The 72,089-nt window shown below is 37.6% G+C and overlaps 1 protein-coding gene across 1 annotated transcript; it reads left to right on the forward strand.

The window, feature by feature from the left end:
• Positions 1–29,896: 29,896 nt before the first annotated feature.
• On the forward strand, positions 29,897–39,942 carry tmem170b (transmembrane protein 170B). The gene is made up of 3 exons (XM_088929818.1): positions 29,897–30,059; positions 36,075–36,245; positions 39,812–39,942. Exons 1-3 carry the CDS (start codon positions 29,897–29,899, stop codon positions 39,940–39,942), a joined length of 465 nt encoding a protein of 154 aa, XP_088785944.1.
• The last annotated feature ends 32,147 nt before the right edge of the window (positions 39,943–72,089 follow it).

Below are 72,089 nucleotides of genomic sequence, written 5' to 3' on the forward strand. Positions count from 1 at the left end.
GACACATTAGCCACCTGTACTGGGAGTCTTACAAAGACTAATACAGACCTGCTGGTTTCTAGCTACAGCAACAAGAACAACATGCATTTCCCCACTGTTGTCTGTTGGTTAGTCTGTTTCCATTGGTTGGGCTAAATGTCATTAATCAGTGAAAACCATGCATTTTAGTCCAAAGAAGCACTGGTAAGTGCTATTGCTAGATCAGTGTCATTAGTCATTGATCATGTTATTAACCTTTCCAGCAATCTTAGATGATTGATAGGAGGTCATTGCAGCACCAATAAGTAATTGGATAAAAGCAATTTATTCACCTTAGTTGCTGAGCTTAGTGAGCTTAATATTTGTTTTATTTCCAAAGCTTCAGAGCAGTTTGCATCATGTGCATTGTCAGATCTCTATCCTTGTGAAACCTTGTAGTAATAGATGCAAGATGTCCTGATTTTTGAATATGAGTACAAAAAGTTAAAAAGTATTTCAGATCCTTTGTATATCACTTAATGGTGTCGATCCCAAGGTCTGCTGATATCTGCATTTCGTTGGAATAGGGTGGAGAATTTGAAGCAATCCCATAATGCCATTAAAGGAGACACCTGTTTGACCATCTGTGGCAACGCGAGTATGGAGTGCAGCAGCAACAGTTTCCATCACCACTCGGAAATGAACCATTGCTCTTCTTTGCTAGCACTCTGTTTGTCACAGCAGGCGAACCCCAAAAGCCTGCAACCTGGGGTCACAAATCTGATTAGCTTTGGTCGAAACATCAGGAGAAAGGAAGTTGCCCTCAGACATGTGGCCTGTATCTGTGTTACCTGATTGAAGTTGGCAAATCCTAATCTGATTACAGGAGCAACTCCATCTGGACCTCCAGAAAGAGCGAGGGAACACTACTTGTGATACCTACTGCAGTTTGTCACTGTCGGGATCTAATTTATGTAGCTGGTTTTACCTTATGGAAAAATATTGGTAAATATTGGTAAATCCCAGCATTATAATGCTAATGATCAGAAGAGAGGACATTACTTAACTTTGCACTGGGACACCACTCATTGTAAAAGATCAGCACACAGTTCCAAAAACAGACAAGTAACTATAATATATACTGTACAGTATTACTTATAATTGCTATCTATGCTTTCATTAAAGAAAACATTTTAATTACAAGCGTATCCCTGAACAACTCAACTAAATCAGTTGTACAAAGATGTCTTAGAAAAGGGCTGACTTGAGCAAGCAATCTTGGCTCTGCTGTCTTCAAGTCAGTTTAAATGTCTTCCTCCAAGTGAAAGAGAAAAGTCATTTTAAAGAATCTAAATGTATACAGTATGTATTCAAAAATCCATCATGTTACACATGACACTTCAGACTCAAGAATTTACAACTTTCGTAAAGCATGAAGCATAAAGTTTTGTACTAAAAATATAATTCTAATTTGTTTTAGGAACCCATTGCTACTGTATGTTTTAGGTTGTTTCATAAAATATGGTAATATTTTTATAAATGGGACTTGTATACAACAGTGACTTTAATGTAGCTGCTACAGGCCTTAATAACTGCCTTTAATTTGCCATTTTCATCTGTCAGCTGGTGAAAAGTTATAGATTGGGATAAAATCATTGTTTAGGCAGTTATATCTCATATCGTTCACTGGCATAAAGACTGGTTTTCCTGTATAACACAGTTTTACATAAAACCTATTGATTTTCTCTTGCCCCAGTCCTGATATTTATCATGGTTATCATGATTATTATGTCACTGGGCTACTACTGTTATAACATTAAGTGGAAAATAGTTATACACAGTTAATGTCTTTTAAGCATGGTAAATTCAGGCTTGATTCTTGTAATATCATTAAGGGTTACGTAAGAGCTCTCAAGAAATATCAGTGCTTCTTTCACACCTTTTGAACTCTGGATGTGGTGTGAAAGCCACTGCAAGTTTGGTTTGATTCTATGTATTCCTTCAGCCTAGTCCTTTTTAAAAGAGGACTTGTTTGATGCGATTGATGTCATAAAACATCTGTGAAGACCTATTTTCTCCTATTATTTTCATATGCCTACAGGTGTAGTAGGAATGCTGTTGTTTGGAATTTATTGTCATTTAAAATCTTCCACACTACACTGAAAACAAGATGTGTGAAACTAGTCAGAATTGTATTTTTTATATCTTAAGTACTATTATTACTACTGCAATAATAAAGGAATCAACTGCTTGCTGGATGCTGACTGTATATTTGGATAGTTTGGTACAGTACCACATATATCATTTATTAATTATTCATTCAGGGCACTTACTACTGTTAGACAGGACACTGTTTAATACACTAAAATTTTTATTATCACTGGTGACAAATTAACACACTTTTCTGTGACTGGTAGCTTTCTATGATTTTTACAGAAACAAAACTTTAAAACAAAGCAGATACACTCTCCGAAGCGCTTTCAGAAATGACTTATGCTTTGATAATTTTAAACCATTCAGCATACGAAGACAATATAGTGTTTGGGAATTTTCTTGTAAAAAATAAACTTTTAAAGTAACCACAACCCACTTCAAAGCTTGAGGGATGAACTCAGAAGGGATCCTTTTATGAACATATTTCGTAAACATCGTATCCTTTCTGAAATTTGTTCTTCACTACCCTACACACGATAATATGTGTGGGGTGTTGCTTCTTTTTGCCCTACCACTTGATTTGCTTAGTCTGGGGTTGTTTGCAAACATTTTTTGGTACAGCCAGAGAGATGTTTATCCGTGGTTTCTGGTTTCTGTCAGTCATGTCAGAAATCCAAGTCCTCACAAACACAACAACAGCACCGTCTCACAGACAAGCAGGCCTTAAAATGGATGTTTGGAACAGTCTTTACTGGTGCTCTCGTGCATGTGGTACTGTACGTTTTGAGTAGCAGTAACTTTTATGTTTTATATAAAATATTGAGCTAATTTGTGAAATGTGTCTGGTGCTTTCCTTCTTTATCTATACCAATTATCTGCGTGTCTTTGATGATTAACTGGTAATTCTTGGTGTTAAGAGGGCTCAACTGTCTCAGATTGGCTGCTGGCTGGAGAAGCATACTGTTTCCTAGGGGCTGAATATTTTAGCTTTAGTTTTGTTGTAGTAATGTTATGTATGACTTTTTGATTATTTTTGTGTGAAGTTTGAAGTTTAGAGTGAGAAGGATTGACTAATATTGCTAATGAAAGTAATATATTGTGAGTCCCACAGTGTCAATGCATACAATATCTTTATACTGTACATGAATTACACTTCAAATATATATTTCCATATTTGTATTCCACTCATATACTGAAAGAAAATAGCCTATAAGGAGTATTGAAATGGAGATGGTATAAAAATCCACAAAATGTCAGGTAGAGCTTAGGAAGTCTACATTTTGCTAACATTGTGGCTCTTTGACTGGCAAAGACTAGCAGACATTAATATGAAAAGACAGTGCTGAGTAACATTTCGAATGATAAGACATTCTGGGTCAGGTCTTCTGCTTCGCCTGGTTTGTGATAAAATCTCTTCAGAAGTCTTTCCAGATTTTCAAGGTTCAAACATTCGGTTAGCCCAGATTCAGTTTTCATTTTTCTCATGCTTACTCACCAGTCAGAACAGACAGGAATTCTAAATCTACACAGGGACTATCTTTGGTAGTGATACGTAAGACAAAACATTATTCACCGGATGTCTTCTGGGGATTAGGCTCGACGGGGCCTATTGACTGCTGGATACGAACTACATGCCTCTGCAGTGAGCTCATTAGAGAGAAAGAAATCACTCTGCATTCTGGCAGCATCAGGTAACAGGCCTGGTGAAGATATCAAATAGTTTAAACAGAGTACCTAGCTCACAAATTCATTTCTCAGAAAGGCTGACCAATTCTGGTGAAGTCATACAAGAAAGATGTACTGCATTACCTGTGTTGCTAAATAAAAGAATGAAAAATAGTCTGGTTTAAAATGTGGAGTTCTGAGTCTGAATGCATTTTAAATATAAGAAAGTTATTCCCAAATATGTTTTATATACAGCATATAAGAATATACTGTAGTCTTTTATTTTAAAGAGTTTATTAGATCCTATCTCAAATTGGAGTGGAATGTAGAACATAGAGTACAGACTAAAATGAGCACATGTAGAATTTATTTTCTTTTGAAATTAAATTACCATTAGATTTATAATCTACACATTTGAAGTTCTGTACTCCCATTTAGATTGAATAATGTCTGGATGCAGTTTGGGATGGTTTACATCTTTTCCATCACAACATCTTGATCCTGGTAGAGACATATAGAGAGCATATAGAGAGCAGAGTGTTCAAATGCTTGAATTTTTGAGCAGTGCATGTATTTCCTCATCTACCTGCCTAGAAGGTCCCATATGAAATTCATATTGGGGTTCTGTTGAATCGAATGGTTGAGGTTTAATGTCTTTTTCCTCTTCCACTTTGTTATCGTTCAATGAGTGGAGAGTGGCACAGTCTTCCTGTGCTGGTGTGAGGCTTGTAAAACACCTTAATGAAAGAACGGTAGAAATCAGTTCTGTAGGATAGTGATGTGATCAAAAGCATTTAAATATCCATCATTGAAAATGAGTTTCTCTACTACACTGAATGAAAGCTGACATCACCATATTAGAGGTGCAAATAGCATAGTTGTAATTCATGGTCTGCTTTTCTCATCAGCTCTGACCTGTCAGCTGGACCTCAATGGCTGAAATTGGGTTTCGTTGAAGAAGACTGATCTCCTCCAGAGCTCCACAGGATGGAGCTCCACCAGTAGATCAGCAAGAAAATTGCTGTCTTGCATGTTCAGTGGACACCAAAGGCTCACCCTAGCTTCATGCCTTTGGTAGTCAAGCATGTGCAGCACCAAACTGTATGTTCACTCCTACCTGCTGTTTTTGCAACATCCTAACAGGGGTCTTTACAAATTTACCTTGTCACTGCCTGTCGAGTAGGACAATGCCTGACAAGCTTCTCTCACTCTTGCTACAATTCAGAATGGCTACACAATCTCAATTAAGGAGCAAACATTCCCAGGCATGATCTCTGAATTTCAGTTGCAGTGCTGATGTTTCTACAGCTCACGTTCTCCATTTAAAGGCGTTTAGACACATGGCAGTATAGGCAAAGGACAGTTCCATTATTTTAAAGGGTGTTCTTAATTTGGAAAGGTGTCATGTTTTATACCATAAATTAAGAAACAATATTTGCTGTCTTGATTAATTATGCTTAAATGCCCTGTAGCCTGCTAAATAATTTTATATTTTCTGCATACAGTATATATATAAAAATTGTGATCACGGTTACCATTGTCATCATCTACATCAAACTTTTCTGATTCTGAGTGTTCTCCCCAGACCTCCTGCCATGGTCCTGATCTGCCACATCTCTTCTCCAAGACAGGGATCTTTAATTTCCATCTTGCCATCTTCTTTATTCAATATTTAGTTTTTAATTTTAATTTGCAGCTGTTACAATGTGACTCTGACCTGGAGAATGCCTCTACCTCTAGATCCGGTTGAAGTCAGGCACACAGGCAAGTAGAGAATCTATCAGGCAGGCAGACAGACAGACAGACAGAGCAGGGGATGAGCTGGACTGACTGGCAGAAGAGAGGAAAGCTGCAAAGCTAGACCAAACAGAAAGGTTGCTGATAATGCCATCCACGGTCATATAGCAAACAGGAAACACACAGGGTCACACTCAGAATCAGACAGCTCTGAAAGGTTCAGGCGTCGTGCAGGATGAGTAGCAGATAGACTGGTTTGTGCAAGTACACTTCCATACACAGGGATGAAAGCTCAATGACAGAGCTTCTGACTATGGACAGGACAAGGCTTAAGTATTCAGTGCTGATGAGCTACAGTAATTACCCATTAAGTGTGGGCAGGTGGCAGGGACAGTCACTCTGATCACCTTCTCACAGCACCTCTCGTGTGCAGACACAGCTGGTTACCGTGGACAAGCTCTGGCTTGCCCTGGCGTAACAGCAGTATCTCCCAACATATATTACCCATTAAGGTGTTTGTTTTGAGCAATCGTTACATTAAGCATTAAGTTTTGTTTAAAAATATTCACTTTAAAAACATTAGCTATCCTTTCTTTTATAGAACCACAAACAATAGAGGAAGAAGAAAAAGAAAACGGAAATAAAAGAGAAGATGGAACGATTGTTTGACTCTTTAAGGATAACCAGGCAGTCTGGCATGTTTGGCAGTTTAGTAGCTAAGAGGATCTAAAGTTAAGTTCTGCCACTTCCTGGAGGAGTACAGGGTTTGGGCTTCAGCCAATTGGCTGGGAAACCTGCTCCACACCCTTCATAGCTCTTTGAATAAAGAAGTGTTTCCTATTTCCCATTCAAAATTAATTCCCTTTTAATTTCTAATTGTCACTCTTTTTACTTGCAGCGCTACTATGAAGTAATCTGAAGTAGTCCCATGGGTTGATTCTATCTATACTCCTTAGGATCGTCTATACCTGTATCAAATCTCCTCTCAATCTCCTTTGTTCTACCAAGAAGAGATATTGTTTGAATATTGTTTAAACTGTCTGTATATGACAGCCCCTTGTAAGTATGAATCATTCTTCTATCTGCTTTTTTATTGCTTCCCCACATTGTCTTCACGAGAACATAGAAGAATCTACATGAACACCCAAGTCCTTTCCAGGCATTGCTTCCTGTATTTCAGAATCGCCCTAGCAGTATGTATAGTGTATGTTTCTGATGCCGGAATGGATAGTTTCCACTTAACAATGTTGAATATCATTCGACATCTTCTTAGAAACTTTCTCTATTTTCCACTTCCTCTATTTTTTCATATGAAAATAGAATTAGTTTAACTATATTGTAATATAAATTATTTATATACATCAGAGATGTATAGATGCAGGGCAATGTAAAGTATAAGGTCCAGTTAGAGGTCAATAGTCTTTAGAGCGTAATTAACTCATCCCTGATCTTTATTTTCTTCCTTGTACACTTATTTTCATTTAGCTATTACAATATTAGATGATTTGGTTGATAGCCTAGTGAATGGAAGATCAAGCAGAAACAGTAAAAAAAGAAATCACAGAATTACAAGTGCATTTGACATGATTTCCCCCATATGGCTTTCTGCAATTAATCATTGCAGCACGTCGTCTATCAAAATGCAGAGCAATACAATTAAATCCCAGCTGGATACGAACCCATTCAATCCCATTGGGTTAACTATACAAGACGAATCCTGCTGTTCCAACTAGCTGAGCCTACTGTTCCAGAGCTAAAGTGTGCCAGAGCTCTTCAGCAACCAACTTAAACAGATTGTGCAGTGGTCTATTGTGTAAAAATAAGATATTAATCTAGTAATTATCTAAAAGACTGAAGCTTGCCTAGTTTTGTGAAGCTGAATAACCTTTCTTTAATAAAAGTGAAAATGTTAATGTGATGTAAAAAACTCTGACTTATCTATATAAAATGTGTTTACATTTTTTTGTTATTCACCCGGAGAATCAGAACAACAAATGAATAAGCATCTACTTAATGTAGATATGCATATCAGAATAGAACTCTTTTAAGCATTTTTCTCTCCTAAGTCAACTTCATCATAAACGCTCTGGAATAAATTTAATTATCTTTTTTTAAATCAAATCACTCTTCCTGAGAAGAATCACTTTACATCCTCAGGCAGTCTTTACATGAACACCTAGCCTAATAACTAGTTTTCCATACATGAATTGCAGTTTAAGCCAGAGATCATTGCATCCCGTGACAAACGCTGTCCCACAGAGGTAACCTGACTCCTAATATCGGCTTTCAGAGAGCGGCTCCTACAGAAGACAAAGAGATAGTCCAGAGCAACTCAGTGTCAGAATTGTCCTGCCAGAATGATACCTGATTCACTGCAGTGACTTCTATTTGCACTGCCAATTAAAACCAAGACCCAAAACACTTCTGTACTAAGGAACCCTTGAACCTTTAATGTTTTTTCTGATGTTGGTTTCTGTTGTATGTCAGCACAGGCTTTAGCAGGAGATGACATAAAGCAGAAGAATGGATTTTCCCAAATGAAGCAACACTATCAGGGCAGTTTATTTCAGCAAATGAGGCTTTTGAATACAGTTAAATAAGTCAATGTGCAATGATTTCTGTGGGTACTAATCTCACAGAAACTCCCCAAACAGTGAAATTTCAAAATCTGGGTACAATAACATTTAAATGTGAATTATTTAGGTAGAAACATATAACGTGGAGTAAAAGACAATACTTTGTATTGTCTAATACAAAGAATACAAAAAACCTTAAGCACTAAATACCTAAAAAGGGAAATGGTAAACAAACAAGGAAAGAAATATTTATTTCTAAGGGTTTTATGTTAATAAAAACTAACATGTAAAGCAAATGCCTTTGTTAATTTAATTTGTTAATGTATTATTTAAGCTACACAGTACAGGAGAATGTTCAGTCTAATCAGTGCCCAATAACAACATCTTTAAGTTGTCAGATAAGATTGTATCAGAGAAAATATCAACAGATGTAAATTAAAGTGCAGCGTTATCCATGAGATGTTCCGCATTTTGTCCGGAGCTAGTCTCTTTTCTCAAAAGACAATGTTGAGCAGACTGCAACAGACTATAGACCTGTTGTCACCATTTAGAGCACTCTTTTACAGTGTCCCATTAAAATTATCCAGATATTTAAAATGCATTGCCAGATGTGCCCAGTCCTTTTAACAGAAATATGTATGTCATCACTGTCTTAGCCATTATTGCAGCCATTTTAGTCACCATTTCCCTGGATATCTATTTTCCCCTTCTGGCCAGCCTGTCAGTGACATTTGTGAGTCAGTGATGGTTCTCGTCCTGTACTGTAGATCAGTCATGATGAAAGCTTACATTTGCTCAATAATGATAAGAGATTCTCATATCTGGAAAGTGTTGGTTCTGCGCATATACTGGAAGATGCACATATCCCCCCTAATAAATAAAACTCAGATTATTTTTTAGAACCCTTCCCAGACTAAAACTGCACAACGTTTCCTTTATTTTACAACCATTATAAAGAAATTGTTAAGCACTGGCTGTTAAAGGCCTTCCCTTCTCTGAAAGAAGGATCATTAAGCCATCTGCCATTTTTCACACTATGACACTGACAAACCCTCCAGCTTACTGGCAACCTGTCAGACTGAAACATGCCTTACCCCTATCTCTATAAGGACAAAAACCTTTATGGGTTGGACTACTCGGGAGCTCCTAAACTTTGTTTTCTGTTGATATTGAAGTCAGGAGGATCAACTGAGTGATTAACAAGCTTTAGAATGCGGCTGTATGCCTTATCCTCAGTATTAGGACAGTCCCTGAATCAGCTACCTCAGAGTCTGCATCTTTGCAAAGGCAGAGGAGCAGACCTTCAGTTCTGACTTTAACTCTAAGGCCAGAGAAGTTGCAACACAGCCTGTGCTTGCACCCATTGCTGTTCTAAATATAAAAAAATGCCTCCCAGCAAGTAAAACATCATGAGATAAGAGCAGCAGTTTTGTTGCTTCTTGCAGCCTGATTCGAACTTCCTGTGTTACTTTTTATCTACCAGCCAGCGTAAAACCCCTTGTGCCTCATGATCCAGGTCTGCTGCTGTCTTTAGTTAGGTGGCAGAGTCAGACACGCCAACACTTAATTCAATTCAAGCTTTATTATCCCCTGGGGGAAATTTATTTTACGGCAGGGTTCAGCACAACAATACCAACATCACCTACAAAGAATACAGTACAACAGTGTACTGAAGATATCAGAGTTATTTTACATTGTTTGTGAGTGAGATTGTAGAGGGGATGAAAACGTCCTGAGTTATATTAGGCCTCTTCAGCTACATTAAGCCTGTAGTTGTATACTGTACTTGTGTTTTACTATATGTATATGAAGTATATATCTTTCCAATTGCAACGCACACTGAGGAAAATATCAGGTCTGTTACTGCTTTATAGTCTTAATACAGTCTTGTCATAGATGGCATTAGGAGCACCAGGTTAGGTTAGACCCTATGCAGCGCTGAGACTGAAGGTGATTCCAACCGATTGGCATCCAAATCCCAAAAGCAGAACGCAAAAGTTGTCGTTGAAACAAAAGAACCATGTTGGGTAGCCAAAACTCAGGTCGGGAGTAGAAGCGCGCACCAGAGAAAGCCAAAGAAAACTTCTCAACAGTGAGTGGAGACTGAGTGGAGTGAGAGGGTATAAATAGGGAAGGGCGTGAGGAATGACAATTGATTCATTCGTGCGTGGGTGTTGGCGGTGACAGTTGCCCGTAGGTATGCGGTTCGTGACAAGTCTTAAATCTTAATTAATTCCAAGGTCTATTCTACAGCCAGCTGGATCATGTAAAATCTAACTTCTATATTTAAATTTAATTGGCAATTGCAAATCATCAGATTGTAATCTACTCTAATTCTGAACCAATAATACATTTATGATGTAATCTTATCTAATAATTATGTTGTATATTATATCATATTTTTATCATGTATTTGCTTTAGTAAACCTATGATGTGAATATTGATTTTAATCCTTACCATGCATTTAAAAATATTTTGTGATTTTTTTTTTCTGAAAGTGAAATGGGCATTTCACTTTCAGAAGTGAAATAACTATTACAGAGTTATTGAGTTTGACAGAGACTGTGGAGAAGGACTTAGGCCCTTGCACCAAAGAAAACAGAGAAGATTCTTAGTATTCCAAAACCTGCATAAGTGTAATTTTCCATTTTGTATCCCTGACATGGACATATGGAAACCAGGAAGGGAAAAGTCATACTTTTGATCAAGGCCTGACTTGCTTGAGGATTTCAATACCCACTTTGTCCATTTTGCAAGATGCCAGAAAAAACAAATAGTCTCGAAAACTGATCCAAACCACTCATAAAGTTTAATTACCTGCTGCAATAACTGTACCACACAGCACATTTTTTCATCCCATTGAAAACCAACCCTTTGTGCACCACAGGCAGAACAAGTACAGATGATACATGAGTTTAATTTCACACTTGCACTCTTGGATTTATATATCAAGGTATTTGTGGTAAGGGAAAGTCACAAGTGACTTAAAAATTTGGCACAGTGTTTGGACAGTACCCTGCTTGCAGATTTTTATGATATTTTTTAAGTATCTTGTAATGTGATCTTGTGTAATTAAAAGTCAATCAACAGATAAAAGGTCCATGAGATCTTGAATATTGTAAGGTCACTATGCACCTGCAGGAATATCAGTTTTCGCAGGTTCAAACTACAGTCCTTGCATAGCAAAGAGTTATACTTTATTAGCAATTGTACCAAAAAATATGCAGTATGACAATACAAATTGATTTTTAATTGTATCTGTTTATCATCCTGAAGTTTGATCCTGTATTGTTTTGTTTAAAGAGTTACCTTACTTAAACAGAACACATTTTTAGCTAATGGCACAAGATGACAAGCTTGAACAATGAAACTACTAGATGCAACTTAAACTACTAAATAAAACATTACGTTTTTGTGTCACATTCTGAGCACAATTCAGATCATCCCACCTAAGATGAAGGCTTTTACTGTAGGAGCCAAACATAAATTACAGTACAATTTGCATATAGTTTAGAGTTTTGGATTTAGTGCTCTGTCTTCTTGGGACTTTTTCCAAAAAAGAGTTTGAAAAAAGGGCAGTTATTATTTGGTTTTAATTTCAAAGCAAAAATGTAAAAAAAAATGATTATTTGGTTGTTATGTCTACTTAACAGCTGGTTTGATCAGATTGGCTTCCAATCAAAAGAAAGATGAGATGGTTTAAATCTTTGTCTGATGAGGAAATTCAAAAGATTTAAGAAGGCTTAGAAAAATATACCTGCTGATATATACCATGAATAGATTATCACCTGTGTTGAGCTGTAAATCCAGCAAAGCCTAGTTAGTAACCTGATTTGAAGCACACTATTATGCTTAAGATTTCCATACATTTACTTTTTGCAAAGAAGGTCACTCACCTGAAAAGTCTACCAAAATAAGGGAGACACTGTCATTCATAAGGGTGATTAACTCATCACCAGTGTGGGTTATGTTGTCATTGCTTTTTAAAGACAGGTTGTCTCAGAACACTAAGCTACCTATTGTGGTCTTCCTAAAGAAAAATAAACAGTTGAATAATGTGTGAATGAAAAAGTACTGCATACCAACTTCAGTTCTTGTAAAACAAAATCTTGAAAACTGATGTTTTCACCTTAGCTAGCTTTTTAAAAATAAGCTACAAAATAGGTCATTCAGTGCAATTCCAATTGTAAAAATATGTCCTTCAATATGACTGTATCTCCAGGCAAGCAATGTAAATGAGAATTTGTTATCAGTTGTCTGATCTGGTTTAAAAAAAGATTCAAGATAAATTAAAAGATCTGAGTCCATGAGCTACCCTGTGATATGAGCCATTTTTAATTTTTATTTGGAAAGATAGTGTGTGCAATCCCAACTAATAATAACAACAACAAACAAATTAGGCTAACCTCTTTAACTGTTGTGAATGTGTACATGGCTCTTTGTTATGAAGATGGCAGGTCTGGCCTGAACTACATTCCCCAGAAAGCCATGAGGGCCCTGCCACCATCAGTCACCTGACCACTTACTGCAAGACAATTGGTCCGGTGATGCTTTAAAAACCAGGTGGTTAAGGCTTCCAGGAGAGGACACAGAGGAGAAGAGAAGCAGTAGATGACAGCTCCATACAGGTGCACTGAAGATCCTGTGTGGAACTGTGATGTCTGCCTGATATTAGTTCTTGAGATTGTTTTTGTGAAGCTGGTAAGCTTCATACTGCCCAGTATGTTAAAGAGGGACTGAAGAAGTCAGTTAGCTAGATCTCAAAGAAGAGGCTAGGCTTTTGTTTTGGTTGTGTGAGAGAATTGGCTGAGTTTCCCTTCACTGTAAATAAAGAGCTCTTGTTTTGTTCCTTATAGCTACATTTGTGTCTGTTTTCCTGAATCCCTTGCTTATAAAATAATCACTACAATGCCCCTCCCCAAGGGGTCATCAAAATATCCACGTATTATCTACACATAATACATAATGTACATACACAGTACATAGTACTGAATTTCTTTACAGCTAGAACTGTTTGACAATTAATGGCATGCAGTTCTTTTGTGAATAGCGTTATTCAACACAAGCACTTTTCACTAAGTAGCTGATTTGTTACTTCCAGAGAGTTGCTCAAACATGTGCTTTGCACTGTTTGGAATTAAGAAAAGGCTGATTTAGATTTGGCTTCAGTTATTGGTCCAGTTAAGAAGCACAGTTAAGAAAAGCCAGCTGCAGTGTTCTTAATGCAAAACCAGTTCCTTCTGTAAAGTATTTGAGGTCAGTCTAAATGAACCAACCACATGTGTTACAGTATATTACATTTTAAATCTTAGTTCGGGTGGCTTTGCCGGCTGCCCTATCTTTCTCTCACCTAAAGAAGGCTCCACAGCCGAACCGCTTTGTTTTCTTTCTTCTCTTTTCAGCATGGAATAAATCTATTACTTGTTCATTTTAAATCATATTTCTGTTCATGTTTGGCTGCTGAGGTCCTGGCTGTTTTCATCACTGATGACCATCTGTGGCTGGTGATTGGCCCAGTTGAACAGAAGTCTGGGCCTGGTATAATGTAACTCATCTTCAGCTTCAGAAGGAAGCTTGTGGTGCCATGGGGAGCTGGAGGCCATAGTTTGGTTTCTACTAAAAGCACAGCTCCAGATTCTTGTTCTCTTGTGATGATTTTCCTCAGAGCCTTTCAGGCACAGGGAAATGTTCAGAGCAGGGAGCCTGTCGGGGAACAAGCCGAGGTTCAAAAGTAAAAAAGTAAATAAGAAAAAAACACATTTTGACTATGGAGCTTTCTTCAGCAAAATAGGAGGATTAGTGAGACATTTTCATGTCCAATGAATCCTCTTCCTGTGACATTTGAAAAACTGAGTAGTAATTCTTTTGCTTAAAATATGATTTTTGGGGTGTTTTTGATATGGTCATTTTGGTGTTTTTAATATACCGTAGGTAAGGCTAATTAGTCTGCAGCTTCCAGTTCTATAAACAATGTCTAAAAAATGCCTTGTAAACATTTATGGGATTGCCTGTAAACAGTTTTTGCAGTGCTGTAAGCATAGTCTGAGCCTGCATCTGCCAGGGGTTATTCATGTACACAGTGGCAGAACAGGAAGAAACAAACATTCCTGACAAATCCCCGGCTGCCTTGTAAATAGACTGCAAAGGGAAATATTTGTGGCCTCATTATTGTTAATTGTGATCGCTGTGTGCATGCCAAGTCCATTTAGGCCTTTCCCTTGTCATGTCCCCAGCACTACTGAGTGGGGAGCTACAATCCAGTCAGGGGAATCGGAGGAGACCTGCCTACAGTTGTTGGAGTTGAAGTCATTGGGACTCTCTGGGTTTTGTCAGGGTGATGGTTCATTGTCTTTCCATGCTTAACCACTACATGGAGTTCAGTGATTGGTATCATGGCTCCTGTATTAAATTTGGGAAAGTTAAAGATTTTTCCTTAATAGCTTTTAGCTACTTAATCTCAGGTTGTAAATGAAAAATGCATATGCGTGGGGAAAGGGGAAAGGCAAAGTTAGAAATGGGGCAATACAGTAATCCAGAACAGTGAAGCCCATGGTTCAAGGAGGGGGGTGGCACCGGACTGTGAAGAGTGGCAAAAAATGTTCAGATCCATTTACTCCACACAAGTGGGAAAAATACATCAGAGAAGAAGATGTTCAGCTCCAATCATATTATGCAGGACTAGAAGACCCTGGGAACAATGAGTCTTCACAAGGTTTTCTCCAAAGACATTTTTCTGTCTGGGATTTATTGGCTCAACAAGCATTGTGTAAATGTCGCAGTGTGACGACAGAACAAGGATCAGTCCAATACCGATCAGGGGCAAAGTGATTCATATTGTATTACTGAAGGTGGTCTTTGTAGTTATGATCAATAAAATGGAGCCCAGTACACTTTTTATAAGTGTAGCTATATAGCCATCAGAATGATAAACATTTTTAATTTACTCTTTTTAAAGTAAGCTTAAACTAGATTGTCAGTCCAGAAGCCTTCTTAAATCTGAGGAAGTTGCTTAAATGAGATAATTCTCAAAAAGTAGGTCTTTTACTAGGTCTCTGAATGCGAAAACACTTTTGCAATGTTGAAAAATGTATCCTTTTTTTAAATTCTGTGTTCACTCATATTTGAACTAACTTAAAAACCTTTCCTTTAAATAAGTACAAGAACTGCCCTGGCTACTAAGTAATTGAATTTTCATGTACCTAGATATTTCAATGTCGAAATCCTTCAGATGTGTTCTCTCCACTATTGCCCCTGGGTTACTGGTTACTGATTACTTCACTTACTTGCCACACATCCAGTACAGGCAAGAATGATCTTTCTTCCACTTGATCACCTTGATTAAAGTTCCGCTTTGTAAGGCTGGTGAATAGTGAACACTGTGTTGTATTATTAGGAACAGTTAAATAATAGCAGACTAGGTGTCTGTTTCTGTAGATTGCGCCTAAAGACCCATTCAAACCAGGAGCACCTCCATGTGCGCCGATTCCAACCCCTGTGTGTCAGGCGGCCTGAACAACATGGCACTGCTTACAGTCCCTCTGCTCAGGGCAGGTTCGCTTGGAATTACTGCAATTCATCTCCCTGTTACAGTAACCCTGCACGGCCTGTTTCAAAGGCTTTGACGTGACTGGAGTGAGTTATACAAGGCAGGTGCTGGGACTCTTAGGAGTGAGGGCTCCTGTTTACCGCTTTTGGCACGAGGTCACAAAACACCAAGCTCCATTTCATGCTCCAGCTGTGGTGTGTGGATGTGGAGTCATTGCCAAATGTGTACACATGATCAAAGGCTGTGCCAGGCTCTTAATCTGGAGCACAAGGACACCTGTTTAAAGCTGCCTGACTGTGTTATAAAAGGTTTAGGGAATCAGAAAGTTAAAGCCTCTGAGTATATTTGTGGTCCCTCCATATGTAGAAAATAACAAATTATGAAGAACAATAATAAAGCAACCTCTGATTGAACTGTAAAGTACTTTTGGTTTTTGGTCTCTCTTCTAGATTCATTACAGAGCTCATTTTCTTTGAAGTTTGAAGTTGGATGAAGTTTGTGTTTGATGTGTCCTGGCTGACTTTTTATTTACAGAAAACATGTTCCTGATCTTTTGTCGCTGTGAAGAATGGATGAAAAAGAAAAAGGATTTATTCATGAATTATTACCAATTTATACAACTGGATGTTGTTATAAGAAAATATTTTTTTTTAATCGTTGTTTTAAGCAACACGTTTAAAGAAAATTGCCTTATGGTTATAAAAGATTTTTTTTTTGATGCAAGCGGTATATGGCACTCACAATGACCAAGACACATCAGAAATGATTTAAAAGAAAGAAAGATCTAATATAATTCATAATAATAAGTAAAATTCATCAGGGCACTAAGGGTATAAAAAGCATTTACAAATCTTTTTCTAAAAAATATTTTTTTAACAATGGAACACTTTTCCTGAAAGCTTCCTGACTTATTTGAGTTTGTGAGGTGCTTTGTGATTTGAGCCTTTAAAAGATTTTCCAAAACTTGATCTCAAATGGTTACATGTCAGGGATGGGTTCTGAGTTGCTGCGATCCTTAGTGGGAGAGAGCATCTTTCGGATAATGGACAAATGGATTTCAGGTTTCAGTGGCAAACGGTCATGGTTTCCACAGCACAGATTGTTTATTATCTTTGAACGTCGAAATGGCATCTGCCTGCTGGTGTATTAGACAGCAGGAATGGGTGGTTTTAATATTTTCCATTCCGTCTGTAGTTTTAAAAAGTCAGACAAAATGAGTCACAAATTGTGCTACAAATTTAAGGAGTGCTGATAGTAGTAATGATAGCAGGTAAGGAAATATTTTTGAAGAAGTTCTTATTTTGTGTCAAAATAAGTCAATTAATTGTCAAGTGACCCACAGTCCTCCAGGACAAAAATAAATATACTAACTAAACTGAATCCCTTAGGCTACTGCTCTTCTAATTTTGACAGCTGTGCCAGAAAAGACCAGACATAACATCTGGAAAAGAAAATGGTTGTCAAAACAGGCAGATGTGGTAAGAAACAAGTATTTTTAACAAGTCAGAAGAAAAAGGGATATGTTGTGGCACACCCCAGGCACAACATTTTGATTAAGATTAAAGGAAATGAGCTGTAAGTTACTGAGATTTTGTTTTCAAAACATTTTTAAAAACATTTGCCTTCTTATTATTTTAACTTAACCCAGTCTGCAAGTATCTGAGAATAGACCCCAGCTTTTGGGGTTTTGGTCTCTGAAAACCTTTTATATTTTATTCAGCCAGTAACCTTATTCTCTTAGGCTTGGATGAGAAAGAGACAAATAATGAACAAAGACCTAACAGTGCTTCAGTTTATCACGTTTTTACAGGAGCTGAATGGGTTGTCATTCCCATAGCTATACACAAGCAGGTTTCTGACTCACCTTTTTTCATTTCAATGAAAAAATAAAAAGAAGGCATTGTAGCACAGGGCCTTTGATGTGCAATATTCCCTTACAGCACAAAGGCTCTAAACAGGAGATCATAAAAAAAAATTGGGTTGAAAACCTTCACTTAACAGCTGTCTTGCAAGATACACTAAAGTGAGAATAAAGTGTCTCTGTAGGTCCCATTCTCTGCTGAAAATCAAGTTCGTTATACCTGTGTCCACACTCATACTGCACATGCAGTGTGGCTATCCAGTGTGCGGATAAAATCAAAGTTCACTTGAGATATACAAACCCTGTAAAACAAAGAGAGACTGGAAAGAATATTAGGATCCAAAGTCCTAAGTTTTCCCTGACAGGGAAATCATCCACATTTCTTTTTGTATCTGTTTTGTTTTGCTGGAAAAGCAAGAGCTCTAGGTAGATCTCCAAATGGAAACAGGATTTAACTGGATCTTTTCTCAACTGTGTAATGTTCCCTAATTAAAAGATATAATACCATCTGATTGTATCATTAATAAAAGTGTGAATCAAACCCTTCCCTCACTCCCTTTTCTATTCTTTCATTGGATTCATTTAATAGAGACTGGAAGAGGCAGGATCAGTAAAATCTATGTACTGTACACTAGCCACCATTTTATTGTTTTTAATGTTACAGTTAATACTGTCGCTATAGTACAAATTAGAGTTCTTATACTAACACATCTCCAGTCATCTTGGTTAGATCACATGCGGTGTGGAAGCTACCGTGCAGTGGTTTCTACAGAGTAGAAGATGTCACACACAAACATCTTCTATTCCCAGTAAATTCTCAGATACCTTCAACTGACCACCTGATAGTGAGGCATAAATGCATTTGGTGCCTATACCTACAACTGAGAAGCCCTGCTTAGGAGCCACTCTACAGATCAGAACCCTCTCCAGACAATGACTGGCCAGAATACTGCACTGCTTTTGTGGCCTGAGAATGCCACAGAGATTGTAAGCTGAATAAAGACATCTCTAGGAAAATGAAAAAGAAGGAAAAATAAGAAGAAGAACATCAGAACACAGGAGTTGCATTTGCCATCAAGAATGAAATTATTAACCACCTTTAGGAGTTCCTTGTTAGAACTATCTTCATCTCAAATTAGCAGGGAACCAATATGCACATATGATACCAGGGTATTTCCCTAGTTTAGATTCAAACAATAAATCTAAGGAAGATTTATATCCAAAACACAATAAGATTTTTTGTGAAATCCTGAAGGAGTACAGAACTATTCTATTTTGTGACTTCAATAGTGGAGTTGGAAGAAAAAGCCAGTCTGTGGAATTGACAAGGAAGGACTTAGAAATCCCAAATTCTTCTTATTGAGAACATGTTCATCGTGTTTCTTAGAAAAACAGACCAAACATCCTTGTAAGATCTGTCGTGCAAACACTGTAGCTAATTGACTTTGTTCAGTATCTGCCACCATCACGAATGTCACTTCTGACCGTAGATCAGTTACATGTACAGTATGTCTTTCAAGCTTGTTTGCGAACATTGGCTGTTGATGAAACAGTCTCAATGGAAAATCAACGGTCAACAGCACTGCTGTTGTTAATGGACAATTGTCTCTTGCAATCAACAGTGAGCTTACTGCAAGTGGCCTGTGATAGGTCAAAAGATGGTTTGCTTGAAAGTGTGTGGGTAGGAGGAATCTACTTCATTCCCTGTTGACACTTACCACTGGTTAATCACAAGTTACAAGGTCAGTGAGACAGTGCTATAACAGCACTCCATTTGAAATGACACAGAGTTGACGCAAGGCTGCGACAAAAATAACTGAGCCTCAAATACAATGTTTGCTCGATTCAAATATTTGGTGACTTGTCAAATCTAATAAAGGTCTTGCATTGCTTTATGACTCAGTGAAACAAGAGCAGTATAAGCTTTGGTGATAGTGTAGGGTGGTGAGTCACTGGCTAACAGTGGATGTGTGGAAGGTAACAATGACCAAACAGCCCGAAAGCCAAGATAACATGCCAGCTTGACATGTTCACCTTGTAAACATCTTCCCAGAGATGAATGAGGTCAGACTTTCTCATAGACAAATAAACCAACTTAACAGTTTCTCCATGAATGCCTTAGGGAAGTAGCACTAAACTTTAACTCATGTTATAATATTCAGTGAAATTGGCTTCAGCAATGCTAAAGCTAAAAAGAAGTTACCAATGTATTTCATCTAGATAAAACTTATGCTAATATCATAGTTTCATTTTGAATGTATATAATGCATAGCAAAATTTTAAATCAATGTACAAATTACTTTATGAAAGGAGGTCAGTGGTTATACAATATACAGTATACTGTGTAGATACAGACAATGCCATGGATTTGTAAAAAATTAATGAGAATTCATATTACAACAATATAATGCCATACATTATAGTTTCATACTACAATAGTTATAGTAAGATACAGTAAGTAATGCTATGCTTGGTCTTGTCTTGGTGCTATACACTGGAGATTAGATAGAGTTTGAAACATTTTCTTCTCTTTGTAACTAGATAAAGAGTCCCTCTTCTGGTCGCTGAGAAAACAACACTATTATTAGTCTTACATCTCTACTCTTTGAGATTTATTGAATTTTACACTGTTTTATGAGTATAATTTCTATTATATGGTGGTACTCTACAGTAACCTAAAGTGTTGAATTTTTGTACTGTATTGTGAAAAGTAAGAAGATATGGTTTCATACAAGGATGGATAACATAACATCTTACTGGTCTCAGGGGTTTACAAAGTGTACCAGTAAACAAACTGAAAAGATCCTATCATGTTTGTTGCTAACAACAGTCCTGTTTGCTGTTTTAATTACAGTATCTGATACGAATCCTGACGTGATCAAACATAGCTTCAGAGAAGATGTTTGCTCTTTCTCCTCCTTAAATTAAAGTTCAGGATTGTTGGTGTTTGAGTGTCAAACTAAATCTTTATTTGGAGCGCTCTGAAGACATCAAAGTGTACTGTATGCCAGTACAGTGCAACACTTGCCTTCTGTGTTTATGTTGTATACTGTATTCTTGTATATTCTCTCCACATGAGTATCAATCAGTATCAATCCACCACTAACATACTTAAAAGTTAGTGCAAGACCACAAAAAACAGAAACTACTGTTTTGTCTCTAAAGTCAGATTTTAACTCATAATTGCTGAGAACTGTTAGAAAAGTTGTAGAAACAACCCCACATAAACCTTACATAAATATGAAGTAGTTTTTTCTCATCTAAAGCGTTGACGTCAATGTGCTAAGTTGTTTTGATCTACACTCTTAAACTCAAGGGGCACTCAAGGGTAAATTTATTTTAAGGTGTTTGATCTATCTGTAACAAAATCAAAATTAGCATAAATAATGACAAACTGCAGCCTGGCCTATACAGTGTTCTACACTGTTCCCCTTCTGTGAGTGAGAAGTTAAATCAATTGGGTAAACTCAGCTGAAACATGATAACAGGGTACTGCACATCTAGCATTAAAGGTCTGTGGTGATATATGTTCAAATTCTGTTTGTTAGCTGCTCAAAAATAGACCAGAGATAATACAGTACATAGTGAACCTGGTTCAGTCTATAAGAAGACTGGGAGCCTCTCGGACTGTTTGAGTTATGAATGATGCTCAAGATTCAAAGGTCTAAACAGTTGCTTTATTTATTAAAGTTATAGTTTAGAGGAAGTTGGGGGATTACTGTATTAAAGCACAATTGAACACTATTGATTATACATCTCCCTACCAAAACATTAGAGATGACTCAACACGTGATTCCGAAGAACTGTAAAGTGGAAGAAAATCAATCTTTTAATGAGCTAATGGGAAAGAATGCTGAACCTCACAAAAGAAATTACAGTAGCGTGTGTCTGGTTCATTACGATAGGTAACAGAAGACTTGGCTGATGCACCATTTGAGTCATCCTCAAGCATAGCCTTACAGGTAGTGGGTGGTAAGAAAATATCCAATCACTTCATAAACTGCTGTAATCATCACTGGGGGGAGACCAACCTGCTATTCTGTAAACTATGGGTAAGGCAGAAGCAAAAATTACTGTTTCATAGTTCATAGTGGTAAATGGTAATCATTTTGAAATATTACTCTGTAGTATATTGTAATACAAATCTATCCTAAAACATGATTCATTGAAACAACTGTAATTGATACATATTTTAAAGACAAAATAACATTTTTAAAAATGAGTCTTTTTTCAATTGTGCAGGGCCATACCAAGCACTTCTAATAATGTTATTTCATTCTGAGACTATAATGGTGAAGTCCAATAAATCATATACATTCTGATTTTTTAAATAACTGATACTTTGGCCTCATAAAATCTATGTTCAATTAATAGAAAACAAATTAAATCAGTAAATTACAAATTATTAGAATTTTGATCCCAATAATATTTCCTCCTTAATTGCAATCTACTACAAAAAGTGCAAGCAGCCACAGAGCCGTCAGATTCAATGCTGAATATTTGTTTCCTCCCTGTCACACGCTTATCTTATTAATCTTATTCTTGCATTTGCTAAACTGTGCACTTGTATTTCACAAGAAATGCAAACAAAACATCAAAGGTTATTAAGGTACTCTAACTGTTAAAGTGATTAGTTCTGCTGCTGAAAAGAGGAGATGAGGTGATCTACAGTATGTAGATCTATAATAATAGCTCCTCATTATAAAGTAATCTTCATTAAATCTATGTCAAATACATCTATGAACATAGCACCAACATTCTATAATTAGCCTCTGATGTCTTCCTTTATTGAGCTGATAATTTGTAGTTCATTTTCAACATGATGGGTTGTGTAGTACAGACCCAGAATCTTACTAATGACATGCAAGGTCAACTTAATCGTTTAAATGGTTATGGCTTCAAATGAAATATATTTGTCCTATTCTATGACTAATACTGTATATTTCATTTAAAGAGTTTAAGTTGCTAGTGAGTCTGGATGACTATACCAGTGTAAACTTTACTTTGTCAATTGAATAAAGTTTTAAAAAATGAAGCAGATCAATAACACCTTGTGACCTGTCAGCTAACGTCTTCTCAGAAATGAATGGTGACACACCAAAGATCTTATTTTTTATGTTCAAAAACTGACTTCAATAGCAGATTTTGATGAACCATGGGATCTAACCATCAGACCCGCCCCCCTCGCCTGCCCATCCCATCCCTCTCTCCGACCAGAGAAGATCCCTTACAAATTGGGATCAGGTTCCATTTTACTCATGTCTGTTGAAATAACCTTCTGCAACATCAAATGAGCCAGTGAAATGGGAGAGTGTGGGACCCACATAGAAGGCCAGTCCCCACTCAGACACCCCAGGGATGGAGACCACTGAGAACCGGTTGAGTGAAGACAAACAAGACAAGCGATACACAGACGAACAGAGCTCATGGCGAAGGACAAGAACCGCTGTTTGAGTGCTGTTTTAACAGAGAGGGGGAGGGGACAGTATGTTAAATGGTGAGGAAATGTACCTAGTTTCTGCTGTTAGAGTTAAGTGTGTCATCTTTGTATTCTCATGGCTGCACATGGAAACTGGGGTGAAAATTATGGACTGAACTCTAATAAATAAAAAAACACTTTGCAGCAGTGGAAGTGATGTATTGCATTTTGACTCCGGGATTTTCTCATGAAATACCTCCACTATATAATGATCACAACTGCATATATGTCTCAGCCAATTGGTATCATCTCTCAAAACACAAGAATCTTTCTAGTCACCATTTTACATCTGATGGTGGAGCTGCCAACCATTCTGTTAAAGCCAGGACCCTGCCTATTTTCAGGAGACAGCAGGATAAGATCCTTGGACCAATTAGCTATAACTGTAATTACCAAACAGGCTAGATAGGCTAAATGGCCTCCTCTCTTTTGGAGATAGTCTTTTGTTTAAGGGTTCAAAGGGCTTAGTCACGACAGCAAAAGAAAAAGAACATAAATAAGGGAGCTGAGGGTATCTCCGAAGTTAGACTCTGTATTTTTTATTTTTTTTAAACTGTGTTTACCAGACAAATAGGAATTCGGAAGTTTAAACTGTGAATTTATTATGTGGCATTGTACTTGTTGTATTATATCTACTGCTACTAAACCTAATCCCTAACCCTTACTGTTACTGTAACTCTCAGAAATAAATGATTTATTGATTGTTCGATTATAACTGATTAAAGTTCACAGTTTTTTACTGTGAGGCATCCATTCAAACATATACAAGCTCTAAATCCAATCAGAGCTCAATGAAAAAATGTCTTCTGATAACAGCAATCTATTTTTTGGCTATAACCCGACATCACTATTTTCTCAGTTCACTGACCTTCTGCTTCTGCAGTTTCATAGTGATTTCAATGACACTCAACATTGTAAACTCCACAGCATGCTGCATGCAGCATTCAGTTGAACTTTTTGCTGCAGAATGGTGTCTGTGGTAATTATGGTTTTCATTACTGCTTTATTACCAAACGGTTTCTTAGAGCTTCACATAAAAAGAATGTTGCCTGTCTTTACACGTTCCGTACCTGATAATTAAATATCTCATTGACTTGGGCCTCAAACATTCATTAGACAGTGTGCAAATTACACAATGCAGTTAAGATATACAGTATACAGTATTCACTTCCAGTCTGCATTTCCTTTGAGCTGGTTTAATGGCAACATCTTATTTATTTCTTGCAAAATCACCTCCTCTGTATTTCACCCCTTAATGGTGGAACTTGTTGTATCAAAACTGTGTAGGGTTTCCAGTTTGAAGCTGATGGTTGAATTAATATGATATCAGTGCTTCCATTATTTTTAAAACCAAAGAGACAGGTATTTTAAAAATTGGATGATAGTTTTGTCTTTAATAACGATATATTCTCTATACAGTAACTGTTAAAGAGCTGCTTTATAACAGGCAGCCAATATGATGCATACTGTATGTTCCATGAATTTCCTTAGCTGAGATGTCTATATTATCTAGTTTACAGGGTGTTGTTACAGTATATCAAAGGCCCTCTGTGGTCCCAGATGCTGTGGGAAAAAAGTAAGCTTTTATCTTTCCAGGTGACCCTAAAGGCAAACCACAGCGCTAAAAATAAAAGAGGGTTTCTAAGAGGAGGCACCTATACTAGCAACTGTCTGGCACAGCTACAATGAAAACTTCTCACTTTGCTGGATACTGATTCTGTTGACAATTGTATTACTTACACTCCTGCTGTTGGCTATATTTCAGTAGCTTTGATATGAGTTGCAAAAACCGACCTTGGTAAATACTCTGCTTGACTGGCTCATAGAAAGGTTTTCAAAATGCAATGACAAGAAGAGTAGGGCCAGATCACATTTTAAAGCTGGTGAGAGTGACTTTCTCACATCTTAATGAAAACCTGAAAGTGATACAGAGTGAGAACTGGGTTCTCTGCAGTGCCTGTAAAATCCATTTTTATGCTTTCACACCCTTACTTTTCTGTCAGTCTATTTTTAGATTTGAAAGAAAAAAGACGTCTAAAAGCTAGAAAGCTACCTTAGAACATCCCTTCATCCTACAATATCATTACCTCCCTGTTTCCTTAGTGATTTTTCTTCTATGTTTATCTGCAATTATTTATTTTGAAACTTGTTTTGAATTAGTAATAAAAGTAGAAGCATCAGTAATACTAACAGGGGCAGTAGTAGGAATAGCAACAGTAGTAGTATTGTTAATAGTAGTAATAACAGTAGTAGCAGTGTTAATAGTAGTAGTATTAATAGTAATAGAAGCAGTAGCAGTACAGGTAGTAGTAAAAGTAGTTGTAGTAGCAGTAGTATTGTTATTAATAGCAGTAGCAGTAGTATTAATAGTAGTAGTAAGTATTATTAATAGCAGTAGCAGTAGAAGTATTAATAGTAATAGAAGTAGAAGCAGCTACAACATGTGGTAGTTTCAATAGTTGGAGCAGCAGTATTATTATTGTTATTGTTGTTATTATTATTATTATTAGTAGTAGTAGTAGTGCTGTCTAGAACAGTGCTGCTACACTGACTGGGGTCCTGAGTTTGATTCCAGACTGGGATGTCTTCTGTGCAGAGTCTGCACTCCAGGGCTCCAGTTTCCTCTGAATTGTCCCCTGTGTATCTATCCTGTGATGGCCCGGCATCCTGTCCAGATTGTGTCCAGCCTTGGATCTAGACTCTGGCTCTCAGTGGTGACCCTGTACTGGTCTAAGTGGTTATTGGACCGATTCTTATTATTTTTTCAACTGATGCATTTATCCAAAGCAGCTTGCATTCAAAACTATGCACAGTTTAACTAATTCAAATTCAAATTTAAAAAAACATCTTAAAAATTGAAATTACATTAGATAAGGTATGATTTGATTTTTCAGGATCAGCCTATTAAATAATATCATCAGCTATTTGATAACATTTGTTGTGAGGTTTGTCTACAGCAAATAATGACATGGCACCCCCAGGTGGCAAAAGAGACAAATTGCTTTAAAAGCTTCAGGCTCACCATACAGTATGTTTGAAAATCTGTTTCTAAGCTTTGGACGAATAAGTAATTGTATTGTGAAATAACATCATAGTCATCTGTGTAATATTAAGTATTCAAATGTTATTATTCTATTGAACTATGGGAAACTTGATTTAATATATGAATCAACATTTTAACACAACAGTATGTATTTTACAAATCTTGAAGAACTGATAACTCCTATAGTTGCAGCAAGACTGACCTTGAATTATAAGACCTCTACTGGATTGTCATCTATTAAGCAGAGAATTTACACTAAGGTCCTTAGCATCACTTTTGAAGAGTTTGGTTTTTATTGCCAACTGTACCAATTTTACAAACATCTCAAAGTCCTGTGATCTAGCACTGGGCAAAAGTGAAGTTGGGGCTGCAATCTTCAATCTGTTGAGAGAAGTAGCCCTCAGTAGTTAAACATTTAAATTCTATGCTTTTATCACGGAAGATTTCATTCACCTCTTATTGAAAATTCTATAATGAATAGTACTGTCTACACTTGTATTAACTCTAATGTGATATGACATTTTATGATGGGTTTCATGACAGCTTGTAACATTATAACATGTCAGCCTAATACACTTTAAGGTAATACTTCATTATTCAAAGGCTATTCATTTATAAAGTGCAACTTACATTACTGTATATACAGTACCCAGTTTCCTTGTGTTTCCATGATTATTTTCAATACCATTGTCATTCTTTTTTTTTACCTCTCCAAATATAAGTATAAGTATAATTTTCGTTCACTTCCTGTTTGACTTACAGTACAGCTGTCAGCCAAAACCTAACATACAATTGTGGTGCACTGAAGCCTTTCCCATTTCTGCACTAGCTTCATAGCACACACTTTTTCAAGCAAAAAGTCATGCAAGCTTCTTTTTTTACAAATTCTCTAGGTTCCTTAGATAAGGTTATTGACGACTAACCATCAATACCTGTACCTGTATTTTTTTTCTTGAAAGATCCTGTAACAACCTTTTAAATTTAAAAAATAATCTTGTTTCTTTTAGTACTTAAATCACTTAAAATGTACTTTTCTGCTGTTTGTGCTCCAATGTGAACTCAAACTACTTCGAGTCCATGTGAGCCCCCTGTTGGTGCTGTGGCACATTTCACAACAGTCTTTTCCTCATGGGGTTTGTGATTTCCTCCCAGAAAAGTCTATTATTTCTCAAAGGTCATCAGCAAATTAAATCTAGGAATATGTGGAGGATAATTCCAATCTGTAGAAAGATAAAGATCTTAAAAGATAAAGTAGTTCTTAATATAAAAATATTAAGAACTTTTGCAAAATATAACATCATCATAATAAATTCTGATTTATAGTAACAATTATTAGCAGTAGTATTATTCCTACCAATTGTGAAGGGTGGGTATTTGTCTTAGCAGTAAGAATTGCTTCTGAGCATGTTGTTAAATATTTTAGATTTGTGTTTATAATCTATGTTAATCGTAGTTGCAAGAATTGTATTGCTTAGCTCTCTAACCCTAACCTTAAAATATTTTGTCCTGCACAGTACACTACATATGACACAATAATGTTGCTACATTCTTTATTTTAATTTGACTGGATTCTGAGTCTCTAGCATGACTCTACAAAGACTCCAAAAATGCTTTTCTTAAAACTCTGTAGAATACAGCTTTAATATACAGTATGATCTTATAAAGTACTGCTTTACTATAAGACCCTTTAGAATATTGCTTAGAATCCTATAGTATAATTTAAGTATTGTGCAGATTATTGTATTGTCAAAGGACATATTTGACCACTGGATGAGCACATGTCAGAATCAGCACAGTGAAGGCTTGATTGAAAGTTGAAAAAATGTTATCACAAGTTAAGTACCAAGAAGAGAAACAAGAGGTGTGAAGTCAAGGGTTCCTGGCAATCTAGAAACTCACCGAAGACCGAAGTTCAGAAAAGGAACCAGAGTGGAATGAAAACTCAGTCTTTGATGCACTAGTACCTCCATAAGGACAACAGCAGAATCCAGGATGTACCTCTATTTCATTTGAACATTTAGGAAAAGAAATTCTTTATTGTTTTTCACATTCAGGGGATAAGGACTAGACATCTCAGAAAAAAAGGTACAGTTGTTAGGGTTTAGATTATCTACAATGTTAGGGTAATGCAGAAGTTCTGATCATAGGTGTAATTAGAAAAAAAATCTAAAACACAGGTTTATCACAATCAGTAATTTAATTTCTAATGAATACAGTTATACTTTTCTTTTCAAAAGGTCATATAAAGTACAGTATAATGCATATTGTACAGTATATAGACACTTTATAATGTATAACATTTCTAAAAGAACAGTTATACAATAAAATGCCGGAGTTACTCTCATTGTGATTCATATTACTTTATCATGGTGAACCTGAATGACAGAAAGGGATTCTTTTTTAAATTATGACCTGCCACATGTATTAATCTTTTCAGAGAGTTTTGTTCTTAATGGTGCAAAGCCTCCAGGGCCTGGAAGGGTGATTCATCAGTGTCCATGGCAAATTACGACAAGATCAGTAATCCCTGGATGCTTCTTGTTTGTTTAGAGCTGTCTCCCGATTTACTGGCATTGTAGAAAGCTGCTCTCAAATATTTCATTGTAAAATTTTGATTGGTTGGTGTTTAGAAGTTTGGATTTTTGATTGACTCTAGACTTCTGAGTGGAATTATATATACAACATGATCTTATCCAGAATCCTGTAACTGCAATTTACTGGTACTGTATCTCAAGTTTACTTGAACTTTTTCCCCCCGTATTTTTGCTATTAACCCTTTTAACAAACTGTTCAGCCCTTTCAATAATTAGTGCCTGATTGGCCAGGTCTTTTAAAGGGGAGTCTGAAAAGGGATAGGGAAGGTGTCAGTGACAAGTATGTTACCATGAATCTGCAAAGGGAAATAAGATGCAGTACAACAAACTTTATATTCATCCATAAATACCGTAGTCTTCAGAAAGAAAGGTATTCTGTTGAACCATTTACAGTAAAACACCTACAAGCAAAGACAGAATGTTTAAGCACCAGAGTGCAGTCCTTCACTTACCAGGACTCAATGTGCTGAATATCAGTTCCACACCTGATCTGAGCATGTAAAAGGAAAATTGGAGCAAGATGCTGCAGTGACTCGCAAAAGCTTGAAAACTTTAGAAGAAACAATCCTTTTGGCTAAAACATCTCAAATACCTTCTTGGTAAAACAAAATGACGAAGAGAGCAGTTACTGTACATTGTATAACAATGCCTGAATACAATATCTGACTGATATGTTTACTACTGTGATCAGCTTATATTGAGTAATATCACACTGCATATATAGTATAAGATGTAGTAGTAATAATAAAAATAATGTAATGAAATGCCGAACCATGACACATAATGGTTTGATGTTTATCAATAAATAATTCATTGATAAATCACAGTTTTGTAGATGTGGTTTGTTTATCAATCGCTGCGAACAACTGCACACAATATACTCTATGTATTGTTTAAAAACACTTTTTTTAAAACCGTTTTTAACAAACAAATACAAAACATTTTATCCCAACACTCCCAGTAATGTTACTTGTTTCTAACACAGTCCTGTCATCCGTATTTAAGAGAATTTTCCAGGTAGTCTGAGGCTAAAGAGGGTTTTTTTAATTATCACTGTTACTCCCCTTTAAGATTCCTGTCGCCTTTAAGTGCTTTGTAGTGGTACTGCTGATAGTGGGAGGACTGTGCTTGGCTCTTTACTTCATCATGGCCCCCAGCTCGCAGCTGCCTTGTCTAAGGCAGAGCAGACGGGCAGTTGGCACTACCCTTTCCAAAACCGAACCGCTCTATCTCAAAACCCATTTCAGGTAGAGGCCACGGCGAAAAAGCCACTTCGGCCTCGATGTCTTCATCAAGACCCTATAGCTTGTACAGTAACTTGACAAAGCGTTCAAACCCGGTCAACTCCGGTAGAAACATGAGGGATTACTCCATCAACCTCTCGGTGCATCAAGCGCTGAGTCTGTGGGTCCAAAGCACTGCGCCGGATCTCCAGCACTTCACAGGTATGGAAGCACCCCTCGCTTGGAGCTGTGAAAGTGCATGTGATGTTTAATGGTCAGTTTTTCATTTCCTTCCTCCGATGGAAGTGGTCAAATTTGATTTTTTTGTGCGCGTCCATTTTTAAAGAGCTAGGAGTACACAGTACCACTGACATAGCCGTGATGGAGAGGCACCTGTCGAAGTGTATATACTGTACATCACTGGTCGCTCTTAACAAGGCAGACTCACTGCAACATTCCTTAGCTTTATTTCTGCATCTCGGAACAAAGGTGATGCATACAGTATCTGTTCATTTGATTCCCCACATTCATCACACCTTGCCTTTTCTTTATGTCATGTTTGAGCAGTATAAATCGCATGAACAAGACCCATTAACTCAGTGTAAAGACAAATCCTTTTGTAGCGTAAAACACCACTTTAACTTTAAGAGATGGTGTTAATTATTATTGTTAAATGCTGTTGTTGAATATATATTTTAACTACGGAGGAAGTACTGCTGTTGTAGTACGATTCTGCAAGGTCCGCATTTTAAGGCGTATGTGCTGAATCTATCGGCACAGCCTGTGACATCACAAGCACGTCTTTTCTGTAGGTCCTTATGAAATATCTTTATTATTCCTACTTTTACAATTCGGATATGGATACAATGGCTGCTATTGTTTCCCTTTGCAGCAGTGAACGTTTTGATCAAATATTGCTGCCATCAAAATCTAGAAGCGTTTTCTTCGGCTAAGATGCAGTGTGCCTAAATGTAATATAGTAGTTAAATGTAACGTACTGTGCTAAGCACAGAAAATGTTGACTGTCTAGACAACAGTCATGAGACTTTCCATAGCCTGACTTTAGTTCTTGATAGGCACAACCTCAGAACCTTGCTGGCAAATGATTATAATAATTAGCAACAGACTAATGTTAATTGCAGGTACATGTAGCTTGTTTAAAGAGTAAAGATGCAATGAAACTTGTCTGGGACTACACAGTGAGGCCATGTCTGGTCCCTAATTTAGCAAAGAAACACCATAACTGTATTACTGGATACCAACTTTTAACAAATTAATCTCCACAACAAGTAGATTTCTCTGAGCATGTGGTCAGTAGTTTCGGTAGAGTGGGGGGATTTATTTTGCTGTTCAATAAAAGGACTTACTGCATCTACCACCAAAGCACAGCTCCACTTAGAAAATGTTGCTGCAGCCGCTCTACTCCAGCAGCTTAAAATATACAGTAATAGCCGAGGTAGAGAAGTACTTCAAACTATTGCTTTGAGAGGGGAGATTTCAATGTGCCTGCCTGAGCTGGAATTACAACAAACTCAGTGGTTAACCCATAGTCTAGCTCTAGCAAACAGGGACAGGGAATTTTAACTGTCAAAAAGAAGTCAGAACTGTGTTTTGTCTGAAGGACAACAGTTCCTAAAGCACAATTTCCTCACAATTGAAACCACTTGGCCTCACAACTCCAGGACACCTTGAGACAAGGACTTCTTCTACTCCTAATTTGAAATGAATAGGAGTATTTCAGGTGGGGAGCTGCGTCAGCATGCGCAGGCCGCAAAGGAACAAGTAATAGGTTTATTCCATGCTGAAAAGAGAAGAAAGAAAACACAACGTTTCGGCCGTGGAGCCTCCTTCAGGTGTCATGGTGCCATGGTGCCATGGTGTCAGGTGCCATGACACCTGAAGCAGGCTCCACGGCCGAAATGTTGTGTTTTCTCTCTTCTCTTTTCAGCATGGATTAAACCTATTACTTGTTCCTGAATAGGAGTATGACTTCAGCATGATGTCTTAAACTGATTTTACATGACATGGAATATTTTTTCGGTTATGAGACTTGAAGCTGTCAATAACCTTTTCATTATTGTTATAACAGAATTATTGGTGTAGATGTTGATCTATACAATATCTATCTTTATATTATCTACAGTATATTAATATACTGTATTGCTCCTACTCTCCTTCAGATTAACTGTTTTGTTTGCTCTAATTGGCAGCAGGAGGTAACTGTTGCTCACTCCATTGAATTAACAAAGATAAAATTTAGATAAGTGCAGAGATGTTAATTTCATATTAGATTATGGTATCGTTATGGTTCCTCGGAATAAATTAAGGGTCAAAGAATGCTGAATAGAGGTGTCACTCGGTGATCCTGTTTTGCCAGCTGAACATGTGCCATATCATGACTGAAAGCATCCAGCCATCCAACAGCTGCTGAGATGTTCCAGGTGGTCCAACTAAAAGTTCTACCTATCAAGGAATCCAATAGTTGAGAGCACCAAACATTGAAATGGCAGAGTCGTCTAAGAAACATACATGTGCGACACATGGATTGTTGCATGATACTTTGAGGAGCAACATAAAGTTGGAAATAATTTGTATTAAACCAGAGACAGACCTTCTGCACTGTTTACGTATAGCAGAATAGTTTCTCTATCAAGCTACTTTCACTTGTCTTAAAGGAATCAAAGGTCTTCCTCTACTTGGCATTCAACATTAAAGCAATGTTGAAATCATTAGGCAAAGATTATGAAGCACACAGAATGGTCTTTATTCTGGTCCTGAATTCTTCATAAAGTACATGTTCTATCACACTGAGGTCTTAAATTGTAGCCCAGGTTCAAAATCCAAACAGTCATTCACAATCTCGCAATTCACAAACACAGCTGGCTACAGATCACACACTGTTATCCTCCTCCCTCTTTGTCCTTCCAATATTTATTCAACAGAGACTCAACAAGGAGGGCAAGGCTGGTCTCACTTAACTGGGAACTGGAATTATCAGTCATATCACAATTATCATACTAATAGACTTCTTTATAAAGATGACAACAAGCAATTTATTAATAGAAGTGGCTCCTCTTGACCTGCCTGTCTCTTCATTTTTGTGCAGACTGACTCTGCAATCAGCTGATCTGTCATGACACCTGTGGTGATTGTGTGAATGATATGAAGATTTGCTGTTGAACCAGATATTGTAACGAGCAGTTTTCTAGACCCTATGCGGACGACACAATCCGGAAAAAGTGAGGAAACACTGGGGAAAAAGGTCATGCAGGCATACGGGGATGAAAACAGGGGGGAGTGTCCAAAGTGCGCTGGTGCACGGGGGAGGTGTGGCCGAGGCAAACAATCCAAAGGTAATCCAGACGGGGAATCCAAGAAACGGGCAAAAGTCCATGGCCAGGCGATCCATCCAGGAGATTAAAACCAGAAACTGGGTCGGAACCGGCAGGGGGAACAGGAACAGAGACTTAAAAACATGACGGAGCCAGACTCATCAGGACCCGGGCTCGAACGAAATGGAAATCAGATGCAGAGCCTCGATTGGCGACTGCGTCTGGCTTTTAAAGGGGGACAGGAAGGAGGTTGGACCAAGGGACAGGTGTGGGGAATAAGGCAAACGAGGAAGAGCTGGAGTGCCCTTAAGAGGAGGAGTAGCGATCGTGACAGATATAGTCTGTATATATACCAGGGATGGACATAATGGTGGCACAGTGCTTAGCATTGCTGCCTCGCCTCGCAGCACTTGGGCTCTGGGTTCAGTTCTGGATCTGTGGTGCTGTCTGCGCGGAGTTTGTAAGTTCTCACCGTGTTCATGTGGGTTTTCGTCAGGCACTCCATTTTCCTCCCACAGTCCAAAGACATACTGGAAGGTTAATTGGCTTCCCAAAAAATTGGCCCTGGTGTGTGTGTTTGTGTCTAGGGTATAGCCTTCCTTGGGCCCATTGCTTGCTGGCTCCCAGCATCCTTGCGACCCTGAATTGCATAAAGAGGTTAGAAAATGGATGGATATAGCAGGGATGCTTTTATGTAATCCCTGGTAAATGTAATTGATCATCTGAGTCACTAAAAAATGCCATTTTCAATACCAAAGCTTTGAGGTTTTCTCAGTTCCGGTTCTGCACTTCAATTGGAATTTATATGTGAGTTTAAATTCAGAAATGATCCAAACTCTGCTATCCACAGTGCATGTCATTTTTTCTGATCTCCGTTATTCTAAGTATTGCTAAACATCAATCCTCTCTGACTTATTCGTGCAGCACGGGCACAATGGGGGCAGAGCAGAGGCATTTCAGAAATATCTTATGAAAGACATAATGTGCCATATTGATTTCCTCCTTGTTGGCTGTTTGTTAAACTTTAAGATTAAAAAAAGATCTTAAAGATGATCTTAAAGATGAAGATTAAAACATGGACAATAGTTACGTCTTTCAACAGAGCTGTGTAAAGGAGTATAATTCAGCTGTTTTTTGGTAACACAAAAAATTAATCTCTCTATTGCAGTTTGTATTGGAAATTAATTTAACTAAATCAGTTAACTGTGCAGCAACCAGATAAATTGTAATTGGTCGGCATAGAAAACTCTCAGAGATTATTTTGGTCAAGGTGCAAGGAAAGAATTGGAATTAGGAAGTCAGATATTTGTTCTTCCCTGTAGGTAAGTTGGTCAATTCTGTATAGGCTTAGAAATTCACATCGTGATATGTTATTAAGGACATTATAATAACTTGCAGTGCATGAATGACCTTCTGTGCTAGAAAGCACAGAAAAGCAATAATAAAAACATCCAACAGTTTATTCTGTGTGGAATATTATTGCTGCTGTGGTGTTGGTCCCTCTGGATTCTTCAGTTTGTCAATTATTTTCGGAATAAAAGCACTATTTAAATGCAGTTGTTGTAATTGATTATATTGCATAATATAATTATTACTAATTAAACAAGTTTTTTGTGTTTTTTACAGTCAGGGAAAAGACCTACTTTATAGAATGCCAGGCATCATAAATAACTCCTTTTTCTATCTCTGCAACTGAAATATGTAATAACATTTTGTCAAGATAAAATTTAAATCCATGAATCAGATATTTGTCCTCTTGAAATCACTGTTGTATATGTATTCTTTAACATTGCTATCTTAATGATCTAACATGGTAGTGACAATAATTCACCTTAAGTTAATAATTAAGGCTCCTATCATCATCTGCATCTTTTGCCCTGTTTATTTCTCTCAAAGCCCAGTTAACATCTGTTTAAATAAATCTGGTTTCTTTAGAGGAATGGCTGGATAAGATCCTCAAGTCAATTAATGACCAATAAATAATTAAGGGGCTAGTTGGACTAAATGGCCTCCTCTCATGTGGAGCTTTTCTTATGTTTTTATGAATGCGAAAAGGCACATCAAATCTTAAGTCTACAGGGGTAGCTCCTTCGTTAATAATGGCTATTAGAGTATCCTGAATATTTACCTTTGAGTCCATTTATGTTACTTTGGAGAATAAAAGGAATCAATCCCCTGGTGCAACTGCTGATTGACTTCACACTCGTGCTGGGATGCCCTCAGACAGTGCCACGTGTGTTTCTGGTAGTATTTATATTGCTGTACGTGTGGTTTTGGCCCGAGCTCTTGTATTTAGACTGAAGAGCCACTTATTCTCTGAAAACCACAAGGTATTAGAGCCTAGCCTGATTATCACAGCGCTGCAGTGATGAATCCACTCCCAGTGGTGATCTTGTGTAGAACATTTGCCACTGTGTACTTAAGCAATACCATCCATGTGGATGTGGATGATTCATCTTAAGTTACAGCGCCATCATTTCCCAATAAGAGCCTGGGAGTAACAGAGCAGTTTCCTTTTACTACAAAAGGATATTTCTGCATGTGAAAACACCTTATTCCTATAAATAACACCCGTATAGTTGGGCTTTAATTTTGTGCAGCAAGGAATTTATTCTTAAATATTTGCTTGAGTGAAGGATTATGGAATCATGAGTCAGTTTAAAATTGTTTTTATGTTATTACTTTGGACTAAATATTTGAAGTGCACGAACCTGAGAGTTCTACATGCTCCTAATGGCCTGCTTGAATTTTTCTTAAATTTGTTTTCAGCGTTATCTTTCTCTTTGGTTGCTGTCCATTATGATTTTGGTGTGACAGTACAGCTCTGAGTAAATGATTGTGCTCTTTTCCTCAGCTGACCTGCTGTCTCCCTGTTGTGACCCCCTGTGGTTTGGTGTCATTACAGAGATGTGGTATTGTGTGTTCCTGTGGGCCCTGTTCTCTTCACTGTTTGTCCACGGTGTGGTGGGCGTGCTGATGTTCATCATGCTGCAGAGGCACAAGCAGGGTCGGCTCATCGCCCTCGTCCTGATCAGCGTGGGATTCCTGGCCTCAGTCACTGGCGGGGTCATCACGAGTGAGTTTTCTTTTCTCTCCTGACTGCGGGAGATGTCTGTGGGCTCACGCTTGAATGTCCCTCTGTGGTAACAAGTGCGGAATTACTTTTTCAGGAGGAATTGTCATTCTAGAGCATCTTTTCCAGGAAAATTCATTCCCTGATAAATGCTACACTGCATTTGTGTACTTTTTTGTCCAGTTTAAATGGGAGGTGACACAGATAGCCAAATATATTCTTAATCATCTTCATACAAAAACACTGCATGTTTGATCAAAGTTCTTGGGTCCCAGCTTTGATTCCAGACTGGGGTGCCTTCTGGGTAGAGTTGGCATATTCTCCCCATGTTTGCGTAGGGATTTCTCTGGGTGCTGTGGTTTCCTCCCACCTCCTGAAGACCTGCACTCTAGGTTAAATGGTGTATACATTTTCTGTCTGCATAAGTCTTTAAATCTACTGTCCTGTCCAGCATGTTGTCCCACATTTAGCCCTATGACTTCAGGATAGGCCAAGGACTGTGGAAGCCCACGGCAAGAATAAACACACTTCTGAGAATGGATGGATACTACCAAAAAGGCATTCATTTGTATTGTCAGAATGTAGACACTAATCCATATTTGCTGTTGAGATTATTTATCTACATATTAAAAAGTTCAAATGGGGAGAAATCATCTTCTTAGAATGAGAATACCAATAGAATAGGAATCAGAACAAGGACAGAGAGAGAGTCAGAGGGAGGGTGATAGACAAGGCTCAATAGGCCTGACTTAAATAGTCTGGAGAAGACGAGCGCTCATGGGTATCAGTGAAAAGGATGAAAGTGGTGTGAGGGACCAAGGAGACATGGATTATCAAAAAAGAAAACTGAAGTTCTGCTGGAAGACATTGTGGAGCTGAATGAGTTCATTTGCCTTATATAATCTATTGCGCGTTGGCTCTGAAAGCATTCTTGATTTTTTTCTAAATCTTTCCATAAAGAAAGGATACCCCACGGAATTTGTTAGAAGGTGATTTCCAAGGTTATGGCCAGTTGTGTTTGTGTTTCAGACAGGTAATGACTGTACAAATAACGAAGCGATAACAAAGTGATCTCATTTTAGACAATATGGACATGATAGGTGGCTGTTGCTGACCTGTCTGCCCAGGAGATGTCGTTATACCTCAAAAGCAGTTGAGGACAGTGGGTGGTAAGTAGGCCAGTAAGATTGTTTGTGTGGAATACAGTGTACTGTAACAGATAATGCGCAGGACTGCTAAACTAGGGCAATGTGCCGTGGCACTTTATTGAGCTCTACTGTGGATCAGACAGATTCACAAATTGGCTGCCTCGTTTTTTTATTGATTACACAAACATTGCTTTCATCTGGAATTTGTCACTCCTGCTGAAAGTTCCGGATGAGCTCAGCCTCTTTCTGCTCTGTTACCTTTCAGAGAGGGTCTCTGATACCTTAGCTTAGAGGATTGCTACTGTATATGCAGATCTCTTGAGCCACGTCAGAGCAGTGAATCAAAATAAAACTTATCAGCTGAAGTCCTTCAACCACCCTCCTCCCTCCCACCACCATGGAACAGCAACGTAACTCAGAAGCCACAGTGTGTGTAGAAGCTTTAAATAACAGGCCAGAGAAATAATGAAAAAATAGAATACAAAAACAACAGCAGGAGTTGTTTGATGTCTCTTTGGAACAGTTTCTCTTCGTGCCTTTAAGTCATATCCTCATATTAATTTCTGTTTATTTTTTAGTGGGAAACTTTCAATGTATACAGATTTATCAGTGTGCTCCTGACTGAAGAATCTTCAATTTTGCTACAGTACCTTGCTGCAATGACTTTGCCATGTTGTTCTGAACTTGGACGCACAGATGCATAGCCAATGTGTTTTTACTTCCTTGAAAACTCACTTGGTGGAAAGAGGATTGTGTTTGATGAAAAACTAATTGGATTTATGATCTGTACAGCTTGCATAGGATGTCCTTTTTGTTGCATTCTTGTAATTCATCATAGATTTTTGTTGTCTTGCTTATTATTCTAAAACTGTCACGGTCCTTACAAAGCAAGTTGGGTTCACTCACCTGTAGGTCCCTTTCAAATTAAACACAAGCTGGACATTGGGGTTTTGTATTTACTGTACAGTATGTCAGCATCACAACATTGATCGTCCTCCTTCACTGTCTTTTGTGCACTTATGTGCCCATAGAAATGTGACACTTGTTGCCCTTCAGCTAACAAATATAAGGAATTATTTATTCTGGAAAATAATCATTAGGACTTTGGACTTTTTTTACTCTACACTAGGGGACTCAATCTGCGTTCCTGGAGGGTGTGGTGTCTTCAGGTATTTGTACCACCCACGTTCTCAGTTACACAGTTGGGTTAATTATTCAATTAGCTGCAAAATTGGAATAATGGAATAATGCTTACCAGTATTCTGAAGTGATTTATCAGCCACTGTAATGGCTGTGTAATCACCTGGAAAATAGCTTAAGAATAATCCTATTTATGTCTACTTTAGAAAAACAATCAGATAAAATTGTTTTAGATAAAAATTTAGTTTAATTGATTATTCAGGTTGAAACAAAACCCAGGAGACACAAGGCCCTCCAGGAACTGAGTTTGAGTCTCTGCTGGATTGGGGCCCCACAGGACAAGGCTTGGAGACCCCTGAATTCAATAATACCATAAACATTATAGATCCGAAGACAAGCTGTAGAAACATGTGCTAGCTGAATTGGAAAGGAGGCCCATCATCCCAGCATGTAAACCCTTGTGGCTGTCTGAATTGACCCTGTAGTCAGATGTGGTGTTTCCGTCCTCATGATGCCCCAGAGGCATGTACCAAGAACAAGAGGTCTTGCTAGGTTACTTACAGTATGTCAGCTTTCTTTCCCATGGCACAGCACACCGAGAAAACGAATCCTGGTTCTCTGGCACTTTACTGTACTCAGCAGTCACTGAGGAGCAATCACCGAACAATTGTTCTGGGCCCAGTGTCGGAAGAGTGTGCAGTTAATGATGTGTAGATGTGGAAGTGGATACAAGTACACTGATGGAATCTAGAACTAAACCATTCAAGCCCTGAAACAAGCAGAAATCTAATTCTAATTAATCTGATTCTAAAATCCACAGGACGTCAGTGGGGGGTTTTGTTTCAAATCTGAGCAGATGAGTTCTGATCATGCTGCAACTTAAGAATGTGCTTGGATACACCCACAATCACCGCATTAAAGTACTGAACACAATACAGTTAGTAACAAAATTGAGCTCATGGAGAACAGAAACCTGTTGAGTTTAAATACATTTTTGGTACATGGCTCAAATTCAGTTCTTTTAGTAAAATTGCAGTCTAATTCTCAAAAACTCTCCTGTTGGGTTTTCTTGTCCCAACATACTGAAACAGTTACACCTGGTGATGACCTGGTACTGCTGTGTCAAGTTTTCACTCAAGATTGTTTTAATGACGAGAAACACTGGCATGAAATGTCAGTTCCAAGGGTTTACGTCTCGCCTTCTCCAGCTTCTTGTCCTGCCTCAGCTCTCCTTACAGAGAGTTACAGTCTGGGGTAACAGCGGCGTTGTCTGTCTTCTAGGTGCTGCTGTGGCAGGCGTGTATCGGGTAGCAGGGAAGAACATGAAGCACATGGAAGCCTTGGTTTTCGGCGTGGGACAGACCGTGCTCACCGTCGTCATCTCCGTCTCCAGGATCCTCGCCACACTCTGAAGGAGCACCCCTCTGCCCACGGCGCGAGATGGGCTGAATTCTGAGCTTCCTCCGGGCCTTCTGATTGGAGCCTACAGGAGGAGAGGGGACAGTACCCTTGGAGGAGTCGGCACGTTGGAGCAGGAGCCTTTCGGGGGCTGAGTTGTCTGCAGGCCTAGGTTAGAATTATCTGAGCACTCCCTGGTGTTCAAGCTGTTGCACTACTGCACCTCACGTGCCTCTGTCAAAGGCCAGGTGCAAGGAGCACATTGTCACGGCATCTCGAAGCCTTCTGATCACCAAGCACTTTGCACATCTCATGGCCGGCTTAACCCTGGCCAGCAGAGAGGAACGGTAAGAGCTGTACAAGGCTTACCAATATGCATGGGCTGCAGGATCTCTGCTCTGCATCAGCGTCATGTGCCAATAGGACTTTTTACAAGTGTAAATAAACTTTTTAAAAGGGACAAGAAGATCGAAACTGGGAGTCAGACTTTTGGTAGGAAGCCGTATTGTTTTCCCTGTGTGAGAGGGTATGCGTAAGGGTGCCATTTTGTTTGCTGCTGTTGTAAAACGTGAAATTACAGTCCTGTACAGACTTACATGTTAGATGTGAAAGTTCGGGCTTTTTTGCAGTAGCCTTGGGTGTCTGCTCCACTTCTGGCAAATCCATTTATAGATATGTGTGTGTATATATATTTATTTTAATTTATTCATGTTATTTTCTGCTATCAGTGAGCAAGTTCCTGCATCATGGCAGTCTGTTAACTCACAACGACCTAATAAAAGAGTAGCTACAATGTGCAGCGACAGTACAGATCATTCAAAACGTTTGTGCTGGAGGCATGCCAGTAGCTGAGAAACTAAATAATTTTGCTGGTTTTCTCAAACTACTTTTGCCTGCCTTAGTATTGTGGTGCTAGTGAATAGCACCCCTTTTTCTTTTGAGCTACAGTACAAAAGCTACTTCTCAAAACAAATAACCAATCCAATTATTCCACAGTATTTTCAATTACAGAGAGCAATGTGAGTTGTTTGTTAGCATAAGCAGTTGTATTGCACTTTACAGAGGTTTAGAAGTTCCTCTTCTAAACTGTGGCACATTGAGGAACTACAGTACGTGGGGGTCCACAGATGTTGCAGTATCTGTTATCACAGCAGCTGCCCCTGCACAGACAACAGACAGTTCCTTCTCTGGATTGTGGTGTTTATCACTCTTTATCGATATCTCAAACTGAACTTTTTTGAGGATGTAGTGTATGTGTAGTCATTTAACACTGTCAATAATCCTATAAGCAACAAGCACTACAAAATGATTTTCTTTTTGCCCTGTCATGTGAAAAGGCAAATTAAATCCCTTTTAATGTAGGGATTTTATACCACCCCCCTGCCAAATAATGGAAAACACCAATAGTGACGAGTTATTTTAAAAAATTTAAAATGGTTCATCCCTTTGGAATGGATAGTCTCTATGACTCAGTTATTATTATATTATATTGACTCCTTGACAGCAAATTTTATCTAAATTGACCAAGAAAGCTCTCCAAGACTCATGTCTCATTGCTACTCATATTATTCCATTTTGTATGATAATGTGTAGCTCTCTGCAGCACCTTTAGATGATTTCTTATGATGGCAAGAATGATTCCTCTATCAGTGTTAAGAACTCTGAATTTTTATGAAAGGACTTAGAAGTCAAATGCTTGGTTATTGTTGGACAATGTGAAATAATTTATTGTATTTTTATTAACTTCAAGCATCATAGTTAAGCATAATGAATGAAAAAAGAGCTTTTATCAGAAGCCAGTTTTGAGCCCAGAACTGTATTTTTTAGCTCAATAATGCAATATCAAAGTTAGCATAGATGGTTTTTCTTTGAGACCATTGACCAGTAAAAGATTACAGCATTAAATTGAGAGTTGAATACATCAGATGAAGATCTCAGCTCCATACATTTTCAGTATTATTTTTTGATTGCTTAGAGTCTCCCTGGAGACACTTTAATTTGTCAGGACACTCAGAAGCAGCAAAAGCCTAAAACTTTGGAAGAGGATCTTGTAACAGCTTTTGTGCCTCACGTAAATAAATACTGTGTGTGTACCATTATGCTGAATAAAAGCCAAATGAATGTGGATCAGATCAGATCTGGTGAGAAGGGAGAATGGTGAGGTGTGACATGACTGTCACCTCTGGCGTCTCCTGTGACATTACTGTCCAGCATGCAGATCAGAGCAGACTCTTGCCATAGTGCAGTGTCACATCACATTTGTCTTTATAGTACATCTTGTGCCATAGCGGGGATAAAAAAGCAGGTTTTATTTTCTCTAAGGAGCGCAGTCCGTTATCACAGATGACCGTCAATATTTATTTGAAAACTAGGAAATCATTAAATAGCATATCACATCTAAAAAAGTAACTTAATTATAATTACATACATTATCAGTAATATATTTGGCAGGACTTCAGGTTTTTTAGTAAATGCAATGTTATTTTTTTGTGAAATAAGTTATTATAAAAGAGGCCAAAATATACTGTATAAGTGTTTCCTGCTTTTGTTTCCTTAGTTGATTCAAGAAGGAGCCCAATGAAATTTTCTGTCTGTAGAATGTGATTCATGTATGTAACTGCTTAAATGGATAAAGTTAGTTATGACCCCATGTTCCTATTTTGCTTGTGAGACTGAAGTAGTCCCCTGGGTTGATCCTGTCTATAACACATAGAAGTTTATACACTTTGATCACATCTTCTCTTTTTCTCCTGTGTTCTGTCCAGAAGAAATTAAGGTCAGGAGTCCTTTTTGTTGCTCTCTGTTGAACTTTTTCTAAGATTATCATCTCCTTTTGGTATTATGACCAAAACTGGACACAGTAATCCAAATTACTCGTGCTTTGTAGAGCTCATGTCAAGCAAGTTTACTAATTCTACCAGAATCATAATTGGTGAGCAAGATGCCTAATACAGTATATTACATTGGGTTCTCACAGATTTTCAGTTCTAGAATCCTGCTTCCTTAACAGCAGCAAAATGAAAGAGGTTACAATCTGTGGAAGCAGAAGTCATGAAAATAGGTGAGCTCAGTGTCTGGGCATGAATATGTCGCATTATTCAGTGAAGGGAATAAAGACTATTAACTTGTTTGAGCATTTTATCGATGGTAGAAAAAAATGATAATAGGATTATGATGACCCCTTTCAGTAAGTCTGGAACAGAAGGAAGATCTCAATGAACCAAGGGTGTCTCTGTAAGCCTTGTGATGTTCATTAGATGAACTATCAGCCTCATCATCCACAAACACTCTCGATGTTGTCATGCTGTCTTCACAGAGCACAGTTCCCTTGTGTACATGGGGAGGAACAAGCAAAAGAAACTTTGCAGGATTTGGAGCTAGATTATAGCTTGTGTTGAGACCTTGCTGTAAACTCACACTACGTGGAGTTTCTGTATGGGAGTAGTCACTTTTCACAGTAAATAGTCATTACCTACAAATAGCCAAGTGTCAGTTAAGCAAACAAATTCCTCTTTCTGGTCTACAAAATTGAGGATAAAGGATACTATTTTGTGAGCAGACCTATCAGAGATCCAAACCGGGGAGACTGAACGTGTTGCAGTTTTGAGACAGTGGCACCATTTCTAATTGACCACCTTTAGTTTCTTGAATAGCAAATGCCAAAATGTTTCAGGTTTATTTTTAAAAACGTTCTTCACTGCAGACATCCAAACCTCACTATACAGATGGCACTGGTGTCAACTTAGGAGACCTCTCTAATCTCAAAGGAAAATTAAATATAGTGCCTATATATAAATATATAGGTTTCGGGTACATATAGTACAAATACTTTGAAGGGAGCTCTGTTATTCTTGCAACTGGCTTTCAGGTACAAATGTTTATGGCACAAGAGTCTGTAAAGAAATTCTTTCATGGCCTTATAGGCATTCAAGATCTTGTTTTGCTGATTTGAAACATCTTTATTACACTTGCTGCCCAAGATATTCTAAATTCACCAATCAGATTAATAGAGATGGAAAATGAAAGTGGCTGTGCCATTCACACGTCATCGCATGCCATTACCCTAATCACAGCCTCAATTAAAAGACAATCCTGCTAAAATAGAATGGGATTGCAATGGAAATTTTGTAGTATTGAGTTGTAGAGGGCTGATACATTCCTAGCATATAGCTTATGGAAATGGAGAAGGGAGAAGACTAGAAACTACAAGGTCCAGAATTCATAGCTACCAGAAAAGGAAATGAGTCCCATCTGACCTCACCTGTGCTGCATTGAGTCCAGGTATAAAAGTTCCACTGTCAGGGGCTGATGGGAGTCTTATAATCCTCCCAAAGAAAGATAGAGGTAGAATAGAAAACCTGAAGTATTGAAAGAACTAATTAAAGAAATTACAGTTATGTGGAAACTTGACCTCTTGTTTTGGAGAAAAACCTGCTCTGGATTCTGACCCCCGACTAGAAAAGATCTCAATGTGGTAAAGTTTTTTTTTCTGATTTTTTTTGCATTCTGGTAAATAAGTTAGTTCTGCAACTGAGAGGTACGAACCTAAAGAAAACAAGAAAGTGCTGCTGAAGTTCTGTTTTCTTTCGTTTTGTTTGGATTTGTTTGTTGTGGCTTATGTGAAGTATTGACATTCAATATAATTTGGTAAGGAACTGGGAGTTCTGTGTTGTAGTGTAGTAAAAAAGATTTCCTTATACAGTTTCTTTCCCTCAGTGTGTCTTGACTTCGGACCCTTGTGAAATCCATAAAGAGTCCAGTTCTAGCTATTCTTAGCTATTCTTAATGATTGCAGAAACCCAAGATAGTATTCGACAGGGAAATCAAATAGTTATGTATTATCTGAATAGTTTAATAATCTTCTTTAAAGATTTAGCTGTTTGTTTCCAACTTTTCTCTACAAGCACTATAAAGTTCTATCACGTGAAATTGCCTGAAACCAGATGACTGAAAGTTGTTTTCATAGCTCAAATGAAAACAGAAAACTAAAAATTACTGCATAAAGCTCTCCAAAATAAAATAAAATATGACAGGCAATGAAAACAATGGGTTTCAATATCTTGCTTTTAACTTGTATGAAACATAGTTCAACCGGGATACTGGTAACAATGAAAATTAACACACTTGAATAAATACAGTACCTTTTAGTATTTACTGTATTTGTTCAAGCTTTCAATATTTAAAACATTCTGAAAAAATGAAATAATAAATGTAAGAAAAAAACCTGAACAATCTGAAGAGGTGATTCTGTATGCTCTGGAGTGATCCTGGTGTACTAATGACAATAACTATATGCTCTATGACTAAACGAAAACAGCAATTTTAAAGCATGTTGAACTGTTGAAGTGCTGCCTACCTGCAGTTAAGGAATCAGTCTAATCAAGAAATCTCATACCTTTGTGTGTCATAGTCTGTTACTCTTAAAAATCCATCCACCAATTTTCCAACCACTCTATCTAGGGCTGGGGGAGGGGGGGAGCTGGAGTTCATCATGGCAAGCAAGAGGCGCAAGGCAGGGTACACCCTGGATGGGATGCCAGTCCATCTCAGGGCATGCACTCACACCAGGGCTAATTTTCCCAGAAGCCACTTAACCTTCTAGTGTGTCTTTGGACTAGGGGAGGAAACCCATGTGAACACGGCCAGAATGTACAAACTTTAAGCAGATAGCACTCTAGAACCCGGGACCTCAGTGCCGTAATGCTAATCATGGCACCACTGTGCCACCTACTTTTTAAAATGCTTTTGTTAAACAGAATTGCTGCAGGAACTGATGATCTGTAGACAGCAGTTGTCCAGAAATAAGTGGTTCCTTGCATCCATCTGACCTCTCCACCAGGTGGAGACAGTCTGCCGACTCTGGAAAGCTCCACTGGACTCGAGCCATAAATTTCAAAAGACATGGAGGATGAAAACCACTTCATGTGGATTGCAATGTACAATATAACAACCACAGTTGAACTCCTTAAATAACCTTGAAATGTGAAGCTTTTTTCCCCCAATTTGTTATTGTATTTCTGGACCCGGACTCTGATCTTCTCCTACTTCCCAGACACATACTGGCTAGGTAAATTTGGCATCTCGTAATAATTCTTTACACTTACATACCATTTTTCTGGAAATGCACTTTCCAGGTAATGGGGGGTCTCCCCTCCACCACCAATATGCAGCCCCACCTGGATGATGGGATGGCAGTCAAAGTACACAGAGGACAGAGTAATGACACCATAATGATGTGGATTATAAGGAGGCCAAGATTGGTAAAGGCCAGGTTTCTAAATTGCCTATACTGTATGTGTGTGTCCTGTGCTGGACTGACCTGTTCGCAGTGAAGTTCTTGTGATTATAGTATAAGCTCTGGAGACTGTGCTCCAGGACTCTGACTGTAGTTACTGGACTGTGAAGCCAACTTGTTTGAGCATAGCGCCAACAGCACTGATTCAGGGTTTTCTTCCTGTCTAGTCCCTTTGGGGAATTGGACCCCTGCCTCATTGTTGTCCTTGAGGACAGGGATGTTAGACTGCACATACTGTACTAACTCAATAATTCTGGTCTGTATTTTTTAAAAGTAGGTAGATACTTCAAACTAGAGTACAAAATACAGTATACTGGTGCTTATAGTTGTGAAAAATCCATACATATTTTTTATAAAACAAATTTAGTTTCAAAAGTGCTATTAATAATAAGCTTTGACTGCAATAAAAATGAAATGTTCCCACCTGAACTTGACTTACTGAAAGGTATTTTTTTAAGGAGCTCTTCAATAAAACATACACCTCTAAAATTGGGGACAACATTCCCTTTATTGCAGTGAAGGTTTATTATTCTTTATTGTTAGCCTTAAAAACAATATAGACAAGAGTGGCCATGTTGGTATAAGATAAGGAATGATGTACAAATTCACTGGACTAGCATGAGACTGTGAAAGTAGTGATTCATAATAATAAAATGAAATTATTTAAAGTTTGCTTTTCTGATTTCTACATTTTCTTGATTGACTTATTGACACTTAAAGACTGCTACTGCTGTGCTTAGTCTTTTTTTAACCCATGTCTGATGAAGTGGTGTGCTTGTATGTTGTAGTACAACCCAGCATCAAATTTAATGACTAAAATCACTAAAGCTTCTGTGAGCTTCATTTTCTAAAAATAGACAAGATATTTCTGGCAAATAAGTGTAGTTTACCAAAAATATTTAATGAATAGCCTTGTTTCACGGAGACAATACAAGGAATGTTCAATACGTAGCTATAAATACCCCTGGTTTGAGGGTTTTGTAAGGCCTTGTTAAAAAGTGGAAGCCTAGGGTGTCAATAATGAAGGTCTACCTAGAACATTCTCCTCAAACCTTCTTACCTTTTTTCAATTAAGCTTTTTAAAAAATATTGTAAATATTACATCAGTGTTATTTGTAGTTAGTAGAGTAACTGGCTACCTTTGGTAAACTAATTGAAAGATTCAGCTGGTGGCAAGTGATGAGCTCAGGATAATTACATTCAAATTGTTAAACAAGAGTTCCACACTAGACGTTCTTTCTTTTGAGAAATCTCCATGAGGTGGGTGTATGTAATTAGATAAAATGCTAAATATACCGATGCATATTTATTTTTTAGATGACATTTGCTTTGGTGTATAAACTAACGAAACACTGTTAGAGCTGTGACAGTAAAGTTTCTTTCCTTCACTAGCTAGTTTGACTCGTGTTAAATATGATTCATTTTGACCATCAGATTAATTCATTACAAGTGCTTATGAAGTCAATTTTCCCTCTCAAACAGCTGCATCGTGCAAAGTGTGTACATGAAGATTTGTAATGGCAGAAGTGTAGGACCTTAGAGTTTGGGGCCTTATAAACCATAAGGTTTATAAGAAGTTGCTATATTGGTGACTTTAATGGATACGGGCATCCTCTGTCACTACACTGTTGTGCGTTTTCCCAAGATGCCAACTGTGTGTGTGCTGAATTTGCCCTCTGTAAGCAACCTTTAATATGCAGTTGTATAAAAAAGCCTGCCTTACTTTAAGTAAATAAATCTGAGGACCTTCCCTTTGTTTTAGAAGAGGAATAATTGTCTCTTCGGATTTGTCTGTATAGCTTTGTGGATTGCGTGGGCTTTGGTCTGGGGTATTCTGTCATTCTGAATTAGCTTTGCCCTCTGAAAGAAGAAGAGAACTGGAGGCAATCACATCATCATGGGCTCAAGCTGACTTTCACTGATCCCTCATAATTCTGAACACAAATGTCAGAGGGTAACATCAATTTTTAAAATGCAGGTTAGAGAGGAGTTTATTTGCCATACAGTATGCGCATATAAATTGGGATTCATATTTGCACTCTTCTCTTGGGACGTGCACAGTACAATAGACATCACTTTTGCACAGTGTGTACAGTACATTACAAAACAGTAAATAATGTGTTCCAGGATTAATGCAAAGGCGTCTTCATAATATATTATTATTCAAACATGAATACTTGTCTATACATGTGGAATCTTGGCAAACTGCAACAGTTCTTGTTGCACTTTGTGTACAGAGATAAAGCATTTGTGTAGTGGAAGTGTAGGAATCCTGCTAGGAGATGCCAGCTGTAGTCTTGTGGTTAAAAACCAAACTTATAAAAGTGAATAACTGGAAGGCATACAGTAGTTAGGTAACTGTACTGACGACGTGGTCTGCCACACCTGTTTAAACAAGCACAGAGCAACACCCTTCAGGAATATCATTATTAATCCATCCATTTTACAGAACACTTTTCACTCATCTAGCAGTTCAGTGTTGCCTTGTGACTGCGACAATGATTAGATGATACTGGGATCAAAGTCATATCTGTCCTTGAGTTAGAGGTCTTTCAAATTCAACAAACATATAACATTGTACTACAGGCACTCTTTGTTATAGTGCAAAAGACGGAAGAATGAGTTGAATTCTTATTCACAAACTTTTTTGTAAATCACAGAGGCTGCAGGACTTTCTCCAATGACTGGCCTTTTGTTACAGAAAAGATCAAGGAGTTTGCACATTCTCCACTTGTTTCACTGGGTGCTGTGGTTCTCTCCCACCTCCCACTGACATGCAATTTACTGTTGGTTTGATAGACAACTTTGAATTGTCTCTTTCTGGGGAGGTTTCAAGATTTTATACCTGTGGGTTCCCAGTATAGACAGTACGGGTTACAGGCCTACAGAAATGGAACCAAGTGAGCTCAATTGGCCAAATAGCCTCCATCCATATGTGGCCTTTCGGCTGCTCACACCCCTGTCTTATCTCACCCTCAGGTTAAGGAAGCATCATGTTAGGATCACACTTTCCTTACTGCTCTGATAAAGATTTTTCCACAGTGAATGATTTTCAGTCAAAAATTTGATTTCTTGCTCTTTCTCACAGACCGAAAGAATACATTTACCCTTCTTAGTAATGGAGAAAGGGCACAGATATTTTCTTCCAATATTAAAAGCTTACAAGAGCATTTTTTAAGTTCAAACAAGTATTCAGTATTTATCTTTCGAACCATTATTAACTCAATTAGCTGTTTGATTCTTTCCAAACTCTGTACATTTTTGGGGCTTATAGTACATAGTCTCCAAACTGTGACAGTTTGTAGTGTTGATGTGAATGTAGTGTTTCTTTTCCCCACACTGCAGCTGTATGGACTGCATGCTTGCTCCATACAGTTCCTCCCAGTTTTCAGCTACATGAGCCACTTTAAGGTACCTTATACAGAACTGTATGTTGGATACCAGATGTAAATATTGTATAGTATGGTTTTTAATTTTATACGGACAGCAGCTGCGGTTTGTAATTTCCCTATTTATGTACATACTGTAACTGGAAATAAAATTTTACACTATTATATGACTTCTTTGTGTTTTTTGCCGTGGTGTTGCATTAATCTCAGATCAGTAAGTCAATGTGGAACTTAAAGGCAACCTAATTTACGGAATTTGATTTGTTTCGAAGGATAATCTTAAAGGCTCCTTTAGTTCATGGGGAAGGGCTAGTATCATCATGTTACCTACACTTTTTTCAAGTGCTTTATCTTTTCAGACATTGGAAGCTTCAAAGTGCCTGACAGGAGAGTTAGTGCTGATTACAGAAGCAGTCCCAGGAGTTGGCAGGCTCTCTTGATTCTTTGGGAAACACTAGTCACAGTCAGCTAGTGGCCTGATCCAGACGTGAATTTGACTTTAACCTGGGCTCAGAGCACATGGAAACTTCTTAACCTTTCAGTTGTTGACTCTTACTGATTTCATCATATGGCTATTGCCTTTTTACAGGTATATCTTACGTGATATTTATTTTCCTGGAAGACAACACTAGGAGGAGATCTCTGCACTAGATTATCACCGTCCAGGCTGACTGTTGGGGAAAATTCAATTTCAAAGAATTTTCTTGGCATGACCGAGGAATTACAACATATAGTTAACACAATAGTTAAAGTAAAAACATTGAACATCTCATGTGGTTTTATCATTGGACATTTTAGAATACACCTAATTCATTGAGCATTTGTTTACAGCTTTTCTCTTTCAAATGTTGAAAGCATTCTTTCAAAGCATAATCCTTAGTATGAAGTTTGCACCACGGAATGAATGTCTTATGAGTTCCCTCCACTGTTGTCCAGAAAAGGTTTCGTAGAACATTCTGGGTGGGTTGGACAGACTGTTATACATTGCTCCCTTCCTCTGTGGCCCTGCGATGGATGGGCATATACCATTCAGACAGTGAAAAGGCACACGCATCAGACCTTGACTTCTTCTACAGGCTCTAACTTGCAATGGCCTTGTGACCTCTAGGCAGATGCAAACAACTTAATTGCCTAGCCACCCAGGAAGGAAAGACAGTGCTTGATAATGAAAGCAGGGAACAACAATAGATGACCAATTTGTACATACAACTACTTGGATTGTAATGATGAATTTGGATCTTTCTCTAACACTTGCTTGACCACCAAACAGGCAGTCAGGTCAAGGTCACTGCAAGGCATGAAGTCCTTTTAGGAAAAGGAAAATTGTTTTGTTTTCAAAATAACAATGTGTGGTTGCATATCGACATCATTTCAGTTGCCCTCCAGAATTCTTATTTTTGGAAGACAATCAAATGTAAGGATCTTGCAAAGTAAGTACAGTAATGGGATGCAATATTACATAGATAGTTTAATATAGGCTCCTTCATTTTCCTGGTTGCATTTTAGTTAGAAATTGCATTTAGTTAAAAATCAGCACATTTAAGATATTCATTTTTGTAACCAGATTCATGTACAGTATTTTACTTGTGTTTCCCTATACAGTAAATTGTGCAAATAAAGAGCTTATATACTGAAGCAGGAAATTGAGGTCACTTTTCAAGGTTAATTTAAGCACTAGGATTGTTATATTGGTTGTAGGAACATATGTTCTAATGTTCGGTCTCATGTTCTTATAAAACTATCTTAAAAGAAATTTGAGAATCTCAGATTTCTTTAGGGTAACCAATGGTTAAATCTAGGAGTTATTTCAAGTTATGTTTTGTAAAACAAAAACAAGCAAATAACTAGAAAATCGTTCTTAGCCAGTTTTGTGCTGAAAATGTGAAAGCAGCCTCAGATGCTGGGATTTTTCTACATAATTTAGCGCCTAGGAAAATGATGAGCAATGATGTGCTGAATATTCTTGTTAGTAAGGAATGTTTCCTCGCAATCGCCACTAGATAGCACTGCTGTCTAATTTTCAGGCAGGCATAGTGCTGAACTATTTCGCCTTAGTTTTCAGTTTTATGACGTCTTCTGCATGGGTACCTCCACTGATGCCGAAAATAAACAAGCAAGCTTCCGGATAGGCACGTTTCTGACCCCTGGTTACGAGATCATTATATTTGGAAACTTAACTCAGAATTAACTTAAGTACTTTCTTCCCCAATAACATCTTTTAAATCCAAAAGTAAATACATCAAAGGGATGTGAAAAAGGGGCCAATTAAATGAGGTTTGAATATGACAAAAGATATCTACTTAAATTGGCCATAACCTAGAAATTGTTCTAGGAAGTTGTTTGGAAAGTACAGTATCTTGGTCTCCAAATAGTCTCGTAAAACTATTTTTTTATGGAGTTAGACCCCAAACAAAAGATATTGTGACTGGATAGCATTGATAGCAGGATGGGAATCAGCATTAGTTGGTCAAGGGTTCAGTAGCACCAGGAACATACAACATACCAAAATCATGCAAACTATTATATCAAATGCAGACCCAAAAATTGAAAATTCAAAATGGAACTGAAATATGCTGAAATCTTTCTGCAATTATTTGTTTTCATTTTCATAATGTCACAATCATAGCTAGGAGAAGGCCAATCTGGGAGAAACCTGTTATTTTTTTCTATTGTATTTTTTGTACAAATCTCTTTGTGCATCACTGGTGTGCAAGGTCTAATTGTCAAAATTGGAGATTTAATATCAAATGTGTATATGGAAAAAAATGAACGCCAATAGTTAAGCTGGTTGTTCCAGTTTCTTTTAATTGAAAAGTCAGCTTTTATACGCCACACCCACTACCACAAAATCTGCTTCTGAAACTATTATTACCCAATTAGGTGTGATTTGAAACAATAAGTTGTTTTCTATGAAGAGTATGATTCACTGTTCATAATGGGAGTATTAGTTTCTCTTCTTTGTTTTTGACTGTAAAGTGATACAGAGGCAGCAAAACTGACTTTGAGTCATTTGCCCAGACAGGAACAAGTGCTTCTGGTGTTCATTTAAGGACACACTCCATTTGTGCCAATAGATAGTTATCTTTCAAAGCTATTGTTTCACCAATCGCTTTTGAGTGAGAACACACCAATGATTTGAATGCATTATCTTGTAAACTCATGACAAAATTACTTTTTTTTACTGTTTACTGATTGAATCCTGTAGATGTCTTTTTACAGCAGCCTTCACTGCTAGGCAAAATAGCCTTGCTGCCTTAAGTTTGGTAACTTAAAGATGACTAATCTCTTTAAAACAAGGGAAGGTGGATATGCATGAAACCGGCCCATAATACTGCTTCCTGGATCCCACTTAAAAGCTGGAAGGTGATTTGGCAAGCCTCAAAATGAGGAAAGTTGAGATTTGTTTTTCATATCACATCTTTGGATTTTCCTTGGTTACTGTTGTTGTTTTGCTCTGTTTTTCACACATTCAGTTCCTGAAGGGATTCAGGCTGTGTAAAAAATTGTACTGATGATTTCTGTTGTCTGGCTTCTTATAAGCATTATACCACAGCATCCTTTTAGTGCAAAACTGGAAAAAAAACATTTTGCAGTGTCTTCTAGTTGTTCCAGGCTGTCAAAAATATTAAAGTTGTTTTCTATAGCATAAATCAGATGAAATTGACTGTTGGGCTTCTGTGTTCATTAGGCACTTTGAAAAATCTTAACAATAAAATCAAATATGGAAAGAGAACACTACACACGCAATGACAGAACATGGAACTGGAAACAGTCTGATTTAGTGACCTCTAGCATCTCTTTACCTGCAGTATTTAATACCTCTAGCCTCTATTAGAAATAAAGCTTGTTTTCTGAGGCATAGTTGTAAAGAATGTTGTGTTGGGGGGTGTTGTGATTATTGTATGTAGCGTTCTTTCAGAATTTAGGAATTGCTCATGTTGAATAGTACCCACATGTCAGTGGAAAGAACAGAAATTTGTGTCATTGCAGGAAATTAGACACCAGTTCTGCACCTCTCGGTCAAACTGGGTTAGTTGTCAACTATTTTCACCAAGTCTGCCCAATCTTGGACAACTGCTCTGAGTAACTGTTTGAAGAGCAATGGCACCCCATGAAAGCTTCTTCTAAAATCTTAACATGGATTTGGACCTCTGTCATCAACACTCCACCCTGAAGAGTGATGCCAAGCATCTGGCCTATGAGCCCTTGTCTGTGATCCCTGCTAGCAATTTGGGGTCCTGCTGGCTTACTAATTGTTGCTAAGGTTAAAGCAATTGACCTTGCCCTGACAATTACAGAAAGAGGGTTTAGATTAGGAATGTTTAGTTTTCCGGAACTAGTTACCTTTTTTTAAGAAAGAAGTGATTTAATGTAAACAGGGCTGCTTCAAACTGTTTGAAATGAAGAAAGCTGTCTCTGAGCTGTCAACAAACAGGCCACACACCTGGATTTGTAAAGGAAGTGTCACTACAGTGTAACTCTGCAGCTCATAGAAATTTCACAGTAGTATACTACCAATATACTGTAGTCATTGGTTACAATGAAGAGCCTTCGCTGATTATTGATTCAGTTAAAAAATGAACGTCAATCAAAAGAGTTTTGTATTTAAACTACTTTTTTAAAAGAATTATCAATATACTTACTATACAGATCTATATATTATGAGTTGCTTTTACTGGATTTTTGTTTAGTAGTGTGACTGTTTTCCACCAATACGAGGTCAGACAGAAGTGCAGTAAGATACAGACATGCTTTCTTGGGCGGTTAGAGTAAAAGATTGCTGAAGCGTCACTATTTACTGAATGATATGGAATTTATATATGCAATGTATTTTTCCTAAAAAAACAAATTACAAAAAGTTTCTAATCAACTAGAAATAAATTGCGATTACTACGTATGTTTGGGACATATAATAATAATAAATAATAAGAAAACACTTTTCCTTGTTCCTGAAGAAAGCTTCATGTCTCTCTTCTCCTAATTGCTATTCCTAGTCTGTTTAGCGGTTTTTAATGGGAATCCTGTGTAGTTAAATTAATTTGAATTTTGGTGAAACATCAGTGTTGGTTATGGGGGCACAGTGGTGACGATCTGAAAGACAGATGTTTTATTCTGTGGAGTCTGGGGAAGATAATTGGTATGCTTCTGTGACTGCCCCAGAGCCTACAGACTCTACAGAGATGGGGAGAATGTCAAGTGTAATTGAAATTACTTCTCAGAATTTTACCAAGGCAGTTTTGCAAAAGCATACAAATACTTGCTCCCACTTTTATGTTATATGTACAGTAGGACACTGAGAGAGTTTTATTAACACTGACATTATTGACACTGTTTTATTAACTCCCAGCTTTGAATGGATTGACTGAGGTAAATGACGCCAGGCATCAGCACAAAGTACAGACCAGAATTTTTCTTCTTTGTTTTATTTTTATTATTAAAACCATCTACTGTTTTTAACTGAGACGCCTTTTTTAAATTGCACTGACCACTGAAGGCAGCACATTTGGACATTTCAGCAACTAATTCCAGTTATGCCAAATGCATTGGCCAGTTTGGGCTGAAATGTTGGAGAAGAATATGCAATTTCTGAAACTATCCACGTGTGCACATACCTTTGTCATGGAGCCCATTCTTATAATAATGAAGAAATAATGTGTTGAATGCCCACATTCTTCAATCTAATCATCATCACGCTGCTATTTGTTAAGAAAATGAAAAGAATGCTCGCAGATGCTTTGTTTGTCACTAGTGGCAACTGGATTTTTCTGTGCCTGCTTCCTGGCATTTTGGAACAATACACATCTTTAGCAAACAAAGGGTGTTTTGCAGAAGGGGCTGGCCTATCAAGTAGGCCAGACCTGTAAATAATTTCCCTGGAGACATTGCTGCATTCCGCCGTGGAGTTAAAAGACGGGCCTTGGCGAACAGACCCCAGCTTGCACTCACAGTATCCTGTCTGAGGGGCTGACCTTCCATTCTCTTGTGTTCACCAGGTCTCTTTTGAAAGGGCTCACCACACAGGAAAGCCCTCGGTGGCGCCTGGCAGGAGGGCCGCTTCAGCTGCGAGGAAGCTTCGGAGATACAAACATAAATCTTGATAGAAGCTCTTTTTTTTTTTTGCTCCTCCTGTCTCTAAAAAATCCCTCTTGAGGGGGAAAAAATGCCAACAAATGCAGAAGAAAGTGGCTATGGGGTGTCAGATTGATTTAAGACTTTAGTGTATTGTAATTTAAAAATACTTATTTTACAAAATATTTTACATCAGTATCTTTTATGTGCTGTAACAGGCTGGGGGCATTGATTAGAATATTAATTAGAATAAGAAAGATCGCAAGAGGGGGACCATTTGGTTCATTTAACCAATTGGTATTTAATTTATCATTCGTCCAAGAATTTCATCGAGCCATCTTTGGAAAGAAGTCAGGATATCGACTTCAGCAATATGGCTGAATAGCTTGTTCCATACACCCACAACTCTTTGCATAAATCAGTGCCCCTTGTTCTTAGTTTTACACCATACACTTCCACACACAGTAATTTCTGCTTATATCACCTGATTTATGCTTTTCTCTGAGTTCTGAAGAAGCCTGTTTTTGGACTGACTTTGTCAGTGCCTTTGGGAATTTTGAAAACTTTGATCAGGTCTCCTCTGAGTCTTCTCTGTTAAAGTAAGGCATTTCTTTAAGATATTTAATTTATCTGGTTGTGTTTTTTTATAACAGTACCAAAATTGTACACAATATTCTAAATTAGGTATTATTAGTGCATTATTTTTAAGATAACATTGCTTGATTAAAATTATGCTTTTAACTATACAGTATATTCTAACATCGCCTTTCCTATTACTTCCCCACATTGTCTGGAAAATGTTAATACATCATATAAAACTTTCATAAAATGTACCAACATACTGTAAGTCTTCATAAGCAGCCTCTTAAACCTCAGCATTAATCATTTCATATTTGTCTTGTTTTTGCTATCTGCAATGTAATCATCTGAACTTCGTTTAATACTGTAACCAATGAAACCTAGCAATTCCTATGTAATATGCACTGTGCTGTCCCTTTTAATGGAAATTGGTAGAATGTAAAGAAAATAAAGTCAAAACACAGATCAACGGCTCTCAAAATAGCTCATCTGCAAGACAAAAGTGTACATGTGTGGGCGATGTCAGACAAGTTCCTCTGCCTTCAGGGAACACATTATGAATAGTCAAAGTTTTTTATAACTTTTTTTGTTGTTGACATAAGAGCTGCAGTCCTTGCTTAGCCCTGCAGGCAGACATCAGTGCACCCACCCTAATCTAAGGAGAAACTGAGACTCAATATTTTAGAAATTCACTTTTCACCACTCGCATCTGTCTAGGAGTGGCTCAGTGCAGACCGCAGCTTTCAAGTCAAATTGGTAGCAGCGATGTAAATGCCAGACAGTGTTTCATCACTATTGACACAGGAGTCTTTTTAAATTTATGGGCAGGAACTCCACAACTCCAGGGAAAAAAAGGGTACCATGTCCAGTTCAAAATTATTTTGAGGGAAGAAATAAATGACTCATGCCGCAGTAATTTAATCTGTTGCTATGCCAGACACACTCAGTGATTCAGATACATAATCTGTTTTTCTAGACCTGAAGTTTTAATGACTTCCATTGCACATTGACATCCTGATTATTCAGCTAGTTTCTGGTGCCTAGATGGGCCTTCAATTTCTTCACCCGCACGAGCGGAAAGGAATGAATAAGATTAGCAAGCAAAATTATTCTGAATCCAGCTAGCGGCTTCTGTATTACAGTTAACATTCAGGAAATGTTTCAGAGATCTTAAATTGAAAAGAAAACCTGAGTAACACAGCATAACAATAATAACACCATTTCCTAGTTCACAGTGAGAACAATAATTTTATTACAAACAAAATAGCTACATATTTTGATGAACATCCTGTTGTTGGGAATGTTCATCATAAAGTGTGTGCCTTACAGAAATAGTCATTTTTGCTTTGGTTCTGTCACAAAACAGTTTGAAACCAATGCATTTTTTGCCTTATGTACTAAATGTCAACTTTTGCTTTCAGGAGACAGCTTTTTATGCAATGTGCTTACACTTTCTGGATGAATATTAATTTCAAAGGGAATAAGTTATTCATAATAGATTTATTATAGGTGTTTTGGAAGTATGACTTTTTATGGCTAGAATTGGAAAACATTATTTTTTATGGTTTTTGAGGTGCTCCAGAATTTGAGATTTATTAATTTGGTATTAATTTAGCTGGCAGTTATAACAAACGCGTAAGACTTTTTTAACCACAAATTTGCAGAAGGCAAAGACATTAAAAATGAAGTACCCTTGGGTGTTTTGCTGTTAAAATGATTCCAGACACATTTTCAATCGCTGGTGTGCCACAACTTATTTATGGAAGCTGTTTATGTATAGAATGTGTGCTTATCCTAATGAAATTTAATTTACAGGCAGAAATGGATATTTGGTTTAGAATGTACAGTACTTGTACCTCATAAGGAATACAAAGGATAGATTTTACAGCATTTCTGCTTCCTGTAAGAAATTATTTTTGAATGATTTTAGAACTATAAAAAACAGTTCTAAATTTTTACATCACAAGAAACACAAATATGTCCCTTCACAAAGTGGAGAAGAATAAAGTGGTAAAATTGTGAAAGAAATTCATGAAGTGCAATAAGGGTGGGAAAACACTTGAAAAAGTAATGCATTATTTTTTATTTGTATATAGTGCCTTTCACCCTAAAGTGCTTCACATAGAAGAAGTGACCCATTTCATCCACCACTGAAGTGCAGCACCCAAGAGTAGACGGAGAAGTTAAAAACTACTTCACATTTTGAATTAAAATGGATCCAAAATAGACAATTAGGGAGGCCATATGGTTCCAGAATGGAATTTAGCCAGGACACCCATAATTTTACAATTATGTCATGGGATCTTTAACAACCAAGAAGTCAGAATCTATTTAACATCTTATTTGAAGATAAGCATCTCCTAGGGAAGAGCACCCACTACTTGTCCACCAACACCACTCAAGATGGTAACCTGTTTTTTCTTAGGTGTCACCTAGTGACAAAATGCAAGGTGACAAAATGTCTCTAGACTAACTTTCTTTTCTAAAAAATAGTTTTGTCCTAACAAATTCATGCATATTTTGGTCTAGTCACAATGCATGAATTTATCAGGACCTTATCTGTCTCAGCCATGAATAAACCCCAGGAAGACCACAGATCTTAACATAAAGAAATCTCACAATTAATGCCTTTACAGTATGTTTGAGCTGCACTGTTTATAATCTGCCTTTTTGTAGGATATTAATAATTTGCATGTCCCCTTCTTGAAACGGTGTATAATTCTGACTACCAGCTGCAGTGCAAATTTAATTGCAAGTAAAATCAGTTAAATGTTTTTAAATTGCTATTTTTATTTAAATGAATATCAGATTCAGGACTGTTTAGTGGAGTGGGTGTGTCACAGCACCTGTGACCTCCTGGAGGCGTTTCAGGCCTGTATGAAAGGGAACCATAAGTGCTGTACTGACTGAGGGGCTGAGGGGTCACCACTGGACACTAAAGTGGACACCTTTAGCCTTTTTTCAAGACCCAAATGCAGAGCAGTTCCTTGAAAATTGTAAAGAATGCTCCAGGGAGTCCCTGTTTTAGATCAAAGGTTAAAGATTTTGAAAGATCTCATCAAAAGATACCAATATGTCATGAAAAATGACTGAGTGATTTACAATCATACTGCCCATCTACATTTAAAGAATATCTCATAGCAGCTGCTTTTGTTCACATCCCTAAACCTATATGTTTTCTCCTATCATCAGTTTCTGACCTCTTTGGCAACAGCACCCCAAAAGACTCAAGACTAATTTCCACTCTCCCATCAAATAGCTAAACCATTAAGAAGACGATTCATTTCTGGGATAGGAGTTGTTCTCGAATGTCTAGGAGAAGGATGATGAATTATTTAAGGACAAGTAAAGGTTGATGCCACACTGGTTAATATAAAGGAGAAATGTGTTTCTGTTACATTTGAAGAAGGTTCTGTAGCCAAAAGGTTGAGTTTGTTGTTTCTATTTTTCAACATGAAATTAACCTTTACTTGCTCCTTTGCAGCCAACACACACTGATGCAGATCCCCACTTGAACATCATTAATGATTTAATGTTTACTTCAAGCAGAAAAATCAAGAGACGATTGTTGCTTTGAAGGCTTTCACCAACGTGAGACATACAGTACAACAGACAACAGTTGCTCTACATTAATATATTGTGAGATCTAATTTGATAATTAGCTTGACTATTCAAATAAAGGTCTGGGGTTGTTCATTCGACTGCATGTTAAAAACAACCCTTCACAAAGCAAAGGAAAGCCCCCTGACTTCTTGTTCTCTTCCTGTATCAGTTTAACAGCAGGATAAAACATTAAAGCGGCATTATTGAGATAAAATAAAACACTGCATTTCAACCTAAATGTTTGCACAGAGCGTACTGTAAATAATATATATGGAATGTGAATATTAATTGATCCTGCCTATTTCACTATGTTGGAAAGCCATCTTAAGAGACTTCTCAGTTTTATTTGCAGATTTATAATGTCAGACTTACAGTAGCAGCCATATGCAGCTTTTTCAGTCTTGTAAGGACACATTACCCATAATAAACAGGTCAGTTCTACTAATGGGAATGTTAATTAGCTCTGGCCATTCCACTAAGCTAAAAGGAGGAAGCACCAAGATGTGTTTGAAATTCTGCAATATAACTTCAAATTTAGCTGCCACTGTTTCATGCATACATACAGTATATAATATAATTAGCTAAAAGGAGTGAATAATTGGATAAGGAAGGTAAAATTCTAAAATAAAAAGCAACGTCTTGAGACAACACCTTCTGTTGTCATGGAATACCAGTAAGAGCACTTAAAGGTTCATGTCTTCATTGTTCTCTGGCATAGTGGGATAATGAAGTAATAAACTGCAAAGGCAGCAGACGGGGAAAGACATCTATGTATCAACGAAAAACCATGTTTAAAACAGATAAATGGAACTTTTCCTGTTACCAAAGTGCAAATACAATACAGTGGGTATAGAAAGTTACCACCCTCAAAATGTGTACCTTTTCTTGCATGACACTCTGAAAATAAAAAAATTAAATGAATTAAAATTTAAATCAATAAATAAAAATTGTTCCATTTTTATTTACACACAGAAACCTACCTTAGCCAAGTGAAAAAAAAATTCTAAAACATTCTGAAAATTAATATTACAACAGTAAAATACCTTATTTGGATAAGTGAACACCCCCATTACAATTGCATTTGTAAACTTGCTTAGGTATAACCAATCACCTTACAGATCACACAACAACCTAATTGGCTCCCACCTGTGATCAATTGTGGTGAGTTGATTAGTTCAGAATAAAAGCAGCTGTTTCTAGCAGATTCCACTGCTTGGAAGTGCATTTCAAAGCTAAGAATCCACTATGGATGGAAAGGTGCTTTCAAAAGAACTTTGAAATAAAGCTGTGGGGAAAAAAGCCACATCAAGTCTTGTTTGTGCTTTGCTAAAAAGCACCTTAAGGATTCTGTGGCCATGTGAGTCCAAAAAGTTCCCTTTTTGGCTGGAATGCAAAACAGTACGTCTGGCAAAAACCTACTACATCTTACCATCCAAAGAACACCTCTCCTACAGTAAAGCATGGTGGTGGCAGCATCCTGTTGTGGGGGTGTTTCTCTTCAGCTGGGACTGGGGCACTTGTCAGGATAGAAGGGAAGAGGGATAATGCAAAATAGAGGCAAATTCTTGAAGAAAACCTGTAGCCCTCAGCCAGGAAGTTGAAAATGGGAAGGTGGTTCACCTTTCAACATGACAATGACCCAAAGCAACAATACAGTGGCTGAAGGACAGGAAGTTTAATGTCCTTGAGTGGCCTAGTCAGAGCCCCAACCTAAATCCCATCGAAAATCTTTGGAATGACCTGAAGAGGGCTGTCCATCAACTGTAACCATGCAGTTTGACTGAGCTTGAACAATTCTGTAAAGAGGAAAGGGCAAATGTTCCTCCCTCTATGTGTGCAAAGTTGGTAGAGATGTATCCAAACAGACTCAAGGCTGTAATTCAAGCAAAAGGTGCTTCCACCAAGTATTACCTCAGGGTGTATGTATGTTCTCTTATCCAACCCAGAAATTCTACTTTTTGTTTTAGAAATGTTGCTTTGTTTTTTCATTTGGATGTTGAAAGGTACATTTTGTAAATAAAACTGGAAAAAGTCTAATTTTATTTGTCTTCTTTTTGGGCTTTAGGGCAACAAAAGGTGAACATTTTGAAAGGGGGTGGTGACTTTCTATACCAAGTGTAATGTATATCCAGCAATGTAACAAGAAAACCATATTAATTACAAGATTCCACTAAATAACTACCTACAATCGAAGCAGACCTTCTTGCCTTGTTCAAAATAGCATATCACTAAATTAGCAAGAGATTTATTTTACCCTGCGGGATACCATAAATAGAAAATAAATATTTCCAAAGTAATTTCCATTACTTAAAACATAGAGCTGGTTTCATTAGTGCTCACATTGCCTGGATGTGTACAGTTTTTCCTGTCTACCCAAGATGAGCCTTTCACAGTCCTGTTCTTCGCTCTCTTCCATCTGATTGGATTTCTGAAGTGTTCTTTATACTGTCTTTTCTATTGATTCCCCTAAAAAGGCTGACATAATCATTAATTAATTGGTATAATCTGCTATACTGTACTGATTGCTTCAAAAGAAAGACTTAGACTCTCCTTGTTTTTTAAACTTGAATCAGAAATTGATCCATTAAAGCTAAAGCACTGAACACCGAGCACTAAAACATTCCCTGTTAATCTCAAATAACAGTATAATCTGTGTAACTGTTTTAATCTGTTAAAAAATATCTGCACTAGGTTATTATAATTTTATCCAAATAAGGCAGGCTGAGAATGGATAGATGAATATACCATGTTTAATTAGGAATTAAAATCCATTTGGATTTTGTTCTGGTTCTAGGTCACAGATTTTTATATGCTATTAGCTATAGACAATGCAGCTAGCCCTTGCTTAAGATCCACCAGTACAAACTCAGGCCATGTATTGGCTTCCAATGACTGGAAGGATTAAAAAGTCTAGTTTCTTCATCCTGCACTCCCTTTCCTTCAGAAACAATATTGTTAAGGTCTCTGGATGGAAAAGCTACACACAAATAAGGCTAATTAGCTTCATCTCATTAGCATCTTATTTCATCTTTGTAAACAAACTTGGAATCGGCAATAATTTTATGTTCTGCACCATCCAATATGGAACAAGCTATTGTTTCTGAGCTCAGCATATGACTGCAACTCACAGGAAGAACTAGGACTTGTGAACTCATTTCTCTGACACTCCCACCTGTCCACCCACAAGCTCTAACAAGCCAATCAAGCGCACCAGGATGTACCTCAGAGTAAGTGCCTTCACTGGAGGAGCCCCTTCTTATATTTTAATGCCTAACGGGAACCAAATCCTTTTTGGAGAGCACTAATAGAAAAACAAAATGTGTGGACAATGTCATCCCGCGGCCGGCAGAGGAATCCTTCTCCATTGGGCCCCTCGGCAAGGTCCTTAACCCCAGCTCCTCCAGGGGCACCGTATAAATGGCTGACCCTGTGCTCTGACCCCAAGCTTCTCTCTTCCTGTCTGTTTGCCTGTGTGTCTCATGGACTGCAAGCTGGGGTATGCAAAAAGACAAATTCCTAATGCAAGAAATTTTATATGGCTAATAAAGTGATCTTATCTTCTAAATTAGGCAATAAATCAGAAATGTAAAGGAAAGTGGAAGTGGTTAGGAGAGAATATGATTTTTCTTACCATACCCCTATTCAAATATTATTTCCCCATAGGACTGAAGCTATCAGTAGAATGTGTCCAGTGTTTTTGTAATTTAAAAGAAGTGATAAAAACTGTTTAGTCTGAAGTCTCATAAGCAAGTCTCCAAAGTGTTGGACTGGCCTCAAGACCACTGCACAATGATTGTACACTTGGCTTACATTGTCTACTGTCTCTTTTTATTTTTAGACAACAGGATGAGGGACTCTTTGGGCATGTACATTGTTAGTGTGCTCCCAAAAGTGACATCTGGCTGAAGTCACTGTCTACTGCTCTTCTGGCTCTTTGGTTTTACACTACTGGGAAATCTTTCCCTTGTTAAAAACTGTATCGCGTGTCCTCCCCTTTGTTAGATCTATGTACCCCTGCCAAAGTGTGTTACAAGATAACATTGTTAGTTAAAACAATGAATAATTAGAGCATGATGGGATGAGCTAATTCCCCCACAGATTAATACGGACTGATTTTTATAAGTAATGAAATCTGAAAGCTTCCAAAAAAAACCTTGATTATTTATGAAGATTTCATTTGACCCAACATCTAAGGTGGTGGAAAAGGATTCCATTACAGGGGCCAAACAAAATTCTCTGCTTTGCCTTGTGTCCTGCAGTTGGACTTGTCCTGTCACAGAGGGCATTTCTGAAGACTGTATCATATCTTGGCAGAAGAGTATTTTTAACATCAGATGTCTGCACCCTGCCACATTCAGAAAAACAACAATTTTTCATTCTGTGCTTCATCATTCCACAGTTTCTCTGCTGCTGTGACCTGAACGATGTAACTTTTAATTTTTAATGTAACTTTATTTTTATATCATCCAGAAATCATTCTAGCTCCCAAATGGAAATGTAAGTGTAAACATTGCTGGAAACATTAGAACTTAGAAATAAAGCATTCCTACTGTCTTTTCAGATAAGGATGCAGTAATACCTGTATACCAGATATAAGCAAAGAACCACTTGAGAACAAAAGGAAAAACACAATAAATACAAGGTTATATTCTGCAGGCACTTCCAATCGAGCAGTCTGAGTCTGAGTGAACTAAAACAACTACAGTACTACACTTGAATTATGTACTAGATTGTCCAACTCTAATAATACCAAGAATACTAATAATTCAGACTACTTCAGCTAAAAATCAAAAGAATAATAATATTAATTGCGGTAATGGGAATTGCACACATTTTTTTAAAGAGCAAAAAATACAGTAAGTGGTGTTTGCCGAAGAAATTGGTAGAAACATCATGAAACCTGCTTGTTTTCCTATTACTTTCCACACTTTCCACTTGAGGGCAGCAAAGCTCGTCTCTTTCATTCAGAAGAGTATTACAGAGATTTCTTACAAGCACAACCCCCACAAAAAGTTGCATAAAACTAATTGTAGTTAACACACTGTAACACATACTGAACAAAAAGCCTGATTGTTCTTCAAATTTTCTAAATCTGAAAATATTAAAGAAGGATCTTGTCTCCTTTAAATGTATATTAAGTTCAAGTTCAAAATGATTTAGTTTGTGTACTGTATATACAGTAACTTACTTTTTAAACAAATGGAGTAGCAATGTCCCCTCAAGTATTAACGCAAAATTGTTACGTTTCATAATGAACACTGTAGTGCCTTTGTATAGACTAGCATATCACTGTTTTTTGTGGATATTCACAGTTTCAGATACTGTACAGTTGACCAGTCTGTTTTTCTACCATGATAGCCAAAGCTTTTTTCTAGTGATTAGGAGTACCCAGACTGTAGGACAGAGGTTTAGAAAAAATACCTAATTGAAAATGTTGTCTGTATGTTGTCATCTATTGCTCTACGTTTGTAAAATTGCTTCAAACAAAATGTTGTGTGCTTCACTGAAACCTATTTTTAAATAACAACTTAAATCTTTATGGGTGTTTATTGTGTATAAAGGAGTCAAAGACCATAAAATCAGTTTGGATATATTCTATTTTAGGAGAAAACGTTTGACAAGAAATTTATGTAACTCAACAAGACACCTGGTTAAATAACAATCTATGTGGAAGTATAATCACTTGATTAAGTTAGGTTTAAATTCACAGTGCATTGGATTGACTTCACTTTCACTGAGGTCACTGTGACCAGCGTTTGTCATGACAACTACAAAAGCAATACAACTGGTTCAGAACATTTTGTTATGTGCTGATGCCCAAAAGAAAAACAACAGTTGGAGTTGTTAATTAAATCAAATACAACTCATGATACATTTTAAGCATAAAACATAACACAGTCAAAATGTAACTATTTGTATCAGGTATGATCTCTCTGAACATTAACACAACTCAGGCAATGTTGACACACAGGCCTGATCTGCCTCTGAACATACTGCTGTGGGATGTTCCACCATACCTCCTTTGAAGCAGCTAGCTTGAAAAGGTTGGCCATCCGTACTTATTTCCTGTTGAAGGCAATGGAAGTGCTTTTAGGTCAGGAGAAAAAGCTGGTGATGGCAAGATCTCACCATTGTTTTCTTGAAGTCATGTTTCGGCATTCTCGATTTTGCATTGGTCTGTCAGAAAAAGCTGTTGCCTTTTTCAATGTGTTGTTATGATGTGTTTTAAATGTGACTCCTTCCCATATCCACCACCTTACAACATTTCCACAACCCTGCCAATTGGCTTGAACAATACCAACCACAGTCTTCCAAACTACTCACAATGAGGATGTTTTTCACACCTCTTAAAAAGAGCAAACTGGTTGATATCTGTGCATAGAACACTACCACTATCACCACAGGAGGTGATAATTATGTCTCTCAGCTGTCAGTGCTACCTATGAATGGCCTCGGAACATTCAGGTGATTTTCTTGCAGAAAGCAAGCTGAGTCATTCTGCTGATCCGCGTGGGTTGGTTTGAATTAGAATTTATTGTGCTGTAGCCACCACTGTCTGAAATGATAACACACTGTATGTGGATCAGACAATGTGACAGCCCTGGGCCAGTACGGACATGGCCTGTGGTTCACAGAGCCAGTTTCCTAGTTTTCCTAGTTTCTCTGGATTCGTTTTCTGATTGCTGAAGCAGAGCAACTCAATTATCAGGAAACTTCTCCCGCAGGTAGGCTGCGTTCAAGTAATATCAATAGCTACAGTACCATGTGATCTTAATTATCAAGATGTACATGATTATACCTTTTGACTTTCTTTATTTAATTAAAATCATGTGGTTTTGAATGTCATGTTTCCCAACTGATACTATTCAAACAATCAACAAACTTCGTTTCTATTTAAAATGTAAACCGGATTACTATGTGCCCAATCAGGTATTTTGAAGTAATCATAATCTTGAAGAAGACTTACAAAGTTGATTCTAATAAATAATTCAAATGTCATAGAGAAACTGAGACCAGGGAACACAAAGAACACAAATGGAAAATAAAATTCAAATCCAACTCATGACTGTAAAGAGAATCATTTAAAATATATATCCAAGTCATACTTTAGAAGTCACATCAATGGCTTCCTTCAAGTCACAGTTTGATGAGCTTCTTAAATCAATATACTTTCAGCCCAAATAAGCTACAAGGGTTGGATGGCCTCCCCTTGTTATTAACCTTTCTTTTGTATTCCTGTAGGACTGTCTGGACCAAGAACATGGGGAATGCAATTATTGATTGGCTTACCAATCAGTCGATTAGCTGTCTAGGGCAGATGGCAGGTACAGAAGGCCAGAGAGGAAAAGGCTTTTAAGTTTATTATTGACAGCACAGGAGTTGTTACGAGCAGTTCAATGTTGATAAAAGCACTTGCTTTTGAATTAAGTGCAAGAGGAGCAGAGATCAGCAAACTTTCCCTGGATCTGATGTGCAAGGCACAGAGAAAGAAAAATGATGTTTCTACTATTGTACTGTTGTTTCCCAATGGAACTTAGTTTCCATTTTGCCCCATCTGTGTCGTCCAAGTATCACTTCTGCTCTGTATACAGTTCTCATGATTAAGCTGTTTTTGCAGGCCGAGAAACTTTAAGCAATGTATTTTCATACAAAAATGTAAACAACTAGAATTTCGAGAGTTTTTTTTCACATGGGTATTTTAGTATCACTATCTGATACCAATACCATCATTGTTTTCATAACTGTTCAGGCTGTGCTTGACTGAAAGAACTTACTTGAAACTAGCATAAGTGTTTTGGCTCTAGGGCCTTCTGTTGCTCTGCTCTTTCTTTTGAAATTAGCTTTGTTAATTTGCTCAATCACATATAAAATGCCCTGTGGTGTCAGTGCTTTATGGTGCATGCACAGTACTGTTGCTCAATGATGCTGATGTTTTTTTGTATTAGTCCCATCCATACTGTATACTAGTCTATCTTCTGAAGCAGTAATGCACAGCTGGAATCATTCTGTATTGATCTGATGTCTGTGCTTCATTTACAGTATGTATTTAATAAAAACAATCTACCGTATGTTGCTTTAATCTGAACACGTGAAAGATCTGTTATAACATTACCAGCATTGCAACCTGTTGGTCATATGATAATAATTAGAGCAGTACAAACAGCCACTTTAAAAAGTGGCACACCAAATCTCCTGAAAGCAATCCAGATAAGAAAGAAAATAACTTATTCTGAAAACAGAAGCCTTTGGCCTTCTTAGAAGAGTAATATAACCCAAGAAATCAAATCAAGTCTGATGTCTGAACCTCAGAGGATAAATTGCATTAAACCTATTTGTTTTCTCTTATTTACTAATTCAGTGAAGAACACCAGCCCAGTATGCAAACAGACTAACCCATTTTATCACACCGACACATAGCGAGGGCAACAACACAGCACTAAGAGTGATGTCATATCTTAATGGCAGCTGCAGTGAAGTACAATCACATCACATTATCACATATTCAGTTCTCCTGTGGATTCCTGGTTTAGTAAGAAGCAGCCCTGGTTGATCGCATTGAATTTCATATCATGCAAGTAAAAATAAACACAATCACAGTGCAAGTGCCATGCAAATAAAATGCAAGAAAACTGTATATGGTAAAAGAGCATGCAGAAAATGTTGATACAGGGCAGTAATGGAGACACACGTTTGGTACATATTCCATGTTTGCAGGGGATAAGGGCACTTGGCAAGTTATATTGCAGTTGTGAGCTTTGCAAACAGTGGAAGCAATAGAGAGTAAGATATTAAATGTAGCTAAGAGATCACAGTTGCCAAATGTGTCTTGAGGAAGCACTAAAGGGTGGTCAGGGACTGAGTTGTTCTGGTTTCTATGGGACCTTACCAGATACCAGGCTATGGTAACTTTTTTAATTAAACATCAGAATGTCAAATTTGGAGACAACAGAGAAGACTGAATAATAAGCAGTGTAAAGACTAAAGCTGAAAGTATTCTATGCAGAGAAGATGACAGCCCTGTGCTTGTTTTTTTTACTTCTAGTATCTACTGTGGTCTCCCTGTCAAAGTCATAACATAGTTTTCAATGCACTCAGTATGTGTTGCTGTAGCTTGCTTGACCCCTGATGCTACCTTTCATATTAGCATCTGAACTCTTGCTGTGTTCCGGTGATTCAACACTAGGTGAAAATTTCATGACTCTGATTATGAAAAATGTTGTCAATATGCTGAAACTCCCTTTGAAATTTTGAAAAACATGATATTCCCTTTCAAGCCTTCTGAGGTTAGAAATACATTTGATCAGTCAAATTCAGCTCGGTCTGACGGCCACATTCCAGGAGTGCATTCCTAGATAAGAGAAAGCTGGCCATCATGTGGAGAAGCACTGGGGGTCACTAATCCTGCTTGGTTTGTTATTGCAGGGACTGGGGCTCTGTTTTCTGTCACGTGACACTGTGCACACACGCGCACAAAAGCAATAGACAAGGATGTTTCCCTTATTATCGTCACACTGGCAGATCTCATGCAGACCAGAGTATCACATCATTGTTATTGAAAATTCCAGGCCAGACAGACTGAAACATAATGGTGCATTATCACTTCCACCAAGCTAGGTCATGTTTTCACTCTACACAGGAACCTTCTACCCAAGGTGGCGAGCGGCGAGGTCAAATCCATTTGGACAGAGCTGTAGACCGAGGCTGATAACAATAACAGGAACTCTCCACTGCTGAGAGGCTGTCTTCTGGAAGTGCCTCTCTACATTTAATGAGTTATGACCGCACAGTCCCCTTTGTGTTTGGATAACTTTGATTATTTGAATTATAATAAGAAAGAAAAATATGACTCTGTGTGCAGAGTACTAGACAGAGGGAGGGTCTGATGCCAGAACCTGATGTCCTGTAAAACACGGAGCCTTGTTAGTACAAGTTAAAGTTGGAATTGTCACGTTTCTGTAGGGAATGCTGGTTTTCAGCAGTGCCGTCGGATTTGCCTTCAAAACATGTAAACTGATTTCCCTGATGCTTGCTTCCCAATGTGATAGAAGAAAATTTAGTTAAAAATAAAGTGGAATTTAAGGGTCCTGGATCAGGAAAAGCAGACTGAATGGTACCCAAAATGCCAGGGTTGGGAAATGTGTTGTTGTCTGACCATATGATTCTGGAAATCTTTTAAAAAAAGAGAACTTCCTCCCCCCATTGAAATGTATGCACCAACAAAGGCAGTATTAAACCTTTGTTTACTTGGTATGTTATTATTATTTTATATAATGCCTTTAAAACTATCTTTTCTAAGTGCTTTACAGGAAAATTTTCTATTGAATATAATTAATCAGTTCTTGAAAGATAGCACTTTAAGAGTGCAATTATTACTTTTTGTTGTTGCCACTGCCCATTTTTTAAAATTTATTTTCAGTTATTTCAGATACGGTGCCTAAATTTAGCAGTAATTTATATCTAGATTCATCTTACTCAGAAACATAGTACTATTCAGTGGTTCACTGGCCTTGTTCCACTTTTTGGATGGAATCCGAACTGCTACTGTTGATAAAAGCAGTTTCTATGAATTTAATCAATGTGGTGTCACGACTTCTCAATTAACATGTATTGTTCTCTTCTGGGTAAAGAATTAGAATCACCATTTTTTTATTGTTACCCAACAACCCACCCTTAATTATCTATTAATTTATTAATTATCTAATCAGCTCATGTCATCTCTGCAACCCTGGTCACAAGAGAAGCATTGGCAAGGAGCATTCATGCTCTGAATAGTTTCCTGTCATTATCCTCATCTTTTTCACATTGCAAGGACCTTGTCACCTTGGACTGAGCCATGAGCCATTGCAAACTGTGGTATATACAGTAGCTGACTAGCCCAACCCATCCAAGTTAGAGTTCAGTAACTCCTGTCCACTAACCAGTCCATGTCTTACATGATCTCACATTCCTCCAGCTTTCAATTCATGAACCTTCAATGCAAAACCTTATGTTTCCTAGAAGCTATTCCTTTCTAGATATCTGTCTGTATATAAAGAGTTTTTTAAAAAGTTACAAATGCAAGGAAATCCTCATTTGCACCATTTGGTTGGAGGTAGCTTACTGATCCAAGAATCCCTTCCTGTTTCTTCTTGAAGGAGGCCAAGAAACCAGCTTTGAAAATGTGGTACTGTAGGTTGTGTTCTGGACACCAAAAAGAATTTGTCCTGTTTTCACGTCAGGTTTGGGATGTACAGTATGGTGGGCTCTGAGAGGTAGGAAAAAAACAGGTATATGTAGGAATTTGTATATTTTAAAAACAATAATTCCACAAGAGTCTTTGACTCAGTTAAGTCCTTGAATATTGCCTATATATACAGGTAACACTGTAATTACAGTGTTACCTGTCTAAATTCTTTATTAAATTATGTTCTTTTCAAAGACAATTTACATTTAGTGGGGTCTTCCTATCAAAGTATACAGAAAATTAGATCTCTCTGAAATTAACATAGATAAAAATACTAGTGACATCTCATATACCAAGATACCTTTCTAAATGATTTTGAGGAGACCAGTCTGAGAGGCTTGTTGGGAAGCAAAAAAAAAATAAAGTAGGAGTTCAGAGTGAGTCATCCTTGCCACTGTAGATATAAATATCTATAGGCGAACATCTTGCTATTTATAGGCCCTTTGAATTACATAACACAAAGTGGAAGGCATGTCTTTGTAATATTAATCAGATATTGTTTTTTAATGTTATTCTTAAATAGTTGCTGTAGCACGTCCATGATTACAATGCCTTTTTTGCACTTCTCCTTTGACTGTTACTTTCATGACATGAAAGGATAAATAAGCTGTGAATGAGTTGCTAAGATGTTCAGTACTCTCACATTACTCTCACATTCCTGGCACATTAAAATATATAGATCCAGACATACTGTATAGACGCATACCTGCAGGAGACGTGACTGAAACCCTTCTTTGAAACTTTTTGATTACATAGAAGACTATTGGTATCTATCTGCATAACTTGGTGTTTCAATTGTCTCTTGTATCACAAACTAATTTTATTCCCAATCACATTTAATGTATATAATGCAAATATTTAGTGATATCCAATGTCACAGACAGCATCTGACAACTATAGACTGGATATTTTATTTCACATTGTGCTTAACAAATGTAGACTTACATTGTTGGGTACTGTAATTAAGACAGTTAAGAATTAATAGAGTGCCAGTGGAGCCAT

The sequence above is a fragment of the Atractosteus spatula genome, chromosome 12 (assembly GCF_055471065.1).
Source record: "Atractosteus spatula isolate fAtrSpa1 chromosome 12, fAtrSpa1.hap1, whole genome shotgun sequence".
NCBI lineage: Eukaryota > Metazoa > Chordata > Actinopteri > Semionotiformes > Lepisosteidae > Atractosteus > Atractosteus spatula.

Coding starts and splice junctions, on each gene's coding strand:
- tmem170b (XM_088929818.1), top strand. CDS start 29,897: ATGTCTTCATCAAGACCCTATAGCTTGTACAGTAACTTGACAAAGCGT. Junction 30,060..36,074: donor GGATCTCCAGCACTTCACAG/GTATGGAAGCAC, acceptor GTGTCATTACAG/AGATGTGGTATTGTGTGTTC. Junction 36,246..39,811: donor CACTGGCGGGGTCATCACGA/GTGAGTTTTCTT, acceptor TCTGTCTTCTAG/GTGCTGCTGTGGCAGGCGTG.